General features: G+C 38.6%; 2 protein-coding genes across 2 annotated transcripts; both read left to right on the top strand.

The window, feature by feature from the left end:
* The first annotated feature begins 34,026 nt into the window (after positions 1 to 34,026).
* Positions 34,027 to 34,494, top strand: LOC128746178 (uncharacterized). Its single transcript, XM_053843221.1, has one exon. It carries the CDS (start codon positions 34,027 to 34,029, stop codon positions 34,492 to 34,494), a length of 468 nt encoding a protein of 155 aa, XP_053699196.1.
* Positions 34,495 to 35,610: 1,116 nt separating this feature from the next.
* LOC128746180 (uncharacterized) lies at positions 35,611 to 55,776 on the top strand. Its single transcript, XM_053843222.1, has 3 exons — positions 35,611 to 35,663; positions 35,708 to 39,591; positions 55,703 to 55,776. Exons 1-3 carry the CDS (start codon positions 35,611 to 35,613, stop codon positions 55,774 to 55,776), a joined length of 4,011 nt encoding a protein of 1,336 aa, XP_053699197.1.
* Positions 55,777 to 72,089: the final 16,313 nt, after the last annotated feature.

The following is a 72,089-nucleotide window of genomic DNA, read 5'->3' on the forward strand; positions in this document are numbered from 1 at the left end:
TCCATGGACGAATCCGCAAGACCTGCCTCCTTATAAAGACCGGTGTGCATTGATTGGCATCGAAACATTGGAAGATCGACGAAATGCCAACCAAGCTGTTTTTGGTGCAAAAATTTTACAAGGTGAAATTGATAGTCCCGCCCTGCTTGGTCAAATTCACATCTACGCACCACAGCGCATTCTAAGGCCCAGACAGTGGCTACGACAACCTCCTAGAAATACTGTATATGGCAATAATGACCCAATGTTGAGTGTGAGCGGACGATTCCAAGAGGCTTATCATTTATTCGATTTTAACGTGTCTACAAAGACCTTCCGTCAGCGAATTTACGAAAGCATGTGATATATTACGTTACTTTAGATCATTAAGACCATATGCTGTCAGATGATTTTTTTTATAGAATAAACAAGAATAAACAAGAATAAATACTAATATTGAAATACTAATATTAATGTAATTATTAATCAAGCGCACAGTTATATTATCGCTAGTATTTTTCTCTTACTACGCCCCTGGACTAACCGACCAAAGCTTCAGTTCAAACCTAATAGGATTGTTTACTCAAGTACACCGTATTAAATGTCATTTATACTCCATTCCATTCCAAGCCAACCTTCCCAAATCCATCGGCCATCGGCTCGATAATATTTCACGGATCTGATTCGATTATGAGTGGCTTCCATTTTTTTGTTGTTGCTGTTGTTCGCCTGCCCAATGTCAGTCAGTCCCGGCTTAGCACGCCGCCGTCGCCGCCGTACACACTTTCATTTGGAACCTGGATGCAGAACCTGTTTTGAGTGATTGCGCATATTATCATTTTTCATTGCGAGTAGCGAACCGGAACGATTGGGACGTATTTGCCTAATCGCATTCCATCGATCAGAAGAGCAGTCCAAAGTGAATGGCAATCAAATCATCATTTTGATGGAAATCCTCGATGGGACTCGACTCATCGAAGGGGAAATCAATTACTATTCAAGCAGCATTGGTCTGCTTGCGTCTGCCTGAGCCTGCCTGCCTGCCATCGACAAATAGGAAATTCGCGACCTGAATTGAATTCATCGCTTCCCCCGACCGATCCGGGCGAGAACGTTCTTGATTAAGTTATTTCTATTTTTCTTCCCCCGTAGTTTGGTAAACAACTCGATTGGCGGATTTTGGTGGATTCGATTTCATTATAATGGTGGCCAAATTGCGATCACGGCGAGTCCTCCTCAAGTTGTTCTTCAACTTGAGAGGTCGAATTTGTGAATTCTTAGTATATTCTTCTCGGTTGAAATATGTTGTTGTCCAACTTTTCCGGAGTCCAAAATTTTTCAGTTTTGTGTATTAAAGCAGGAAAAAAAACTTCAACGCTAGCGTTCTGCGGACTGTCCTAGATTCTTGTAATAGATGACAGTCATTTGCATTCGTTTTTTCTCGGCTCGAATGGTAAACTGAACCGCGAAAGGCCTTGCACATTGAATTTCAAAAAAAAAAGCGCAATGTTCATGTGCTTACTGCGGTCGAACGGAAAATGGACCGCTTGGCTAGTTTTCAAAACGCATTAACACTCTCTGTGCGTCGGTTTCGGCTTACACTGTCAGGGCCAGCCAGCAGAGTGCTGGCAAATGCTCCGAAGCTGCGAGCTGTCATTACAATTTCCTAAGCTCGCAGTGACGTTAAGCAGAGCTGCTGCTGCTGCCCAAAGCCCAAAGCCCACCGATAGATAGGCAGTAGGCTGGAAACATTTCATGCGAGATCAAATTTGCATGCAAAAGTCTCTCGACCGGAAATCGGGGAAATCAATGGATGGCATTGGGTGTGTGCAAAATGATACTCCGCACTGCTGCTGCTGCCTGTGGAGTGGAAATTCGGTGTGAGGCAGAATTTAACACTAATCACATTTTCCCGCTGTCGGTGTCATCGGCGTTCACGCCACTGCTGTCTGTGCTGCCGCCGCCGATTCCGATCGAACCGGGCTTGTAAAATTTTACGACCAATTAGAAGCAGCTGTGCCGTTGGGTGGCTGGCTGGTGTTCGTTCCACCCAAGTATGCGATTGTCGTAACTATTATCGTTAGCCGAGAAGCAAACTTTTACTGACAGTGGAAAATTATTTGCTCATTTGCTACACGGTAAATTACCACAGTAAAGCAGCATTTTCAGCGCATCAGCAAAGAGCGAGGGAAAAAGTTTTCCTTTCGAAAGAGATCATTATTTTTCTGTATGTGGAAGTTCGTTTTCCATCACCATCGCCATCATCATCAGCATCGAACAATGGATGATACTAAAGAAAAGATACCTTGCAATTATTCGGAAGTGTGCGGTGGAAAAGTGCGGGAAAGCATGAAAAATAAATCGAATCACGGGGCCGAAGGCTTTTGTGCGTGCAAAGTGGCAGTGAAGCGCAAGCTACCGGATTCCAGCGGGAGCGGCGGAAAAATGCCATTGTTGCTGTTTTCTTCTCTACTGTGGAATTAAATTTCCTTCCCATCATGCACGGGCGGACGGCGTACGAGTGGCTCGTCTCCTGCTTCCGATGGGCTGAGCTGCAAGTCCTCAGGTGCGAGGAAGAAAAGTAAGACGCAGAAAAAATGAAAACATTGCGGCCTTTGAAGATTGCACAAAGTCGGTGGGAGAAAATAAACAACAGCAGGGTTGGTGGGGGTGGTGACTGGGTGGTGGGATTCGATTTCAGAAAGAAGTCCCATCCATGCGCCGCGAGTTTGTAACTGGACTGAAATGGCGGAATCGAATAAGCAGAAAATTTTTCCGGTAGACGGATGAATAGCTTCAGGTGGAACATTCGGAACAAGATTTTGTTAATAAACAACGAGGCTATATTTGCATACAACCATGTGGTTCGATTTTTTTCCCGCTTCCTTCAGTAACGATCCGATCTTGTCGGTCGGAGCTTGTCTGGGTGTATATTTTGTGCTCTGATCGTAATCAAGCTGTCGTATTCCGTTTTCATTCCGTTCATTTACAGCCTTCAGGCATAATGCTATTGGATTTCCTTTGAAGCTGCGAATTATATTGCAATACGATGCTTGCAGTTACAAAACGTCCAATTAATTTATAGCTGGAACTCATTTACTCTGAATTGATGCATTTGATTCGCTTTTGTTTGATTCGCCAGTCATTTGTTTTACATGATTAAGTAGAGTAATTTGTGGAATCGAACGCTAAAATAAGCTCCAGTTACTGTATTGTTGTGCAATAGTATTATATTCTAGTACTGAAATGATCAAAAATCACTTACCTATAATGAGGCGGCCTAATATCAATTACGAGTGCAATTCGTGATCGAAAAAACTGAACAACAGTACTGTACTTTGGAAATGAAACCCCTCATTAAGCTCGTTAATATAGATTTTATTAAACAAACTACCTTATGCTTCGGTAGCTTAGAGCCTACTGGTCGCTAATTCCTCGAGAGTTTGGAAACTCGATAATCCCGCTTCAATTTTGTAGAGGTATCCTAGACGCTGAATTTTTGTATTCCTAGTGTCGGGAAGGTCCTTCAACAGATTGCGTTGCACTGCGTTGCGGTCGAAATTCTTGCGACGTGGCCGGCCCACCATAGCCCTTCCAACTTTCACCAGCTTCGAGGTAAGTTCAGCTGGTCTAACAAGTCAATCGTCGTATGGTCAAATCTCGGCTGTGCGGTGCTGCTAGATAGAATCACTAGGATCATTGCGCTTGCCCCGTAATTGTCCTGTACTCTAATAGCCGACCACAAAGTCTATCGATAAAGAAGGGTCAACTCGTAGAAAGACTGTTAAGTCCAAGCCTTTGCATTGCAATGGGGATTCGCCAGTGTCGGCGCTTCCCTTAAGCAAAACAAGCAGCTGCTTGGAGCGCCACTTCGAGGAAGCGCCTTTTCGCCTACATTAAAAAAACTGTAGCATTTAATAAATAACTCGTTTATATAGAAATTCCTTCCTTCTCCTTTAGCAGCATAAAGCCGGGATGGCAAGTGGTGTATCTAGAGGTACTCTTCGCTGTATTGGTTCCTGGGCTATTTGCCACCAATTCGTTGAACATCTCGATACAAGCAAATCGGCTTCAAGCTGGTCGAGCCATCTGGTAAGTTTGGTCGTCCTATTTCTAAAGGCCATCATACACGTACAAACATGTTGGCCGAAAATGTTGGTGAATTCATGTTCGGTCAACATTCTCGCCTGTGTATGAGCGCCACGAACCAAGTTAAAAAGACAAAATCTCAAAACTCATTAAAAATCAAATTCAACTGTGAATCATGTCAACTTGATCCTATGCAGAAAAAAACTCACGCGTGAGTTTTTCTGTTTTCATAGCAAGAAGCACAAAACTCACATATATTTCTTCCCGCTTGATCACATTCTGCTTTGCTTCAACTGCTACCCGGAGCTATACACATCTATACCTATAAAAAAGGATTTTTGTCTGTCTGTTCCTATGTTCCTTATAGAATCGAAAACTGCTGAACCGATCGGCGTAAAAATTTGCATGTAGGGATTTTTGGTGCCAGGGAAGGTTCTTATGATAGTTAGAGATCCGTCTCCCCACTAAGAGGGGGTGGGGGCACCCATACAAATCTATTAAAAAGTGATTTCTGTCTGTCTGCCCGAATGTTCCTTATAGAATCGAAAACTGCTGAACCGATCGGCGTGAAAATTTGCATATAGGGGTTTTTGGGGACAGGGAAGGTTCTTATGATGGTTAGAGACCCCTCCCCCCACTAAGAGGGGCGGCTCCCATATGAATGAAACACAAATTTCTGCATAACGCGAGAACTAATCAAGCAAATGGAACAAAATTGTACAGGTGGGTGTTTTTGGAGACAAGAATTTTTTCTATGGTGAATTAAGACCCCTCCCCACTTTAGGAGGGGGGGGGGGGGGCTCCCATACAAATTAAAAACAAATTTCCTCATAACTCGAAAACTAATCAAGCAAATGGAACCAAATTTGACATGTGGGTGTTTTTGGAGACAAGATTTTTTTCTATGGTGAATTGAAACCTCTCCCCACTTCAGGAGGGGGGGCTCCTACACAAATGAAATACAAATTTCCTCATAACTCGAGAACTAATTAATCAAATGGAACCATATTTGGCATGTGGGTGTTTTTGGAGGCATGAATTTTTTCTACGATGATTTAGGACCCCTTACCTTTTTAGGAGGGGGGGATCCCATACAAATGAAATACAAATTTCCTCATAACTCGAGAGCTAATCAAGCAAATGGAACAAAATTTGACATGTGGGGGGTTTTGGAGGCAGGAATTTTTTAATGATGGGTTGAGACCCCTCACCAAGGTTGGTTCGAATCGGATCAAAACTCACTCACTCACCATTCATTTGCCGATTCAATACATGCAGATCACGGCACGCTTGTATCTTCTTGCGAAAAGAGAACCAAAGACGCAACAGAATGAGGCGAAAACACAACACGTGAACCTCTATCGCCGATAAAGCTTTGTGTGTGTATCGCTGCTTGCGTGTGTCATATTTGATTCTCTCCGAGTGAACGGATCGGCGATAATTATCGTTTCCCGATACGAGTGAGTGATGAGTCTTGAACTTCCGATCGAATCACTTGGCGATAATGCAGTACAGCGATCGGAATAAAATTTTATCGCAAGCAGCAAACACAGGAAACAATCCACGAGCGGCGGGTACCTACGCTACGCATAATTTTGAATTAAAATTGGCAAATAGAAGCCGTATACCACTAGCACAGCTGTGTAAACACTAAGATGACCGTTATTACATAAAAATGAGCTTGATAATTTTGACGTAGGACTACGTCTTTTAACATAATAGACTTCATTTTAAAATATTTTACTAGATTTGAAATTGCTATCTTAACGTGTGATTTGCCTTTGCAGGTGGATTTGTATCGAACCGCGTTGGCGGATGCAAAAGAAGAAGAGATGACAATTGAATTTTGAATATTTCTAGTGTGATTTGAGATCACGGATGATGTGATTCGGTTCAGGTCGTAAAGTAGTCATTCATTCCCTCGACGGCAACTTAACCCGGCTCAAAATTTCTCGCCAATGGGCATACAGTGGGATTTCGAATTTGGCATGGTTCGATTTTGGCATGCCTCGATTTTGGCAACAAAAGTATCCATTTTTGGCAACATAAAATATTTTACTTCCAAAAATATGCTTTAATATCAATCAATTTCCGCATACATACTTTAAATGACGAAAAATTATTGCCCTAAGTGTGTCCATGAAAAAAAGTTTGCGATTTCGAACAATATTATTTTTATTGCCGTAGGACTACGTTTAACCGCTGGTCGCCAAAAACTGACATGCACCACACGGATAGCTCTTGGCGGATTTTATAAACATAAAAAGGTTGCAATCGTTGATTAATAACCTTTAGTCAATTTCTAACGCACTTCCATTAATTTTTTTCATCTTAAAAAATGGTCTCGATTTTGGCACGGTTTCGATTTTGGCAACATAGGCGACACGCATTTGTTGCCAAATTCGAAATCCAACTGTATTTTGCAAAACAATTACAATACAGGCTGCGATTTATGTTCAATGCGGAAGTGTAATTGATGATTTTTATTTACTTTATATGAGTAATCTGCCCTTTAAAACTGTAAAAGGACGTAACTAAATACAACTTACCTATACTTACTCAGCAGTTTATTGTAAAAAGGATCTATCAAAATTCAAAAGTGCTTTATGTTCAAATTTAGTAAACTTTTTCGTTTTTAAAACAATTTTAGATTTGTATTTTTTTCGTTTGGCGTTTAGGTTGGCTTTTTCTAAGGCCCTCTCCCAAAAATCATTGTTTTGCCAAACTTATTTTCAAATAACTTTTGGACAACCAAATCGATTTTAATGATTTTACTACCAAATAAATGGTTTTGTCATTCTTTATATTTAAATGTCTGTCCAAGTTATATGGAATAAATTGTAAAGCGTCAACTAACAGTTGAATTATGTTCCCAAGATGTTTCGAGTTCTGTATCAAATAACATGTAAGATGGTATAGCAAAGGTTCCTTTCACCAGCAGGTGGATTAAATCAGGTTTTTTAAACGAATTTCGGAATTTGCGCGGTTTACGTGCTCAAAACGTCTTTTTTATACGTAAGGGTAAACGGGGTAACAACGCCCGCCGGGGTAAAACCGCCCACCATGGTTTTACAGGGCCTCGCTCAAATTAGTGTTAAATGTTGATGACAGTCATATTACTGAATGCGAACGCAATATTTTACAATACCTTGTACAGCAATATCGTATAAACTTTCGGAGAAATAAATAAAAACAGATTTTTCGTCATAATCGTTTGGTTTTTTATAACTTTGTTCCCGCAGAACTTAGGGTTTATTTTATTCAAAACGTTAAAACTTTTAGTAAATCCAACCCATATCGCATCTCTGATCCTGTCTTCATCCGACAGTACTGAAATTAGGTAACTGTTCATGCAGTTTTGTTGAAATAAATAGTGCTATGTGTAAATCGGTCATATGGGGGTAAAACCGCCCACAACGAACGGCGTAGGACCGTCGTGCATAATGCTAGTGCGATAAGGAGATTTTTAAAATAATTGCATAGTTTGGACCAAAGAATCTCAGATTTACATAAAACAATGTAAATGCGTTTAACTTGTAGCTGGTAGACTGTTTGAAAAAATCTAAATCGCCAATTTTCCCTGCGGGCGCTATGAACATTTTCTTGTTTTCTCGGATATAGCTTTTTTCAATAGTTCCTCCCTCTTGGAACAAATATCATGGAATACACATTTTTTTCTAAAAATATAGCAAATTTTCTTAGCAATGCAAAAATAATATCTATCTGGTTTATCAATCAGAACAAATTGAAATGTAAAAAAAATGACGCACCGGATCAATTGCAGGTACTTTAATACCCAGTTTGTTATATTTTATCTTAGATCCTCTCTAGTCCTTAAAGATTGACTCCAGGATGCCTAACCCGATTCATCTTGTTGTCTAAGGAAACCACACGGTATCAATATCAGGACTGTTGGTTGGATATTCTTCCAATACGAGTGGTTGCCGGACACTCTTTGGAAATTGCGACTCTCGGGGAACCATGTATTGTTTGATGGCAAACTGATTCAATTTGTTTAAATTAGATAAATTCACGAATCCAATGCCACCAGTTTCGTTAGTGGGCGTGTTTCACCCCGCATGGAAAAAATACTCTATTTTTTGGACGTGTTTCCAAATCGCAATAAAAAATAGAAAATCATTACAGATATTTATATTTTTATTTTTTACATGTAGGTAATAGATCAATTGTTCATTTAAAGCAGATAAATTAGAAATTGAGCTACAACTTTTTTTTACACAGGTGGTTTTGCTTAAGGGGGCGTTCTTGCCCCGCCTACCCTTACCTAGGTTTGAAAATTACAAGGTTTACGTGGTTTTTACGCGAATTCACGCGTTTTTCTAATCGAATTTGGCAACAAATGCAGGTCCCCTATGTTGCCAAAATCGAAACCATGCCAAATCGAGACCCTTTTTGGATATGAAAATATTTACTGTAGATGCGTTAGAAATTGACTAAATATTATTAATCAACGATTGCAAGTCCGCCAAGAGTTATCCGTCCGGTGCAAGTAAGTTTTTAGCAACCTGCGGTAAGACGTAGTCCTACGGCAATAAAAATAATACTGTTCGTAACATTCATTTTTTCGTCATTTAAGGCTTGTATGCGGAAACTGACTGTTATTTAAGCATATTTTTTGAAGTGAAATATTTTATGTTGCCAAAAACGGAATATTTTGTTACTAAAATGCCAAATGTGAAAGCCCACTGTATAATGGCCCTAAATTCACAGAGGTGATATGGATAACCAGAATAACAGTGTATCAACACAACTGAGTACGCAAAACGGTTTTATAAACGTGCAGTGCCATTCAAATCTGTGCTTTCCACGCGCTGCCTCGTTCTTAAATTGCAAAACTTGCTGCAACATTTCTTTACTTCAGCCATAATATTTTTTTGTAAACATTTTATTAAACAGCAAGTTGCTGCCTTGTATTTATAATAAAACATCACCACATCCTCCATTCGCCAACACAATTGCAACAAAAATATCCATAACCGAAAAATCTTACATTTTTTACCAATCGAAAAAAGAACGATAATCATCCAATGATCGCAATCCTTTCTCATCTGCGAAAATTATCGCCTGGCGATCCTTTTCCGTGATATTTACACACAGAGCGAATCACGAGAGAGTGAATCGCATTCCCCATGGCGCGTACCACGTTCAGGATACAATACAGAGAGAACTAACTCACAGGATTGCCGATTGTGCTCACACACGGAGCAGCATCGTACGATGAATATAGCAATACACTGATAGACGATGTCGTTTCATATACCGAGAAAAAGTTGAATGCCACTCGCAGTTTTCTCGCGGATCACCAACCTTGCCCCTCACCCCTGTGGTAGGGGGATAAGGACTCTCATACAAATAAAATAGAAATTTTTGCGTAACTCAAAAACTAATCAAACTCGAGAAATTTTATACTCATAAAACATTAATCAATAACAAGACCACCAAAAACTATCAATAGTAACATTAGATAATTCAGCGCGAGTCGGCCATAGGCCGCGAGTGTTGTCGGCGACCTGCTGTCGGAAGCGCCGGCCGCTACGGGGGGCAGCCCCCCGTAGAGGTCACCTCTATCTAGGTTTATTTATTTTCCTAGATCTACTGACCTCTGTTACTTTCCTTCAGTTGGGTCACCCCTGCGAAATGGTACTTTCTACGAAAAGATTTTCCGTGAAATGGTACATCCCGCGTAAGGTTTTTCGCGAAATGGTATTCTGCGAAACTCTATATACCGCGTTATGGTCAACCGAGAATTGGTGTTCCGCTAACTGGTATTCAGCGAAATGGTTTGTAATGATGGCGAATATTTAAATGCTATCCGCTTTATTTTATCAGGCTAAGCAATGGGGGGATTTGTTTTCTACTTTACTGTGAAGAAAATTTGTATATTAAAACACCTATGAACTTTCCAGAAGCTTGCAAAACTCAAGATTGTGACAAAGGTCATCCGAGATTCACGATTTATGTACAACACATTTTAATTTGTGGCAATACGAAGTTTGTCGGGTCAGCTAGTTTTTAATAAAAACCATTTTTCCAAAACCGGATATCATACCTTAATACAGTAGTATTTCGATTATATCTACACCTGGTTTAATCTGCTCCCGATTTTAGGTACCCCCGTTGTTGTTTACCATTTTGCGCCGTTTTCATCTACCTTATTTTTAAATAATTGTCAGTTCCACCATGCGGCATGAAAATTTGAAAGTTTTTATGAATGTATGCATAACAGAGAATATTTCTTTGTGTTTTATATGGCATCTGTGGTATGTAATTATACACAGAATAGGTATGAAAATGATAGAATCAAATTCTCAAAGTAACATCTATTTATTTTGTAATGCTTCTTTTTTTTCTTTGTGAGATTTTGTAAAATTTGGTGATAGCTGGGTTTGAGTTTCTGTTCAAATTTTGTTCCTGAAAGGCTTATTAAAATACTTTCCATTTGGTATTAACATCATTAAAATCGTTTCAGTGGTTCCAAATGTATGGTTACGAATTTTTAAAGAATGACAGGTGGGAAAAAATGGTCATTTTTGGGACCACATCAATTCAGAAAAAAATCTCAAGTGACAAATAAAAATACGGGTCTAAAATTTACTAACTACTAAATAACTAAAACTAAAATTACTAAAACTAAATAACTAAATAAGTCCACAATCATTTCAGTTTAGATAAGTAAGTATTCGATAAGATTATTACATCTAATTGTATCAATGTGCAATTATATAACTCTGGCGAGGCCGCATGAGGTTATCATCCTTGGTTGGTGCATTCTCAACAGCTCCTCTTACCAGTATATTAACTCTATAAGGAACATCATTGGGATAATATAAAATTCAGCACGAAGGATCGGCAATGAGTGACGTGAGAATAATCCCGTCTTCAAGTAAAATAGTTTTGTTTCTTCAAAGATTCGCTCATCAAGTAAATTCTGCAACTTTGCGGTTACGAAGCCTCTTCTGTTACATTCGGCCTTGTTATTCAGGCTAGTGGGTTTTGGCTAATGTCGTGGAACTATTGCAGAGGGTACTTCTTACTTAACAAAAAAATAAAATTTGGATATTAGAACATTAAACACAAAAAAATCGAAAATGGAAAATAGTTAAAGTTATTATTTCACCACTGACGTGTTTTCCGTGTTTTAAACGACACTGTGTTTTGCAAAGAAATCATTCTGTTCTTTTTTATAAACAAACGGTTGGCATATTACATTGAGCCAATCGGTAATTGGATCAATTTTGGATTAACGGAACGGAGGATTAACCGCATGTCACATCGTATGCTATATGTGTTGCTTTTGCTCTGCACATCTTTAGGCCATCGTATCTGTTCTGCCTAGCATGCATTCGGCCTTGCGTCTATTCGGCCTTGCATCTATTCGGCCTTGCGTCTATTCGGCCTCGCGTCTATTCGGCCTCGTGTCTATTCGGCCTCGCGTCTATATGCCTTGTATCCGTATGCCTTATATCCATTATGCCTAGCGTACTATGCCTCGCGTCTGTATGCCTAACGTCCGTATGCCTAACGGGGTGTCATCTAAAATGAGTCCTATGCGTCACACTGAAGTAATACATAATTGAAGAAAATGATCGTTATTAACAATATTTTTAGTTTTTTGACGTAGGACTACGTCTTTGTTTACTATACTGGGACTGGGCAGCACTTTGTGAAAACGAAAATAGAAGTGTAACGTTTGAATGAAAGATTTAAAATGATTATAACGACTAAACTACTGAACGGAACTGAACAATTTATATGTCGTTGGATAGATAAAATGACCAGCAATTTTATAAAGGGTGTAAAAGAGCAATTTTAAGGAGGGCGTTAGACGGGGAGCTCCTATACAAATGAAACACAAATTTCTTCAAAACTCGAGAACTAATCAAGCAAATGGAACCAAATTTGGCATGTGGGGGTTTTAGAAGGCAGGATTTTTGCCTATGGTGTACTAAGACTCATTCCCCTGCTATGAGGGGGGGGGGGGCTCCCATACAAATGAAATACAAATTCCCTCCCAACTCTAGAACTAATCAAGCAAATGGAATTAAATTTGCCATCTTTAAAGGGGGGGGGGGCTTCCATACAAATGAAATACAAATTTCCTCATAACTCGAAAACTAACCAAGTAAATGGATCCAAATTTAGCATGTGGGAGTTTTTGGAGGCATGATTTCATTTTATGATGGTTTGAGACCCCTCACCGCTGTGGTAGGAGGATAAGGGCTCTCATACAAATAAAACAGAGGACATTCGAATGGTACGTCATATTTGCGATGAACGTACTTTGGCTTTATTGTTATTTGTAACCAATGGCCCTTTTAAAGGCCACAAGCGAGTTCATGTAAGATTATTGAAACATGTCAAGCTACGCATAATCATATTTAATACAATAATCTGTGGGCTGTTAATTCATTACTATTTCAACTTTTATGATGCACAAAAGTGATTTTTGAAAGAAATCTCTATGTCTCAATGGTTGCAGCTGCAGGCGTTGTATTTATGAACCCCCGTCCACGTATTTTCATCAGTGCTGGAAAAAATCACTTTATCGAAACTCAAAATGATTGATTTTGAGTCAATGCAATATCAAAACTCTTTTTTCCAGAAGGAATATGAATATCATTGGAATAAAAATTCATTGATAAACCAAGTCGCTGAGTTTCGATGTTGGTGCATATTCGTTTCGAAAAATTCATAATGCGTTACAAAAAAGTCAGAGCTGAATATCATTTTCAGTTCCATGGCAGTGAATATGAATATCAGTTTTAGCGCCTTGCACTGAATATTTATATTCTAGTGGATTGGGACGCAACAGATTGCAGTAGGCTTTGTGATGACAATTTACTTTAAAGTTGAAATAACTGTTTGTGCGGTTTGCGTTGAAATCAAACGTTTATGGTGAAAACAACGCTTAGTGAAAATATCAACATCTCGAGATGTAACTGACATTTTTGATACTGAGTATCATTTTTCTTTTCGAATTCGTTGATACCGATATTTGATATTCAGTTCTAGAGATGGAATAATGATTATCTGTTCCAATAATATCGTGACTGGATATTGAAATTGATTTTCTTGCTGATAAATATTAGCTACATAGGGAGCGAGCTTATATTCAATTTTATGAGTATCAACTGATAATTTTTAGCACTGATTTTCATAGCCATCATTGCATTCAATGAAGAATTGGATCTGAATATTTCGCTCTTTTCTTTTAAACATTCACTTAAACAATGGCACTCACAGATTTCTATGAACATGCATATGCCAGAAATGCAGTTTACATTAGTCTTTGATCTAATGATCTGATGTAGTCCTACGTCACCTCTCATACAACTCTTAGGGCTGCATACCTTGTATTTTTGTATTAAAATATACCTTGCATTAAAGTATTTTAGAGCAATTTATTTTTTTCCAAATTTGCCTACTTTCCAAATATATCTATTAGAACGAAAGATTCTGCGGATTATTTTTGAGCACAAACGCTAAGCGAAGAGAGGCGTAGGTGTGTGAACCACGGGTTGCAGGCACTACTTGGAGAGATTGCCATCGTACACCTGGCGAAAGTTGGGAGATTACAGTGGGCTGGCTACACTGATAATAAAACTTGGTTTATAGTACTAAAACGAACGTTTGATTTACAAATTCCTTCGTTGTTTTCTACCACGAAGCAGATTCGTAAAATCAGTACTGAATGTTTCGTATATATGAACAAAGCTACATTCGTGCGAATTATTGCATTTTACAGAAGGATTCGTAGATTTTACGAATGTACGAAAAAGCTCACGAAAAAAATAATACTAGATTTCACTATTTTCCAATAGGTGTCAGTATTCTACATTACCGACACCTATCGAAAAATAGCGAAATCTCTTTTATCTCCGAAAAAAGCCGATTTTATCGGGAATCGAACTGAGCTCGTTTGTCATACTTCTTTACGAGCAGCCGACGACGCCGCAAACCACAGAACCACAGCTACTGCATACCAAGCAGGCCATAATTGCACAAGTCTATTTTCGCTTCATACAATCTTCGCAACCCATTTTCGTCGATAACGCTGCCAGACAACAACCGTGCATCAAATGGGGTTTGATGCAAGACGGCTACGAATGTGCTCTTCGTAGAAAATAAAAATTATTTAGTAAAAATTAAAAAAAAATAAAAATTATTTAGTAATAAATTACTAAAAAAATACTGATTTGCGTGTGTCGAGACACTCAACGAATTGGCGACGAGTAGCTCAGGAACGAGTGCAATGGAGAGAAATTCTTGATACAGCCAGAGTTAGAATACCGAAATCAGGTGGGAAGGATGATATCAGAGCGGAAATGTGACCGAAAAAGCTGGTCATTTTTCTGTACTGAACTTTTCTAATTTTGAATAATCTTTTGACATCAATATGGTTATGATGCTTCACTCTGAACTGTCATATTAACCGTCAAATTTCGATTTGTTTTCGCTTTTTGCTGACTTATGTGCCTTCGGTTATAGCGACTGGCATGATTAATTCCTACTGGTAATGATCTGCGTACGTTTGGTTAAATAAACTGACTAATTTTACTTCAGTCTCAAGCTGACACCGAACAGTTCTCACCTAATAACGTACCCCATCGTAGGACAATTCGCGACCGACCGCGAGGGTCTAATTTATTGCCAAGCAGTCGCATGGAAGCGAGCGGTCATCTGATCCGGTTTATACAACCGGTCCAGACACTGGAGACCTTTTTCGGGTAATTGTGCGAATGGGACATGTGTGGCTAGTCTTTCTTCTGTTGTTCCACTGTTAAGCTGCTATCTGGCGTCACCTTCGCGGGTGGACGATCGTTTTTTGGCTACCTCTATCAAATTCGCCGGTCCAAAATGACCATCGTCATGACTCACGTCGGTAAATATGCTTCACTGTGACTTCTGTCGATTAGCTGTGGTGATGATAGGCAGTTCGCTGTTGGCGTGTATGGTTGCTAATTACGGGTTTTCCCACTGGCGAGCCCAGACTCAACCAAGAACTTTCAGAAGAATGTTTTGGGCAGGAAAAATGAAGTAATCGTAGGAAGGCGAATCTGTTGGGCTGAAAACTCCGGACCTTCAGGTGCAGTTAGATTTTAAATTGAAATTAAACTTAGGAAAGGACATGAAATTTGGCTTGAAATCGAACTTAGAGTAGGAATTAAAATTGGATATGTGTTGGATTTAAATTGCATTCTAAATTGTTTTTGGAATTGGACTTGAAGCTAGACTTGAAATTAGACTTGAAATTGGTGTTGCAATTAGGCATGAAATTAGAATTGAATTTGAATTTGAAATTGAGCTGAAATTAGTCTTGGAACTAAACTTGAAATTTCATTTATAACTGGACTTGAAAGTAGAATTATTTTTAAGCAATTAACATACTTATAGCAAAAATAGTTGCCGATAAAATTGAAAACCCAAATTATTTTGTTTATATTAAATTTTACAAAATATTTGAGGGCGTTCCCCAGCCTGAGCATGTCAGTGATCTTCCAAGTTGATTTAAAACAGACTGACAAGATGTGTAAGATTCAAGAATATATAGCTTTTTACCCATCATATGAAAATCATTTATTAGATATAGATACGTTGAATGCAACCAAAATCAATCGCCTGCGGCGATAAACATCAATACCATCGGGGGCGTAAGCGACACAATTTTCTAGTCTGTTTACCTCTTGCCAACATTTTCCTAACAACCTCGTATCACTTTCTTGGCATTTTCCCACATTTCCCCATCAGCAGCCTGGTAAATTGATTTTTGATCCCCGTCCCATTCTGATGAATTGCAAACGGTTACCTTCGTATACTCAAGCAGCTTGCTTCTTTGCAGCTGTGCTGTGCGAAGAAGCCGAACCATTAGATATATCCTTTCCGATAGTACGAACGAATCAAACTTTGCTTCAATGCAGCGAGAAATTGCATTGTGAAAACATAACAGGAAACATAAAAGTGCGCTTTTGTTTTCCTATACCTATAATGAATATGGATGCCGTGTTTCAGGAGGCGGAGCGGCACCGGTACTCGATTCAATCGAGTTAGCTATGAATTTTCCAAACCGTTTGGAACCGGTAACAATCCTTCTCCAGCTCTATCGGCTTTCCTTCTACCGGCACGATGGGTTTGCTTTGATCAAAACTTTGCACGAGAAGAATTTTACGTCCCATTTGTGAGAAAAGCACTTTTGAAAAAAAAGTTCAATATTGATTCTCCTTTTCCTTTGGCGAAGTGTGACGAAAGTGCGGCCGGCGGTGGCATGGAGGAAACTGTCACCAGGTTTTCACTCGACAAAACATACAACGTGACAACGGAAAGAATTTCTGAACCCATTGCTTAGAACCAGTCGGTACCTACACATTAGCACGACTTCTCGATACTTTTTGGTTGTTTGAAAAACTTTTGTCATTCGCACGTTTTCCTCCCTTGAACTGTTTAGGATAGGCCTCATCCATAGGCATCCGTCCCAGCGGAGAATTTAAGTATTGCTCGATGTGTGTAATGGTTCAGTCATTGTTCCGAATAAGACGCTATGACTTTTACATTTACATAAAATGTGCTCCCTGTCTAGCCGAAAGAATACGTTTCTGTGATGAATCCTATGAAAAATGACAAAGTTGTGAGACTTGAGATTAAATTCTGAATTCTCACTGCATTGGCTATATTCTCAAGCATCAATTTGAGTTTTATTACACACTTCTGACATCGTTATGAAAGATTACCGCTTCCGCTTTCAGATTTTCCGCTTTCAAGTAGGTATGCATTTTGAAATTTTCACCGTGTTAATGTTCATAGGAAAAAATTCTCACAAATAGGCAAACCTTTTGTTTTGTTCCCTCAACCACATTCAATGGCGCAATGAACCGTTTTTCCTGTCACCGTGCCAAACTGAACTCAACTGTCACCTGTATCGAGCTCGGCGTTTGCTTACAATTGGAAAATTAACCGCAATCAGGCCAATCGATTGAGTATGTGATGTTCAAACTGACACACTTCAATAATTAATGGGCTGTGCTCTGACACATCTGATCGTACAATGGTCCAATTTTGGATCAGCCACAAAGACACAAAGACACGTGCACAGGTTCGCATTCGGACCATTCGGAGTTGGAGTCGCCAATTGCGGTCGTAAATGGAACAGGAAATAGGCAAATATTTAGCTTCCCGATCAGGGGAAGGCAGAGAGTAAATGCTTGCTTGGAACGTGTGTATGTGTGTTTGTGTGTGTATGTATGTCCTTAGCCAACTATGAAAATCGTTGGCATCATGATGGCATCGGTTCCAATCATACTCGTCCCTGTTTATATGCGACAAAGACAAGTAACCACGATTGATTCAATTTCCTGCCAATTGTGTCGGTGCACTGCTTCCGATAGGATAGAACCAGTCGTCCTCCAATGCTGGCATTTCCATGAAAAGATTGAATGTGATCCTTGGTAATTTTCCTTCCTTTATTTTACATCTGCACCAATTGCCTACAATAATAATCCATAAATTATCGCTTAACGATGGAAATCTGTTTCATTATTAATTACAGCCGACTCAGCGAGTCCAGGAATCATTTACTCATCAGAGTTTGCAGAACCTACCGTTTCCCGGAAGCCCTTTGTTAAAGCCCTTATTGGTATTCAACGACCTTTCATTTGAGGATGAGAAAGCAGGCAGTGGGCACTCGCACATGCCGCAAAGAAAATTATCACAAACCAACGGAAAAGCAGGAAATAACTGCAATCACTGCACTATTATGGAGCTGATCTTTATCTACCCTAACGGAGAAAGTGTTCATTTACAGTTACTGTCCCCATTAACACCACACTATTGTCGGTCGTCTGCTCCAGCAAGCAGTATTATGTGGCGACCTTGCGGCTGCATCTTTCCAGCAACGTCAGACCGGTCTCCGTATCCAGTTTGTCATCGCCACCATGGAATCTAGATCGAAATTATACGTGACTTTAGTTGTTCCAACTCTCGTACGTTCAGGATCTTCCTCAATAAAAAATAAAAACCTTATCCTATGCTAGAACAAAAGTAGATCAAACATCAAAATTGATAAACAACCACAGTCCACTGTGGCACTGGCAACGAGTGGCTGCGGGACCCCATCAAGTGACACATTCCATAACTTTTGAACCACACAAGAGATAGAAAAAGACAGAAATCCAGTCCGGAGGACATGCCGCTGTCGCACCGAGGTGCCTACAGCAGCACAACTAAACGCACATTTACGAAATGGCAAGCAATAAAAATAACCATAAATCTGCGCTCGGTTCGGTTCGGAACCGTGCGACGTTGTCCAGCGGGAAAGGACACCGTCGCCGCCGTAACCGCGGATGGTGCGTTGCCCCATTGCATTGCTTGGTTTGGTTGCTGCTGCTGCTGGTGGCGGCTCTCCCAGCACGGAGTGGCGCAGTCTGAGACTACGGGACACCGCGCTACGGTCGGTACCGGAGAAACGGAAGCTTAAAATAATGATAGTCACGTAGATGGTATTTCCGCTCTTTATCCACCCAGTTTTTTCCGCAATTGTTTGGTAAACTGAAAACAAGCAACGCTCGTAACGGACCCGTTCCGGTTGCGGCAAGAGCCCAAGCGCCCAACCCCTAGCCGGCAGCAAAACGGCGGCGGCGGCGGCGACAAAATTACGCTCATTATCACTTTGTCTATTGCCATTTTGCCTAGAAACAAAAAAATGTTTTGGTGTACGGTTGTTTTTAAAAAATAAAATTTTTGCGGCCGAGCAGTCCTTTCAACTTTAGTGTTGGTCTGACGAAAAAAAAGCAAGGTGACCCAAATAAATTGTTTTTTAACTTGATATAGCAACGAAAACAAGCAATTGAAATAGATATTAAAAAGAAAATACAAAATACAAAATACAAAATACAAAATACAAAATACAAAATACAAAATACAAAATACAAAATACAAAATACAAAATACAAAATACAAAATACAAAATACAAAATACAAAATACAAAATACAAAATACAAAATACAAAATACAAAATACAAAATACAAAATACAAAATACAAAATACAAAATACAAAATACAAAATACAAAATACAAAATACAAAATACAAAATACAAAATACAAAATACAAAATACAAAATACAAAATACAAAATACAAAATACAAAATACAAAATACAAAATACAAAATACAAAATACAAAATACAAAATACAAAATACAAAATACAAAATACAAAATACAAAATACAAAATACAAAATACAAAATACAAAATACAAAATACAAAATACAAAATACAAAATACAAAATACAAAATACAAAATACAAAATACAAAATACAAAATACATAATACAAAATACAAACAGACATACACACAAAACAGAAAACAGAAAACAGAAAACAGAAAACAGAAAACAGAAAACAGAAAACAGAAAACAGAAAACAGAAAACAGAAAACAGAAAACAGAAAACAGAAAACAGAAAACAGAAAACAGAAAACAGAAAACAGAAAACAGAAAACAGAAAACAGAAAACAGAAAACAGAAAACAGAAAACAGAAAACAGAAAACAGAAAACAGAAAACAGAAAACAGAAAACAGAAAACAGAAAACAGAAAACAGAAAACAGAAAACAGAAAACAGAAAACAGAAAACAGAAAACAGAAAACAGAAAACAGAAAACAGAAAACAGAAAACAGAAAACAGAAAACAGAAAACAGAAAACAGAAAACAGAAAATAGAAAACAGAAAACAGAAAACAGAAAACAGAAAACAGAAAACAGAAAACAGAAAACAGAAAACAGAAAACAGAAAACAGAAAACAGAAAACAGAAAACAGAAAACAGAAAAGCCAAAGAGCAAAAAAGCAAAGCAAAGCCTAGGTGCTACATTCCATTATCGAAACTTGACCTTCTGTTTTTTATACGACAGACTTCGCAGCCAGCTGTTAGAATACAGGACAATTGCAGGGCCAGTTGCTACGATCTTATTGATTCCAACAGCCTCTCCCAGCCGAGATTCTAACATACGACGACTGGCCCTTATTAGCCAAAGCCAAAGAGCAAAAGCCTTCAAATAGAAGAAAAGGGAAGCAAAAAGACAAACAGAGAAGCAAATTTGCGAAAAAGTCGAAAAGCAGAAATGCAAACAAGCCATAAAAGAAAAATGGAAATACAGAGGCATAAAATTTGAAAAAAATAGTAGAAAAGCAAAAAACAGCGGAAATCAGTAAGAAAGAGAGCAGAAAAAGTAGAAAAGCAGAAAAGCAACAAAGCACAGAAAAAGCAAAGCAAAGCAAAGTTGAAAAGCAGAAAGGACAGACCAGCAGAAAAACAGAAAAGTAGGAAAGCAGAAAAGCAGAAAAACACAAAAGCACAAAAGCTGGAATGTGGAAAAGCAGAAACGCAAAAAAGCAAAGAAAAATGAAGAGGCACAAAAGTAGAATTGCAGAAAAACTGAAAAGTTAAAATGCAGAAAAACTGAAGAGTAAAAATGTAGAAAAGCAAAATAGCAGTAAAGCAGGAAACCTAAAAAGAGGAAGTTTTGAAAAGTAGAATCACAAAACACCAGAAAACTAGAATAGCAAATAAGCAAAAAGCTATAGCAAAAAAGCTGTAACGCAAAAAAGTTTTAAAACAAGAAATTCAGGAAAACAGAAAAATGAAAGAGTAAAATAGTAGAATAGCAGAAAAACTGAATAACAAAAAAATGGAAAAGCAGTAACGCAAAAAAGTATTAAAAGCAGAAGAGTAGGAAAACGTAAAAGTGAAAAGGTAAAATAGTGAAAACGCCGAACAGCAGGAAAGCAGTAAAACAGAAAAACAGAAAACAAAAAAAAAAACAGAATACAAAAAAACAGAAAAGCAAGAGCGCAAGAAAGCAGAAAAACAGAAAGGTAGAAAAGCAACAAAGCAGAAAGCCAGTAAAGCACAAAAGCTGATAAGCAGAAAAATAGACAAGCAGAAAAGCAAGAAAAGCAGCCAAGCGGAAAAGCAGAAAAAGAGAAAAGTAGAAAAGCAGAATAGCAGAAAATCAGAAAAGCAAAATAGTAAAAAAGCAGAAAATCAGAATAGCATAGAAGCAAATAAGTTAAGATGTAAAAAAGCAGAAAAGCAAAAAAAAACAGAAAGCTAGAAATACAGAGAGCAGAAAAACAAAAAAGCAGAAAAGCAGAAAAAAAACATAGCAGAAAAGCAAAAAGCGAAGAAGCAAAGAAAGCAGAAAAGCAGATAAGTAGAAAATTATAAAAGCAGAAAAACAGAATAGTTCGAAAGTAGAATAGCAGAAAAGCATGACAGCAAAAAGCAAAGCCATGGGTATAAATGTCCTGTTAAGAACTTGACTCTTCTTTATCGACTGACTTTGCAGCCGGCTATTAGAGTACAGGACAATTACGGGGCTAGTGCAACGATCCTACTGATTCTAGAGCAGCACCTCCCACCCGAGATTCGAATATACGACGACTGGCTTGTTAGGCCAGCATCGTACCCCGAAGCTAACTGGGCAGGGCATGAAAGCAGAAAAGCAAAAAACAGAAAGGCTGAAAAGCAGAAAGCCGGCAAAGCAGAACAGCACGATATCAGCAATGCACAGTAGCAGAAAAACAGAATAGTAAAAGAGCAGAGAAAAAAAAGCAGGATATCAGAAAGTCAGGAAAGCGAAAAAGCAAAATAGCAGAGCTTCAGCAGAATACCAAAAAAACGGAAAAGCTGAAAAGCAAAAAAGCAGAAATGCACCAAAACAAAAATCAGAAAAGCAGAAAAACAACAGCAGAAAAGCAGAAAAACACGAGTGCGAAAAAGCATAATAGCAGAGCTCCTGAAGAGCATAATACCAAAAATCGAAAAAGTTGCTTTACAGCAGAAAAGTAGAAAGGCAAAGCACCGAAAAACAGTAAAATTGGAAAAACAGAAAAGCAAAAAAGCAGGAAAATACAAAAACAAAAAGTAGAAAAGCACAAAAACAGAAAAGCACAAAAGCAGAATAGATGAAAAGCTGAAAAGCCGAAAATCAGAATAGCAGAATACCAGGAAAGTAGAAAAACAGAACAGTAGAAAAGCATAATAGCAAAAAACAAAAGAGGAGAAAAGCAGAAAAGTAACAAAGTACAAAGGCAGAAAAGCACAAAATCGTTAAAGTAGAAAAGCAGAATAGAAGAAAAGCAGAAAAACAGAACAGCAGAGAAGCGGAACAGCAAAAGACAGATAAGTAAAAAAGTAGAAAAGCAAGAAACAGATGAGTAGAAAAGCAGAAAACCTGAAAAGCAACAAAGTACAAAGGCACAAAACCTGAAAATCATTAAAGTAGAAAAGCAGAAAAGCATAAAAACCGAAATGTAGAAAAGCAGAATAGCTGAAAAGCAACAAAGTAGAAAGGCAACAAAGCAGAAAACCAGAAAAGCAGAAAATCAGTAGAGTAGAAAAGCAGAAAAGCAGTAAAGCAGAAAAGCAGAAAAATAGAAAAGCAGAAAAACAGAAATTGCAGAAAAGCTGAAAAGCAACAAAATAGAAAAGCAAAAAGCACAAAAGCAGCACAGCAGAAAATCAGTGAGGCCTTTGCAAATTATTTTTAAAGTTTTTGTCCCCCCACCCTTCAAAATTGGCTCTAAAAATCGGGGGGCAAAAAAAAATTGTTAAACTTGAGTAAAAAATGTTTGTTTAAAATCAACTAACTGTGGGTACTAAGCCTAAAAAAGAAGTATACGGAGTGTTAACGCTTCTAGCACGAAACAAAAATTGAAGTACAAATAATGTAGGTTCCGAAAACCGGCAAAAATTTAGATAGTAGAAAATGACAATGTATATATCAAAAGCAAAGTAAAGCAAAGCCTAGGTGCTACATTCCGTTATCGAAACTTGACCTTCTGTTTTTTTATACGACAGACTTCGCAGCCTGCTGTTAGAGTACAGGACAATTGCTACGATCCTATTGACTCTAGTAGCCTCTCCCAGTCGGGATTTGAACATACGACGACTGGCGTATGATGCTGACCTATCATACCTCGAGGTCAACTGGGAGGCGTATGCATGTATCAAAAGCAAGAAAAAATTCGGGTTTCATGATTAAACTTCAAGCAAAAATTCCTAAAAATCTTAAATTTTTTTTGCGTGATTAAAAAAATCTCTTTGTTTTTTGTTCGCCCCCTTCTTTAGTTGTCAAGCATCGGAAGGACAAAAACTGTAAAAAATATTTGTAATGGCCTAAAGTAGAACAGCAAAAATACAAAAAAGCACCAAAAATTCGGAAAAGCTGTAAAGCACAAATGCAGAATAACAGAACGACAGGATAAAAGAACAGCAGAAAAGCAGAAAAGTAGAAAAGTAGAAAAGCAGAAAAACAGAAAAGCAGAAAAATAGAAAAGAAGAAAAGCAACAAAGTAGAAAGGCAACAAATCAGAAAACCAGAAAAGCAGAAAATCAGTAAAGTAGAAAAGCAGAAAAGGAGAAAAGAAAAAAGCAGAACAGCAGAAGAGAAGAAATGCTGAAAAGCACAAAAGCAGAAAAATAGAAAAGCAGATAATCAATAAAGTTAAAAAGCAGAAAAGCAGAAAACCAGAAATGCAGAAAAGCTGAAAAGCAACAAAGTAGAAAGGCAGAAAGCACAAAAGCAGCACAGCAGAAAATCAGTAAAGTTGAAAAGCAGAAATGCAAAAAGCACCAAAAAATCGGAAAAGCTGTACGGCAACAAAGCAGAATAGCAGAACAACAGGATAAAAGAATAGCAGAAAGCAAAAAAGCAATGAAAAATAAATGAAAAAGCAGGAAAGTAGAAAAGTAGAAAAAGCGGAAAAGCAAAAAAAGAAAACAAAAGTCACAATTTGGCCAGAGTAATGAAAAAGTAGAAAGGCATTTTAGCGGAAAATTCAAAAACCAACAATGTAGAAAAGTAGGAAATCAGTAAAGCAGGATAACAAAAAAGCAGAAAATTAGAAAAGCAAAACAGCAAAAAAGCCGAGATACATAAAAGGAGAAGAGCAGAAAAGCAGAAAAGTACGAAATCAAAAAAGTGTGAGAGCAACAAAGTAGACTGACATAAAAGAAGACGAGCAGAAAACAGAAAACAATGAAACAGTTGTTTTAACAAACCGTAGAATTGTAAAGCGGTAAGAGTGTAAAGCTGAAAAATTATAATATAGTGAAAACTTTGAGAAAATAAGAAAAAGTACACTTTTCTATCCAAAAATAAATAATTGGTAATCTAATGTACCGTCTCCAGGGCTGTTTAACTTGTAGTTTTTCTGTCACTTTTCAACCTTGCTAGTCTCGTTCCGCCACCAACGTCATCTGGTTTTGACTTTCTCAGTATGACGAGGGTTATTCCATAGCAACAAAAACCAAACGAATTGTAGCTAATTTCGTCAAGTGGAGGTAATTTCGTTTGCCATTAGATTGCTGCCGGGAAAAAATTGAAGCCATACAGCTGCCTTAAGTAGGAAAAGGAAAACGTTGCTTCCAGATACTATAGTAAATTCTGCGTACACCGTGGAACGCTTTGCGCGGTAAAACCTGCCACGTGTAATTCAGTTTAACTCACCGAGCGTCGTCATCGTCATCTTCCAGTACGGTACGCGACGACGACGACGACGACGACGACTACAAGCGTACCTCCGAGAAAACCTTAACGAAATTCAATTTGTTCATAATTTATTGAGGGTGTAAGTGGCAGTAGCCGGTATGGGTTGCCATAAAAGGGGTGGTAAATTCAATGCATATGTGCGCGTACTCTAGCGGTCTTATTAAAAAAAAAAAACAATTTCGTCGTTCCGTTAAAGCGAAGCTATGAATTGAATCTTAAGAAGGACGGCCTCATGAGAATCTGTGGAGAGATCAGAATCGGTCAGGAGAACTGAAAACGACCGTCAAAGCTTAAGTGGATAAAAATTAGTCAATTTTTGCAGATATTATCAAAATTTATGAGGCCAATTCTACCTACTCTGTAGAACTTCTTATACAAAGTTGATTTAAAACTGCTCATTTCGAGTTATCATTGAATTATTCCACTCAATTTTTTCAACTATAACAGCAAGGAACAGTTGGGCTTCTTCGCTCTTGTTTTAAATTCAGTTCTTGCCGCACAGTCTAAGGTAAAATTTGATATGAATAATACCGAGAAGCTTCTTCCCAAAACGAAGTACGGAACGAAGAGCGGAAAAGTCTTTGCAAGTCTAAATTGAAATGGGTGCTAAGTGGAAACTGAAGCGCGGAATATGCTACTGCACAGCGAGAAGAAATCTCAATCTGTGGTTTTCCCCTGCTAGTTTCGAATTGTTAGCGAGGCAAAAAAAAGATAAGAAAGTAGGAAAACGAAACTGCTAGTCATCGAGGAGGGTGCGCGGACGGTGCGTGCGGAAGTACTGGAAATAAAAAACGCTTTTCTGAATTGAATTGCGAAATCCGTGTAGTACAAGTTCAGAAAATATGCCCGATTGGACTGGGACCGGGCCTGGGCGGAGGGCGGCGGTAAGGATCTTAAAAGAATGTGCCTTATACATTTTCATGCTCAAGTGTACGCTCTTCGGGTGTACCGAAGTATATCAGGAGAAAAGTGGAATATAAATGCCGAACCTTAGTCGAAATGGAATTTCTGCTTAGGCTTGTTAGTTCCAATGAAAAGCATCTTTCGTTTTTCTTTTCGCTATTGGATTTTTTGGGGGCCTCGAATGTGCGGGCCGGAAAAAAAGTATCTGTCTCTGTCCGCTGCTGTAGAAAAACTGCAGATAAGTGAAATGATATGGTAACAAAGCGTAAGTCCGATATCGCCACTCAAGCCTTCCTCGCAGGCTGTGCGCAATTTACATGATTTTATTTTTCTATTGTTGTGGCTTCACTATTTTTACTCTCCCATCATTGTAACATTTGCTGAGAGCATTGGCTTTTTGCTAAACAAAACAACGAACGTTTATTGTCGGTTTGTTCATGTTTATATCCCGTTAGGATATACCGAGTATCATCGGCAGCTTAATGAAATTTTTTGCCTGATTTCATTTCAGAAAGCACTCTTTAGCGATTTCCACAGCAGAATTGGTAGCAACTATAGAACGTCCCAAGAAATGGTAAAAATTAACAGAATACCGGTCCACTCTCAAAAATAAAAGCTGCAAAGTATGAGAAGACGCAATTTCGTAATCATAAAGATTAGAAACAAATCCAAAAATAAAATAACCAAATGCGACCTTCCGAATGATTAAATATGAAAGATGAAAATCCAGAGAACAAAAACCAAATATCAAATCAAAATCTAAAAATTAAGAACAAGTTGAATCGAGGAAAATGGAAAATAAAGAATGAAGAATGAAGAATGAAGAATGAAGAATGAAGAATGAAAAATGAAGAATGAAGAATGAAGAATGAAGAATGAAGAACGAGGTACGACGGACGTAAAACGAAAAAGTAAATTTGTCGTAGAATAATGGTAGAATCGTTGTATAACACCGACTTTAAATTGCCTGTAAAATTGTCGTTGAGTTATCGTTAAATAGTCGTAACGCGATCGTAAAATCATTAAAATTTATCATCGGTAGAATCGTTCCAAAATCTACGTAAAATCGTGAAAAAGTTGTTAGTGAAATGTGGTCAACTCGTCGTAGAATCATCGTATAATTGTCTTAATATCGTCGTAACACTGACAGTGCTAATATTGTCGTATAATTGTCGTAAAGTCGTCGTAAAGATGCAAAATTGTTTTGTATTCCTTGTGTCACCAATAGTCGTATAAAATTGTAAAATCGTAAAATCATAAAATATAAATATTTGTCTTAAAATCATAAAAATTCTATTTAAATTCCCGTAAAATCGTCACCAAGTTATTAATAAATCGTTGTAAAGTTGTAGAACCATCGCAAAACAGTCGTAAAGTCGTAAAAGCATTGTAAAATCTTCATTGTCGTCGTAAAATCGTATCTATCATTAACTTTTGTTTTCTTTTATATCTTTTCAAGTATTCTGTAAGAACGCTCCTATAATTCATTATTGTTTGCTTCTTGTGATCGGCGGTTTTCGCCGAAAACCGTCGTTCACAAGAAGCAAACAATTTGAATTGCGGCGATCAACTCAATGTAACAATAATTCATTATTACTTAATTGGTTACTTTGATCATAAAATTGCACAGAAGTCGTGGATAAGTTGTAAGAACCAGGGATGGTCCGACTCAATTTTGATTCATTTGACAGTACCGCTTCAGCCGAGAAAAATTTGACGAAGTTGTATATGGCACATTTGTCGTAATATAATGTCCTAATGTCGTAAAAGCATTGTAAAATGTTAAATCAATACGAATTCTTCCGAAAATCATCGCAAAATCGTTGTAATGTCGTCAGGAAACGTTAAATCGTGGAAAAATCGTAGAATCGCAGTATACGTAATATGATAAAATATATTTAGGTAGTTGTCATAAAATCGTCGTAAAGTTGTCTTCAAATCGTCAAAACATTGTCGTAGAATCGTCTTAAAATTGTTGTAAAATCGTCATCAAATCATCGTAAAATCAGTGTAAAATTGTCTTCAATAGTCGTAAAATTGTCGTTAAGCTGTTAAAAATCACTGTAAAATTGTTGCTAAGCCGTTGAAAAATCGTTTTTAAATCGTCGTATAAATGTCGTAAAAGCATCGTAAATTTGTTATAGAACCATCGAAAAACTGTTTTAGAATCGGCATAAACTCATCGCAAAAGTGTTGTAAAATCATTATAAAAATGTCAAATTGTCGCAAAGCAAAGCAAAACCGTTATAAAACTTTGTCGAAAAATCATCGTAAAACTGTAATATCGTCATAAAGCTGTTGTAAGTTTTTTGAATAATCGTATACACTCAAATCTCGTTTCACGTCATCCCCAGGACGTAATAAAAGACGATTTTGATTTAAATTTTGGTGAAAGAAGAGGACTTCAATTTGAATTTTCAACATAAAAAGAAAGGACGTTGTTTCGCATTTTTTTGAGATAACATCATGTTATTTGATGAGAAAGTTAATTCAAATATTGGACGTAAAAAGAAGTCACGTAAAATGAGTAGACGTAAAAAGTGATTCTAGTGAATAACATGTTAACATAAACTTGTAAAATTGAAAAATCGTAAAGTTGTAAAATCATAATAAATATATACATAAAATTGTCGTAAGAGCATCATCAAACTGTAAAATCGTTAAAGGGGTTCACGAGGTGCATTCATTCACGATATGTATTCCGTGTATACAGCACGGATATACACGGTAAAGTGGTCGTAAAATTGATGTAAAATCATTGTAAAATCGCCGTGAAATCGTCGTATAATTGTCGTAAGTTAATGGCAAAATAGTCCTAGTTTTGACAGAGAGTTGTCTTAAAATTGTCGTAAAACCGCAATAAAACCGTCATAAAATTATCGAAAGTTCGTCACACAAGCGTAGTAAAATTGTTGTAAAATGGTCATAAAATTATCGTAAAAAGGTTGTAAAATCGTTTTTAAATCGTCGTAAAATCATTGTTCGCTTGTGATAGCGTCGCGAAGTTACTGTAGAATCGTCGCAAATTGTCTGAAATTTGTCACAGAAGTCGTAAAATCATTGTAGAAGTATCGTAAAATCATCTTTAAAATGCTGTGTAATTATCGTAAAAACGTCGTAAAATTATCTTTAAATCGTCGAAAAACTGTCGTGAAGTTGTCAAAAAATAGTTGTAAAATCAAAATTTATCGTAAAATCTGTGTAAAATCGTTGTAATATTATCTTCAATCATTGTAAAACCATCCTAAAGCTGTCAAATCAACGTAACATTGCCGCAAAGTAATTTTCAAATCGTCGTATAAATATCGCAAATCAAAAATCATCGTAAAATGGTGTTAAATTGTCGTAAAAACATCGTCAAACTGTAAAATAGTGGTAAATTATTAGAGGCATTCACGACCCACTAAACAATTTGGTTTGTATATCTTGGTTGTAATTGAGTGATACGACGTCATATCCACACGAAAAAGTTTCACGTCACATAAGAACATGTGAAGTACCAACGTGGAGGCAATATTCGCGTCAAAATTTTGACAAGTATTAGTATTTCTATACTGCATGTTATATTACAGTTTTTGTAACACGCAACTTAATACTCCTCAATATACGATTAAGCATACATACGATTTAATGTGGGGTTTCTATTACGATCATGTGTTATCAAGGAAGATGTTTGCTATGCTGCGTATTCGATTCATTCAGTGCATATAACACGGATATACACGGTAAAATGGTCATAAAATAGTTATAATATCGCCGTAAAATCGTCGTATAATTGTCGTAGGTTTATCGCAAAATAGTCGTTAAGCAGTCGTAGCTTTTCGTAAAGCTGCTTTGAAACTGTCGTAAACCCGCCATAAAATCGTCTTAAAATCATTAAAAGCTCGTCATACGAGCATCATACAATCGTTGTAAAATTGTCATAAAATCATCGTAAAGCCGTTGCAAAATGTTTTTTAAATCACCGTACACCTGTAAAAGCGGCGCGAAGTTATCGCAGAATCGTCGCAAATCGTCTGATACTCGTCACAGAAGTGTAGTACAATCATAAAATCATCGTAAATTTGTCCTATAACCGTTGTTAAATCGACGTAAAATCGTTATAAACTGTCATAAAAATAGCTTTAAGTCATTGTGTAATAGTCGTAAAAACACCGAAAAATTCTCCTGTAATTGTCGTAATTTTTTTCCAATTTACAACAATTACAAACAATAATACAAATTACAATACATTTAAAAACGTCGAAAATTGTTTTGAAAATCATCGTCAAATTGTCATAGAATCGTCTCAAAATTGCCGTAAAATCGTCAAAAAATTGTTAAAAACAAAGTCGTTAAATCGTCTGGAAATCATTAGAAAATCGTCGTAAAGCCGTAGAAAAATCGTCAAACACTCATCGTAAAATCATTCTAAAGTTGTTGTAAAATCGTCGTAAAGCTGTAAAACTAATAAAAAAAAAAAAATTTAAAAATTTGTGAAACTTTGTCGAAAAATCATTGCAAAGTTAGAGTATCGTTATAAAACTATCGTAAATTCGTAAAATCGCAACACCGTTAATACCATAATAATTTAAAATAGTAAAATCGTAATTTTATCTTTATCTATTTATATAAGAGGCTTATGTCTGTACCGAAAACCAGGTCTCTGACAAGACGTCATTTTTTTTTGTATGCCAGAAGGGCATTGGGTTAAAAGGCCACTGCGGACGGGACGTCATAAGACGTCTTATCGGTAACTAAAAACAGGTCCCTTACAGGATGTCATACTTTCGTAGCAATGGGATGTATTCTCAGGCACCTCACTGGTCAACTGCTGGACTGCTCGATTGCTCAACCGGTTGACGAGACTACTCGACTGGACTGGTCGATTAGACTGCTCGATTTGATTGCTCGACTGGACTGCTAAACTCGATTCGTCTGCTCGACTCAACTGCTTGATTGGACAGATCGACTTGACTGCTTTACTGAACAGCGCAATTTAACTGCTCAAGTGGACTGCTCGAGTGGACAGCATGATTCATCTGCTCGACTAGACTGTTCGACTCAACTGTTCGATTCGACGCTCGACTCAACTGCTTGATTTCACTGCTTGACTGGACTACTCGACTCAACTGTTCGACTCGACTGCTCGAATGAACTGCTTGACTCAACTACTCTATTGGACTATTCGAATCGGCTGCTCGGCTCAACTGCTTAACCGGATTGCTCGATTCAACTGCTCGATTAGACCACTCGACGGACCTACTCGACTCACCTGTTCGACTTAACTGCACGACTGAACCGCTTGACCCGACTGCTCGACTGAACCGCTTGACCCGACTGCTCGACTAGACTACTCGATTCAACTGCTCGACTGGACTACTCGATTTAACTGCTTTAGTAAGCTGCTCGACTGGACTGCTCGATTAAACTGCTTGACTCGAATGTTCAACTCAACTGCTTGACTGAACAGCTTGATTTAACTTCCCGACTGGACTGCTTGATTTGACTGCTCGACTCAACTGCTTGACTTCTGTTTAATTCGACAGCTCGACTTCACTGCTCGATTCAACTGCTCGACTGGACTACTCGACTTGACTGCTCGATTCAGCTGCTCAACTGGACTACTCGACTCAACTGCCCGAATGAACTGCTCGACTTAATCGCTTGACCCGACTGCTTGACTAAACCATTCAAATCGACTGCTCGTCTCGCCTGCTCAACTCGATTGCTTGTCGCGATATCATATGGTCGGTGTTAAATCAGACCGGACCAAGTCGCAAAATATTAAAAAACGAGTTAATGATAGCAAACTATCAAGAATTTTACATTTTACTCTTGTTGGCACTGTTTCCTTAGCAAAACGCAACGATTCGATGGGTTCAGCTTTAGCTGTAAGTTATTTATTAATTTTAGTAACATTATTTCATATAGTTATCTAAACTTACAAATTTTCAGTACAATTTTACACCAAAGAAATTCTTCCCTGTAGTTTAAGCACTGGTTAAGGTTAACGTTTTCCAATTTTAACTGTAAATAGTAATTCAGCTAAGTAGGTTTTAATTAGCAAATTAGTTTTATCTCACAGACTAAGAAATTCACTTTTAAATATGAAATTCAATATAAATTCACTTTTATACTTGTAGGAACGTGAGCGTGACCTTTAGATTTTAACTAGCCAATGTTTGTTTTCGTCTTTGATTTGATCCGTCACTGTGACACACGTCAAATAAGCCCGGTGAAAAATGAATGATCAGCGCGTAGTCTACACTGCCAAACATCTGGGGGCTATTCGCCGTCACAACTCTAATCAGACTACATACATGTTGCAAACAGCCAGAAATTTTTATTCAATTAAATAAAATCCAATACGACCATAAAAACTATTTGTTTCAGTTTCCGGCTGATTCTTTTATGTACAACATCTTAGAGCTATATTATGCAATGTAAGAACTCAAAGAACTAATACAATGATGAAACATCTTAGCAAACACTGGTTAATGGAATGTATACGCAGTTTTCTGAATTCTAGACAGACATTTATATTTTCCGGATCGTAAGATTCGGGCTTAACAAGTACCTATACAAATGAAATTGTTGTAAAACGTGTCGTAAAGCTGCAATATCGTCATAAAAGCATCCTAATGTCGTTGTAAGATCATCGTAAAATCGCTGTAAAATCGTAGCAAAATCGTATAATTGTCGTAAATTCGTCATAAAATAATCGTAAAATCGTCATAATAACGTTTTGGAATATCGTAAAACTGTCATGCAATTGTGTGAAACTCGTCACAGATGCGTCGTAAAAGCGTAAAGCCTTAATTAATTTGTCATAAAATGATCGTAAAATTGTCGTTAAATTATATTTAAATTGTCGTATGATTATCGTAAAGGCGTAGTTAAATTGTCCATTGTCGTAAAATCGTCAAAACTTCATCGAAAAATCGTCGAAATTTTTTTTAATTATCGCCCTCAAGTTGCAAAAAAATCCGCGTAAAATTGTATTTCTGTCGTCGTAAGAGCGTCGGTTTTTTTTAAATAGTCGTAAAGTTGTCGTATATAAGCGTGAAATAGTCGTAGATTGCCGTAAAGTCGTTGTAAAACAGTTATAAATTTATTTCAAATGAAATGACAAATGAAATATACAAACTAAAAAAAATCGGTTGCTGGGATGTTGTGTATTCGATTCATTCCGTCTATATAATACTCGTAATATTACTTCATAATATTCGTCATCTTTCTAGAATTTTATATATTTCAAAGAAACCGAATGGAATTCCCGCTAAAATACTGTACAACGTGTTGACTCCTAGTAAAAATGTGACACCAAACACACCCTCCTACCTAGATTCAGCGGAACTGCAAGCGACCATATCGAAGTCCCGGCAGAAATAGGAATACAATTACGTTTGATATATGTACTTCAGCTTTTCGCACCTCTTCCGTGCGGGACTTTTCTCGGTACACAGCAGCAAGAAATATCTCCCCCAGGCCCCTTTGAGAAACGAAACTTTCGCTAAATGGTTTTTCATATCTTTCCTCCTCGTGGGCAATTTCATGCGCAGTTTGCGCAAAAATATGGCCGCATTATCACCGGCTCACCGCTCAGCAGGTGAGATACGGTATATTAAAAAAGAAAAAAACTTGCACGACACTGCATGGCAGTAAAATGAATGTGCAGCAGGCGGTAGAACTTTTCTTTCAGGCAACTTTCGTATATACGTAGAATGTTATGGTAAGCACATTATTGCAGCAGCTCAAGTTTTTATTCCGATTCGTTTTCTTTCTTACGACACACAGCTTTTTGCTTTGCTACCATGTTGCTCGCTGTATTTATGGAGCCGAAATCACTGACAATTTGTTAGGTTTAGTTGCATAACAACAATGCATTCCATGCTTGAAATTTTCGATATTTCAACTTAACATTAGTCGTACAAATGCACAACCATACAACGTATGGCGAAGTCCACCCTCTCGTCCCATAAATCTAATTCGCATATTGTTCTGGCAGCACGGCATCTCCTACTTTATCATGTTGACAAGACCGACCACCAAGCAGCTGTCAGATATAGAGAAACCGGCCATTGCAATTTATAAACGTGTTCCTGCTTAGTCCACGAGGCGATTCAGCTTGATTAATTTAATTATCTATATTATATACAAAATTATAATTTACTTTCCTTATCTTATTATATAAATTCTTATTCTATATTGCTAAATTACCAACTAAAATTAAAAGTGAGTATAAAAATAAATAGTTCCTAGTGAATAACTAACCTAAAACTAGATTTGCGAACAGACTATAGGCCAGTTAATAGCCACAGTGTGCAGTTGTTAACTATTTCCTCCGGTAAAAGACAAATGTAAGCGAAATCCCTTTTATATAAACCATATGAATAAAATGAACGTTAATTTTCCAGCTTTAAGCTGTCGCCATAGTGAACCGCGCTGCTCTAAAGATTGCTTTCCGAACTCCTAACCCAACAAACTTAAAGATTTTTGGTTCGATATGGAGGAGGAATTCAACTGCGAGGCCTGTGAGCAGCCCGACAGTGCTGACGTCGGAATGGTATCGTGTGATTCTTGTAGCAAGTGGTACCATTACGTTTGCGCGGACGAATCCCCTGGTGTGAAGAACAGACAGTGGAAATGTGCCAAGTGTGTATCTGCAACTTTGCCTAATACAGGCACTAAAAAGAAAACCAAGAAGGCTTCATTGAAAGTTGACGGCGATGTGACAAACCGAAAGACTCCTAGCGGCTCTCGGTTGTTGGATTCGAGCGAGAAGGCGGGAAGTACCCATCTGTTAGATATACCAAATCCCAGCGACCCGATCCCAGCTAAAGGGAAAGATGCTACGAAAACAACAAGTGCCGAGAAGAGATCGATTAAATCTCATGCTTCCAGTGCGCGTGTCCGAGCGCAGCAGGCGCTGCAGCGACTTGAGGACGAACGTCGGCTCGAAGAACAAAGCTAGCGGAGGAACAACTACGGTTGGACGAAGAGAAGGTGCTACAGCAGAAGACGCGAGCTCTTAGAGCGAAGCAGATAGCTGCGCAGGAGAAATACATCCAAGAGAAGCGTGCTCTGGAGGAAAATCTCAACCAAGCTCGCGACGACAGTGAGTGTCTCGTAAGTGAGATGGGTACAGCGAATCACGTTCAAAGCTGGTTGAACGGCTGTCAGGACGCGGACAAAAACAATATTGATGCTACATCGAATAAATGCATTGCTCCAGCGAACCATGGGCCGAGTCCGCGGTCTCGAATTAATAATACTTGCAATGTTGGACCAAATGCGCAGCAGATAGCAGCTAGGCAAATATGGCCAAAAAAGCTACCGGTATTTGCCGGCGAACCAACCGAATGGCCCATATTTCTAAACAGCTACGAAGAGGGGAATGAGGTATGTGGTTTCACAAATGCTGAGAACCTAATTCGATTACGGGAATGCCTTCGAGGGCCAGCTAGAGAATCCGTGGCTTCTAAGCTGATGTTCCCGCACAGTGTACCGTCTATCATCGATACTTTGCGACGTTTGTATGGCCGGCCCGAAGCAGCCGTGAAAATTTTGCTCGCAAAAGTACGCGAAACAAAGGCCGTTGACCCACAGCGTCTTGATACACTAATCAGGTTTGGACTGAAGGTGCAACAATTGTGTGACCATTTAGTTGCTGCGAAATTGCACGCACATCTTTCGAATCCGTCGTTATTAGAAGAACTAATAGATAAATTACCAGCGTCGAGAAAACTTGATTGGGTGCGATATAAGCGAGATTTCAGATTGCCTTCGCTTAAGCATTTCGGAGAGTTTATGGAAACGTTAATAATTGATGCCAGTGAAGTAACCAGCTTGGATATGCAAAAGATCGAATATCCCAAACTAGACAGAACGAAATTAAAAGAAAAGGGACATGTGCATACTCATAGCGGCAAGGAAGAGATACCAGATAATAGTGCGGTAAAATACCCCTGCCCGATATGCGGGCAAGACCATCGAACAAGAAACTGCGAACGTTTTAGACGGATGAATCTTGCGGAACGCTTAAAAGCAGTCGAATACCACAAATTGTGTGAGGTATGTTTGTATAACCATGGCACTTGGCGGTGTAGGTCGAGATACCGGTGCAACGTCAGTGGCTGCCAGGTACGCCATCATCCACTTCTTCACCGTTTAGAACCTCGCTATAGGGATAATGCAGGTAACACCTTGAATGAGTGTCACGCTCATGGTCAGGCCGAGAAATCTGTTATGTTCCGAATCATACCTCTAACTCTTTACAATGGAGACCGCAAACTAGACACTTTTGGTTTTCTAGATGAGGGATCGTCTCTGTCGATGGTAGAAACAAATGTGCTCCAACACCTCGGTATAGATGGAACCCCTGAGCCCTTGCGTTTGGTCTGGACATCTAATATCATTCGGAATGAAAAATCCTCCCGAAGAGCAGATATAGAAGTTAGTGGAAGGGGTCAGCATACACGCTATAATCTTATGTCGGTCCGCACAGTAAACCACCTAAATTTACCGAAACAAAGTTTGGCAATAAATGAGTTGTCTGCGCGATTTGACCATCTTAAGGGCCTGCCGATAACCTCTTACACGGATGCAATTCCTAGAGTGTTAATTGGCCTTGATAATTTGAATCTATTCTCACCGTTAGAGACCCGCGTTGGCAATCCGGGTGAACCTGTGGCAGTAAGGTCCTTGCTGGGTTGGACAGTCTATGGACCAAAAGGTGAAATCTCCCCGAAACATGCTTTCCTCCATTATCACACCGTGCCTGGCGAAACTGATGAAAAATTGAATGAGATGATTCGGCGGCGGTTCGTCTTAGAGGACACAGGTGTGTCGATGGCACCTCTGCCAGAGCCAGCCGAGGAGAAAAGAGCGCGCGAGATATTAGCGAAAACGACAGCTCGTGTAGGAGACAGATTCGAAACTGGCCTTTTGTGGAAGGCAGACGATGTTCACTTTCCAGATAGCAAGCCAATGGCTATGCGAAGATTAAAGAGTTTGGAGATAAAATTAGAAAAAGATCCACAGTTGCGTGAGAACGTACACAAACAGATTCGTGAGTACGTCCGCAAGCAATACGCGCACAAAGCGACCGATATTGAGTTAGCGAGCGCTGAGCCGAACCGCGTATGGTACTTGCCGCTAAATGTAGTTACACACCCCAAAAAGCCTGATAAGAAGCGATTAGTCTGGGACGCTGCTGCTCAAGTTGATGGCGTCTCTTTAAACTCACGTCTGTTGAAAGGACCCGACTTATTAACGTCGCTCCCTTCTGTAATATGCAAGTTTAGAGAAAAGCGTATCGGGTTCGGCGGGGACATATGCGAAATGTTCCATCAGATACGGATCAAACCTGAAGATCGACATTCCCAGAGATTTATTTTTCGGTTCGACCCCAAGGACACTCCTGACGTATATCTGATGGACGTAGCGACTTTTGGCGCTAGTTGCTCTCCATGTTCAGCTCAACACGTGATGCACCGAAATGCTGATGAATGGGCCCACGAGTTCCCAGAAGCAGCCGCTGCTATCAAATCCAAAATGTACATGGATGATTATTATGATAGCGCCGATACGCCAGCGGAAGCCGCAGAACGAGCCATACAAGTTAGGGCGGTGCACGCTAGAGCCGGATTTGACATGCAAAAATGGGTAAGCAATAGCCGTGACGTCTTATTAAGACTTGGTGAGAAATCGTACGGATACCAACCACCCTCGGCGATCGGGCAGCAGGGGGAAGTAGAACGAGTTCTAGGAATCCTTTGGGATCCTAAAGAGGACGTGTTAATGTTTTCTGCCAATTTTCGGAGCCAATTTTCTGCATATATTGACGGTGGTAGCCGACCATCGAAACGAATGGCTCTGAGGTGCATTATGAGCCTCTTCGACCCGCTTGGACTGCTATCGCCGTTCCTCATTCACGGAAGAATAATCATCCAGGATCTCTGGAGGAGCGGCACGCAGTGGGATGATGAGATGCGTGACACAGAATACGAAAAATGGCTTCGCTGGACGGAGCTATTACCGAAAATAGAAAAACTTCGTATACCTCGTTATTACTTTGACGGCTGGGGCATAGACGATTCGAATTCACTGGAGCTGCACATTTTTACAGATGCTAGCGAGTCTGCTTATGGTTGCGCAGCATACGTCAGGGTTATAAATACACACGGGATAAAATGTGCGTTGGTAATGGCAAAGAGCAAAGTGGCACCTCTAAAGCACCAGTCTATCCCTCGCTTAGAGCTACAAGCCGCCGTATTAGGCGCAAGATTGAAAAGGTATGTGACGGAAAACCACACTCTACAGTTTCAAGACAGCTACCTGTGGACGGACTCGGGCGTAGTACTTTCCTGGATTCGCTCAGACCATCGCAGGTACAAGCAGTACGTCGCACACCGCGTGGGCGAAATTCTTTCACTAACGCAGCCTGAAGGATGGCGCTGGGTTCCTTCGAAGGAGAATGTGGCAGACGGGCTAACGAAGTGGGGGAAAGATACCGAGCCTGACTCAAACGGTAGATGGCTCAAGGGACCAGCATTTTTGTACCTCGATAAGCATTATTGGCCACAACAGAAGGCAGCGAGCGCGGACACAAGCGAAGAGCTTCGGACAGCGTTTCTTTTCCACCACTTGGTACTTCCAGTCAGCGTGATAGACGTGAGTCGAATCTCGAAATGGACCATCGTAGTGCGTACAATGGCATTTGTACAGAGGTTTGCGGATAATTGTCGACGTCGGAAGGCCGGGGAGCCAATTCTGACAGTGGAAGCTACACAATTACAGCGGAAATACATGCTTCGCCCCGCACCAGCGATAAAAACAGCCTTGCAGCAGATCGAGTACCAGAAAGCAGAGCGAATGCTATGGCGAATCGTACAAGGAGAATGCTATCCGGATGAAGTAAAAATTTTTATGAAAAACAGAACAGAGCCCGTCAAAAAAAGGCTCAATATAGAAAAATCTAGCGTTTTGTATAAATTGTCCCCTTTTATGGATGAACACAGTGTCCTTAGGATGGATGGTAGAAACGCGAATGCGAGTTATGCAGCCTTCGACGCGCGCTTTCCAATCATTCTGAAAAGGGACCACCCGATCACAGTTAGACTCTTGGAACATTACCACCAGAAATTCGGTCACTTGAATAAGGAAACGGTCGTTAATGAAGTGAAGCAACGATTCGAAATTGCACACCTACGTGTAGCGGTCGATCAAGTGTTTAACAGCTGTCTATGGTGCAAGATTATCAAATGTAAACCAAAACCGCCACGAATGGCTCCCCTACCGGAGCAGCGATTAACACCCTACCTCAAACCATTCAGCTACACTGGTATTGATTACATGGGGCCGCTGGAAGTAACTGTAGGAAGACGCAAGGAAAAAAGATATATTGCAGTATTCACGTGTTTAGTAGTCAGGGCTGTGCATTTGGAGGTTGCGTTTAACCTCTCTACAGAATCGTGTATTTCGGCGATAAGACGATTTGTGTGCCGCAGAGGTTCACCAATAGAAATCGTCACGGACAATGGCACTAATTTTGTTGGTGCGAGTCGTGAGCTACAAAAGCAGATTAATGCGGACTGCGCCGCGACGTTCACAGACGCTAAAACGAGATGGACTTTTAACCCCCCTTCGGCCCCACACATGGGGGGTGTATGGGAGCGTATGGTGAGAAGTGTTAAAGAGGCCATGCGGGCGCTCGATAATGGCAAGAAATTAACCGATGAAACTCTAGCAACCGTCATTTGTGAAGTAGAAGAATTTATAAACACCCGGCCCCTTACGTATATGGCACAAGGTATAGGAGAAGGCGAAGCACTTACGCCGAACCACTTCGTCAAGGGAAGCTCTTCAGGAATCAGCGATGCTCTGAAGCTGCCCGTCAGCTTAGCCGAAGCCTTGAGGAACAGCTATCAGAGATCCCAATATCTTGCTAATGAAGCATGGGGTCGATGGCTAAAGGAGTATCTCCCTTCAGTGAATAGGCGCACAAAATGGTTCGACGATGTGAGGTCCGTGAAAGTCGGAGATTTAGTTTATGTCGCAGAGGGAAAGCGTAGGTCGTGGATACGTGGAAAGGTGGAAGCAGTAGTTGAAGGCACCGATGGTAGAGTCAGGCAGGCAGTAGTAGCAACCGCATTTGGAAAAATGAGGCGACCCGTCGTGAAGCTTGCGAGGATGGAGATAGGTGATTCCGAGGTTTATCCACCGGATTCACGGGGTGGGGGATGTTCTGGCAGCACGGCATCTCCTACTTTATCATGTTGACAAGACCGACCACCAAGCAGCTGTCAGATATAGAGAAACCGGCCATTGCAATTTATAAACGTGTTCCTGCTTAGTCCACGAGGCGATTCAGCTTGATTAATTTAATTATCTATATTATATACAAAATTATAATTTACTTTCCTTATCTTATTATATAAATTCTTATTCTATATTGCTAAATTACCAACTAAAATTAAAAGTGAGTATAAAAATAAATAGTTCCTAGTGAATAACTAACCTAAAACTAGATTTGCGAACAGACTATAGGCCAGTTAATAGCCACAGTGTGCAGTTGTTAACTATTTCCTCCGGTAAAAGACAAATGTAAGCGAAATCCCTTTTATATAAACCATATGAATAAAATGAACGTTAATTTTCCAGCTTTAAGCTGTCGCCATAGTGAACCGCGCTGCTCTAAAGATTGCTTTCCGAACTCCTAACCCAACACATATAATCTCCATCTCCCTCAGCACTTAACAAAATGTTATAAAAAAGCTTTCAGCACTTCTTATGCCCCCTCCCGTGCCCTTATCACGATGCAAATACAACTTTTTTGCGATTTGGTCAGCAACTGGTTGTGTCATAAACTCGACCTTCCGTAGGTTTTTTTTTCTCGCTGTCTTCGTGTTATCAAACAACTGTGCAGGATCATTTCCAGTTTTTTTGCCGCCCGTAATCGGATCGCGTGAGATTAGCATCGGAAAATCTTTCGCACTTCATGCAGTCCGATTTCGGTGCTCTGTGGTGACAAGCAGAGAGAAAAAAAGGATCTAAATCGCAAAAGTATTATTCTTTTTTTTCATGGCTCAATAGCTGGTACGAAGCACTAGACGACAAATTTTGGAGTTTTTGTTTTATTTTTAATTTTGTTTTGTTTGGTTCTGGTAAAATTTCCCTCCTTCATAGCAAACGATGGAGGCGCCTTGCTTCTCGCTATTATTTCTTTCACTGTGTTGGACGTTAAAACAATTGTGTAGAAAAGCTAACTAAAATTAAAACTTCGTATAAACGCCAAAATAATTTGAAAATCATAATCCCTAATTTCTCGTCAAAGTTGCTTCCTTGTTGGCCAGTCTAATTAAAAGTCTTCCTCCGTTTGCTCCACTTTGCAGCCACCGGAAAGTCCTTTTTAGACAATCAACTTGAACTTATCCGTCTGGTAGTTCAGTACCATCTCGCGAAGACGGTTTTCCACAACTTTCGATTGAAAAAACTTTTATTTTTGGTGTAATGTTCACTCAATAGAACGACAAGATCGCTGAATAGCGCGCCAACGTGACACAAGACGCGAAATAGCAAAGTTTAATTCGTTAAATAATAAAGCCAACCAGGAAGCCAACGCGGTACGACATAGTTTAAATTTATTCAATCCACCTTTGACCGTCAGTGCTGTGCAGTGGCAGATGACCGGCAAATTCCGGGAAAGTCCCTTTGTCTATCTCATTCTCCTTGTTGTATCCAGCCAATACGCCCACGGCGTACTTCGGAGGATCAAGATAACCAAAAGGGGCGAAAAGTTCAAAACCAAGATTTACTCTCACCATCGTGAGTGCGATGCATAATGCATCAGCAAAACAGACGATGGACTGGTGCGGATTTTAAGGAGAACCAAAAGACGAAGAGCGGTTGCAACTAATACCCTCATTTATGCAGTTTACGCAAACAACTTGGTCTACAGCCAAGTCCGGTGAGCTTGGTAGCTACAGCTAATTCCCAAAGGAGACTACAAAGTAGGGGAGTACCTTCGATTCCACCGAAGAATAAAAACTATTTGAAAGAAACTTTGTCTGCCAAAAGCTCTACGCTAAAATCAATCTAAAAAAGTGAAACTATTTACGGAGTAAACCAGCTAAAAGGAAACACAAACGCACCGGTTAAGCTGATAAACGTTACAACGTTTCAGTGTTCCAGTTCCAACAAGCCTCTATCGTAATGAAGCATTTAATTTGAACAAAACAATCCCCGCCGAAGAATCGCTTTCACTAGGAGGGTCCTAATCGAGTTATCATCCTTGGGTGTCCTCTGAGAAATGGGAAAGAATTTTAAAAGCCAGGTCTCGAACGCTCCGAGCGTTCCTCAGGCACTCAAGCCAAGCAAACAAGCGGATCGCAACAGCACGGATCCAATTAGCAAATCGGATGAAGCCCAATTTCGCCACCTTCGAAAATTATTACCCATGTGAGATCGTAAGCCGGTTATGAGCAGTCGAACTTTCAACCGAACAATATTTACTTGCGGAATAATGTATGCAAATTTAATCAACCGTCCCTACGCTGCTGGTGGAGAGCCGAAAAAGAGTGAGGTTTCATGTAAACATTTTAACATTTTCAGCAAGGAAAACAAAAAAAAAACGCAGCTGAATATTCACCCCAAGCCGGCATTTTCTTTCATGGGAAAACATTAAACCTACATTTTATTTTGCACATGAGAGCTTACACATTCAATTCTTGTTCATTACGAGCAATTCTTAATTGGAAAGATACGAACACACAGGACTATTAGCATACCGAAGAACGAACAAACAATTTTTTGTTCGATTCTAGGTCAGCTTCCAACGGGAAAACACAATCCTGATATCCTATTCAACACCCGCGCTGATGGAAGTCCATCAATCGTGGTGAGTTGAATGCTACCTATCCATTATGAAGGGATATGAATCCTCCCTGCTGATGCTGGTTGGTCAAGTGTGTACCAGGGGAATGTAATAAAAACAAAGCGAAAAAAAAAACACATTCCCCCCAAATACCTGGAAACTAACGAATGCTGCTGCCAAACAAAAGAATTCCTGTGTAAGGTCAGGTAGAAAATTGATTTTTGCTGCCATTATTCGTTTTGCTCCCTCCTAGTTTTGATATCCCATTTGTTTTTCCCGGAAGGTGATAGCTTTTTTATTCAGTCGGAGCAAGTAACCAGCATCGGTGCGTGCACTTTGTTGCTATGGTAATAATTTTTATCAACTGTTTTGAGCTAGGAAAAGGAAAGAAACACAATTATCGGTCTATTATTATTATAACCATCAATCCATAAAACATACATGCGGAAAATTGTTTCCATGTTGCAAAGATTTATTTAAATTTTTTTTGGATTTCACGCTTACCTATATCATTTACGATGACTTTTTATCTCGATTTTACAACGACTTTACGATGATTGTACCACTATTACACCAGTTTATGATTTGACGACGGTTTTACGATGATGTTACGATAACTGTACAATGAGCTTGCAACAATATTACGACTATTAAAGACGATTTTTCAATCAAGTTTATGTTCATATACGATTTAACGACTATGTTAAAAACAATTTTACAATGATCTTACGATAGTTTTATGACGTTTTATGCCACGATTTACCGACGATTAAACATCACCTTAACAATGGTTTTACGACATTTTTATGACAATTTACGATGATTTTTCGACAATTTACAATGATTGTACGATGCTTTTACAGATGATTTTATGACGGTATTTTTTTATTTATTCATTTTAATTTCAACCGACTCGTGGTCTGAATGAAAAAGGCTGCGAAAAGGTAGATTTTACAATGACTTTACAAACGATTTCACGTAGATTTTAAGATGATTTTATGATGATTTATTAAGATTTTATAGGCGACTTGAGGTCAATTTTACGACCGTTCTCGGACAAGTTTGAAGCGATTTTACAACGATTTAATCATGATTTTACGATGATCTTAGATTTTAAAACTTTACGATTTCACGGTTTACGATAATTTCACGATGATTTATGGTAATTTCACCGCCATTTTATAGCATCTATTTTTCAATTTCACGATTTTACAACGGACGTACAACGATTGAATGATGATTTAACGATGAATTTACAACAATCTTGCGACAATTTAGTAGAAGTTTTAAGAACGATTACAGTTTATGTTGATTTTACGATTATTATGTGACGTAACATATGTTATATTTTGCGTTACGATTTTATGACTATTTTATAGACGAGACGGAGAGAGATTTTATAGACGATTTCACGACGATATTGTGACATTTTTACAACGATTTTAAGACAGTTTCGTGACCGTTTTACGTCAATTTAGGCCATTGCAAATCATATTTAAAGTTTTTGTCACCCCCCCCCCCCTTGGAAATTGGCTTGAAAAATCGGGGGGCAAAAAAATAATTTGTAGGATATGAGTCAAATTTCTTTTTATAAAATCAACTAGCTGACCCGACAAACTTCGTATTGCCACAAATTAACCTGTGTTGTACATAAATCATGAATCTCGGATGATCTTTGTCACAATTTCGAGTTTTGCAAGCCCCCCCAGTGGGCAGCACTTCCGACGGCGGGTCACCGGCAACACTCGCGACCATCTCGTCCTGAATGATCTAGTGTTACTATAGATAGTTTTTGTGGTCTTGTATTGACTAATGTTTTATGGAAGAGTCTCGAATTTCTCGAGTTTGATTAGTTTTTGAGTTTCGCAAAAATTTCTGTTTTATTTGTATGAGAGTCCATATCCCCCTACCACAGGGGTGAGAGGTCTCTAACTATCGTAAAATAAATTCAAGACTCCAAAATCTCCCACATGCCAAATTTGGTTCCATTTGCTTGATTAGTTCTCAAGTTATAAGGAAATTTGAATTTCCCTTGTATGGGAGCTCCCCTCTTAAAAGGGGAAGGAGTCGTAATTCACCATAGAAAAAATTTCTGCCATCTAAAACTCCCACATGCCAAATTTGGTTCCATTTGATTGATTAGTTCTCGAGGTAAGAGGAAATTTGCATTTCATTTGTATGGAAGCCCACCCTCTTAAAAGGGAGATGGGCCATAACTCGCTTTCTAAAGAAGAGAGGGGTCTCAATTCACCATAGAAAAAAAATCTTGCGTCCAAAACCACTTACATGTCAAATTTGGTTCCATTTGCTTGATTAGTTCTCGAGTTATGAGGAAATTTGTTTTTCATTTGTATAGGAGCCCCCCCCCCCTCTCTTAAAGTGGGGAAATCCATAGAAAATATACCATAGAAAATATTCTTGCCTACAAAAACACCCACATGATAAATTTGGTTCCATTTGCTTGATTAGTTCTAGAGTTATGAGGAAATTTGTATTTCGTTTGTATAGGAGCCCCCCCTCTTAAAAGGGTAAGGGGTCCTAATTCATCATAGAAAAAATGGTTGCCTCCAAAAACACCCACATGCCAAATATGATTCCATTTGCTTGATTAGTTCTCGAATTATGAGGAAATTTGTATTTCATTTGTGTAGAAGCACCCCCTCTAAAAGTTGGGAGGGGTCCTAATTCAGCATAGAAAATATTTTTGCCCTCGAAAACTTTCACATGCCAAATTTGGTTTCATTTGCTTGATTAGCTCTCGAGTTATGAGGAAATTTGTATTTCATTTGTATAGGAGCCCCCCCTCCTAAAGCGAGGAGGGGTCCCAGTTCATCATAGAAAAAATTTTTGTCTCCAAAAACACCCACGTGTCAAATTTGGTTCCATTTGCTTGATTAGTTCTCGAGTTATGAGGAAATTTGTATTTCGTTTGTATAGGAGCCCCCCTCTTAAAGTGGGGAGAGGTTCTAATTCACCATAGAAAATATTCATGCCCTAGAAAACTTTTACATGCCAAATTTGGTTCCATTTGCTTGATTAATTCTCGAGTTATGAGGAAATTTGCATTTCATTTGTATAGGAGCCCCCCTTCCTAAAGTGGGGAGGGATCCCAATTCGTCATAGAAAAAAATTTTGTCTCCAAAAACACCCACGTGCCAAATTTTGTTCCATTTGCTTGATTAGTTCTCGAGTTATGAGGAAATTTGTATTTCGTTTGTATAGGAGCCCCCCTCTTAAAGTGGGGAGGGGTCCTAATTCACCATAGAAAATATTCTTGCCCTCGAAAACTTTCATATGCCAAATTTTGTTCCATTTGCTTGATTAGTTCTTCAGTTATGAGGAAATTTGTATTTCATGTGTATAGGATCCCCCCTCCTAAAACGGGGAGGGGTCCCAATTCATCATAAAAAAAATTTTTGTCTCCAAAAACACCCACATGCCAAATTTGGTTCCATTTGCTTAATTACTTCTCGAGTTATGAGGAAAATTGTGTTTCTTTGGTACAGGAGCCCCCCCTCTTAAAGTGGGGAGGGGTCCTAATTTACTATAGAAAATATTCTTGCCCTCGAAAACCTTCACATGCCAAATTTGGTTCCATTTGCTTGATTAGTTCTCGAGTTATGAGGAAATTTGTATGGAAGAGGAGAGGAGTTATAATTCCCCTTATAAAGAGGGGAGGGGTCTCAATTTACCATAGAATAAATTCTTGTCACCGAAAACACCCACATGCCAAATTTTGGTCTATTTGCTTGATTAGTTGTCGAGTTATGCAGAAATTTGTGTTTCATTTGTATGGGAGCCCCCCCTCTTAGTGGGGGGAGGGGTTTCTAATCATCACTAAAACCTTTCCTGGCCCCAAAAAACCTCTACATGCATATTTTCATGCCGATTGGTTCAGTAGTTTTCGATTCTATAAGGAACATGCGGACAGACAGACAGACAGAAATCCTTCTTTATAGGTATAGATTGTCTGTGGGCTCTACAGTCTGAAAAACTCGAAAAATGAGTCTCCGAGTTGAATTAACGCTTCTAGCACGAAACAGAAATGGAAATTCGAACAATGGAATTTCCGAAAATCGTCCAAAAAAATTTTCCTTCGTGTTTGTCTTTTTACCTTTGTTATACTATAACAAAGGTTTAAAAATTGGTCGAAAAACACGAAGTTCATCCGAGGCCGAGTCACATATACCAATCGACAAGGTTCGACGAATTGAGCAATGCCTGTGTGTTTGTGTGTGTGTGTGTGTGTGTGTGTGTGTGTGTGTGTGTGTGTGTGTGTGTGTGTGTGTGTGTGTGTGTGTGTGTGTGTGTGTGTGTGTGTGTGTGTGTGTGTGTGTGTGTGTGTGTGTGTGTGTGTGTGTGTGTGTGTGTGTGTGTGTGTGTGTGTGTGTGTGTGTGTGTGTGTGTGTGTGTGTGTGTGTGTGTGTGTGTGTGTGTGTGTGTGTGTGTGTGTGTGTGTGTGTGTGTGTGTGTGTGTGTGTGTGTGTGTGTGTGTGTGTGTGTGTGTGTGTGTGTGTGTGTGTGTGTGTGTGTGTGAGTGTGTGTGTGTGTGTGTGTGTGTGTGTGACGCTTGACTTTAGTCGTCTGTTTCTCGGAGATGGCTGAACCGATTCGTTTGCTATTACGCTTATTTGATCACTATTGAATGGATTTGCGGTCCGACATTTTGTTTAAAAGTTATAAACAAAAATGTAAAAATTACGTGACATGATTTTCTCCGGAACCGCCCAACCGATTTCAACAATTTTAGTATCAAATGAAGGCTCTTGCTACTGCAATTTTTTTGGGAGAGTTTTATCGCAAACAATCAAGCGGTTCAAAAGTTTTGCTTAAAAATGTGCTTTTTCAAGGTGTCAATTAGTCGAACGTTTCTCAGAGATGGCCAAACCGATTTATGCGCTATTAGTCTCATTTGGTAGGTAATATAGCCTCATAGATCGCTATTGATTTGCTTTTGGATTGGGTGTTTAATTTGAAAGTTATGAGCAGTCGTGTACAGCATAATAAAAGTTACAATTATTTTTTCTTTTCTTTTCAACGACGTATAGCAGTCGGCTTTTACTTTTCTGTTGGGGAAGAATAAATGCTTAATGCGAGAAATGAAGATTCAGGCAAACTGAAAATTCTTGATATTAGGCCAAAAATATAAACTTAGCGAAGGTGAGAGTCGAACTCACAGCTCCCAATCTCTAGTTGAGCGTGTTGTTTAACCAATTACACCACTAAGCCGTCTATACTCTGTGGTCTTATATCAAGGTTTTGTTATGACGCTTGCCTGATTCTATCATTCATTCATTCATTCATTCATTCATTCATTCATTCATTCGCGCTGGATAAATGTGCGAATGAATGATAGAATCAGGCAAGCGTCATAACAAAACCTTGATATAAGACCACAGAGTATAGACGGCTTAGTGGTGTAATTGGTTAAACAACACGTTCAACTAGAGATTGGGAGCTGTGAGTTCGACTCTCACCTTCGCTAAGTTTATATTTTTGGCCTAATATCAAGAATTTTCAGTTTGCCTGAATCTTCATTTCTCGCATTAAGCATTTATTCTTCCCCAACGTTATAATTATTTATAACGTATTTAACCAGATAATTAATCAGATTTCAATTATTTTAGTATCAAACAGGAGGCCTTAATGCTGTAAACATATCTGCTAAATATTATTAGAATTGGCCTTACCAGTCAAAAGTTAATTGATGAATTTGATGAATTGATGAAATTATTTAAGCAAACTTTACTGATATGAACCAAACAGAAAAAAACGCGATCATGTGCTCTAGCGTAAAAATACTTAATTTTCCAGGTGGTGTGTCTTTGGAAAAGTTTATTTAAAAAATTTGGTGCAACTTTTTACATTATTAGGGTGACCGTAAATCTACCTATTAGGGTGATACAAATTTTTGTTTTTTTAAATGCGTCCAAAAAAGTACAGTGTCTCCACAAAAGTTATAGAACACAGTAAAATAAGCAACTTTGCTGTACATAGTAACTATCTATCTCTTACTGGTTGCGAAGTGTAACGATTTTTTTTAAAAATGCAGCGAAAATTAAAAAGTTGAGACATCGAAAAGCGGTTACGTCACAATTTAGATAAGTAATTTTTACACGTCAAAAAAATTCACCCAGATTGATCCTCTAAGATACTGCGATACACGCACAGTCGCTGAAAACATATGATTTCGAGGAGAGCGCGTTTAAACAATTGTACAGCACTGCACTTCCCTTCAAGTAATCCAACAGTTTTACTGTAAATTCTCAACGAGACCACGTACCGAAAAATACTATGGGCTCAACATTTCTAAAGATAAAAAAGCCTTCTGAAAATGCAAAACAAACAAGTTTTTCGATTTACCAGTGAGGGTCCCCCTTCAGTTTCTGAATTCAGCTAAAGTACAATATATGACATCTTTAAGTACTCAAAATTGCAAAAGTAGCTCATTTGTTGACATATAAAGTGGCCAGGGTTACATTGGCCACAGCTGGACACATTCTAGGAACGCTCCGAATACATCCAGGAAAACGGACAGTTAAACCAAACCCCAGAATGTCACCCCGCTATTAACTCAAAATAACAAATTATACAAATAAAAGGAAGACATTTTTTGATTGCCTTGGAATATTATACAAATTTATCAGTATGTTACATAGACATGCATATGTATTGATGATAACTATCATAGTGTTATCAAAAAGTTGAGTTCCGAAGGCGTGTCGAATTCTAACTCAAATGACAAATGAGATGGTATAACAAAGGTTCCTTTCACCAATAGGTGGATTAAATCGGGTTTTTCGTATATTTTTGCATAGAAAATAATAACGTATATATTATAAGCAAGAATAGATTCGGTTTTCACGTTTAAACCTTAAATAAAAATTCTTAAAATCCATGTTTTTTTTTGCTCGATTAAAAAATTCACTTTGTTTTTTTTTTCGCCCCCCCCCCCCCCTTCAGTGGCCTAACACCGGAAGGACAAAAACTTATAAAATATTTGTAATGGCCTTATTACAATTTAGCAATTACACGATTTTACGATGGCCCTACGACGGTTTCATAAAGATTTCACGATGACTTTACAATTATTTTACAGAAGATTTTACGATACTTTTACGACGATTTCACTACAATTTACTACCCAAGTAACAATTCGAGTTTTTTTTACTCTCTTTTGATGAGTGTTATGACTAAAATTGGTCATGAAAACGCAGTAAAAGTGCAATTCAACTCATATTGTTACTTTGGTATTATTTTACGATGACTTTTCACACGATTACAGGACGATCTTACAATGATTTCATGGCGATTATTGAGCAATTTGCTAAGATTTTATGGGCGATTTTGTGACGACGATTTACGACAATTTTAAAATGATTCTACAACGATCTTGGTATGATTTTACGATGTTTTATAAACGATTTGACTACAAGCTTACGTCAATTTTATGACGCTATAACCGATGGTTCTAAAAGGATTGTACGACACTCTTAACACAATTTTATTATAATTTATTGTGATATTATGACGACTTTATTAACGATTTTAAGTCGATATCACAGTATTTCAACGATTTCTCGACAATTTACTGCGATTTTCGATAAAGCGATTGGTATTATTTTACGATGACTTTTCACACGATTTCAACGATCTTACTATGATTTAACGATGATCTTCGATTTTATTAATGTGTGATTTTACGATTTACGATGACTTTACAATGATTTGTGGTAATTTTACTGCGGTTTTACAACACCTATTTTATAAGTTTACGATTTAACAACGATTTTACGACGATTTTACGATGAATTTGCAACAATCTTAATGTCGAAACGGAGATTTAACGACGATTTTACTACAATTCATATCGGTTTTACGATTATTGTATGACTATTTTACGATTGACGACAATTTTACTGTAATTTTATGACGATTCTATGGCAATTTACAAAGATATTATTTACAATTTCTTAACAGTATTACGATATTTATGACAATTTTTTTGCCTCCCAGTTGGCCTCGAGGTATGACGCTGGCCTAATAAGCTAGTCGCCGTATGTTCGAATCTCGGCTGGGTGAGGCTGTTAGAGTCAATAGGATTGTAGCAACTGGCCCTGCAATTGTCCTGTACTCTACCAGCTGGCTGCGAAGTCTGTCGTATAAAAACAGAAGGTCAAGTTTCGATAGCGGAATGTAGCATCTAGGTTTTTGTTTTGCTTTTTGATATGACGATTTTAGGACAATTTAATGACTTTATTACGTCAACTTGCTAAAATTTAACGCGATTTTTTTACGACGGTATTACGAAGATTTCATGACGATTTCACAACGATTTTACGATATTTTTCCGACAATTTCATGAAAAGTTACGATGACTGTTAAAACGATGACATGGCGATCTTACGTTTATTTTACGATAGTTTTACGACGATTTTCCACAGATTACACACATCACATAGATCCACAACTTACTAAGATTTTATAGACGATTTTATTCACATCGATTTTTCGACGATTTTGGGATATTGCTTAAACGATCTTACCATGATTTACGACGATTTGGCGACAATTTTACATTAATTTCAGGACAATTTCGTGTCGGTTTTACAATTCAACGATAATTTTACAGTTGGTTTTACGGTGGTCTGACGACGGCTTTATGGCTTTATGTTTTTGAGACGATTTCACAATGATTTTACCCTGATTTTACGATTAAGCGACAATTTGATGACGATTTTTCGACGAACGATCTTACAACGTATTGTTAACGAATTTATGACAATTTATGTCGATTATTTGACAACAGACTATGTTTTACACGATCTTAGAGACAATTTTTCGGCGGTCTTACAGTAATTCAAAAAAAAATTCCACCACAGAGTGTTTATAGCGTTTTTTGACGATCTGACGGCACATTTCGGACAATTTTATGATAATTTACTGTGATTTCACAACGATCTTATGATGATCGACAATGATCGTTTTTTACCCAATTTGAAAATTATTTTATGTTGATTTTAGGACGTTTTAGCGATAATTTTCGACGAAGTAACGATGATTTTATAAATAATTTTTCTATTGTCTTACCACAATTTTGACGTTGATTCTATAGCAATTTTTTGTCGGTTTTGTGAAGCCTATACGACACTATTACAAAGATTTCTTATCGATTTCATAGACGATTTTGTTACGATGATTTTGTCACGATTTTGTAACAATTTTCGGTGATTTGACGTGGCTTTTACAGCGATTTCAAAACGATTTTAAAACAGTAGTTTTATGGCGCCATGTGATGATTTTACGACGACTTCAGGCGATTTTGCAATAATTTATAACGACTTGGCGTCGATTTGACAACCTTTTTAGGATACATTATGGCGATGTTACGATCTTAGAATGATTTCAAGGAAACTTATGATGTTTTAACTGCAATTTAACCCTCCAACTGGGAACATCGTAAAAACGGTGCGATCAAGCAAATGACTATTTTTTCATAAAAGTACACACAAAAGAAGCTCATGTTTTGATTTTCATGCAAAACTAATTATCTGGAGTAGCGCTAGATAAGAAATAGTCCAATTTCCCTTTTTCGTTTTTCATATCTTACGCTTTACCCAGATAATTTTCCAATCCAGATCTATTTCAGAAGTGAAATAAAACATGAAAATTACTGACAGAAAAAAATTGGGATCAATCATTTTGTTCTACATATCCTTTTTCTTCAAAAGTAAAAAAGGAATATTCGCGTAATAATTTTTTTCGGAATTTTCCTGAATTCTTGATTTTGAAAGATGATAGCTTTAGAACGCATGGTCAGAATGTTGTGATATTAATATCAAAATGTCAAGAAATCTATCCTGAACACATTTTTCATATTGTCAATTCAACACAAATTTCTTATGTGGCTCTGGAGCTTCAGAAGCGATGGCCGACGGTCTTTCCTGTCAGAGGGTTTAAACAATTTTGCACTATTTTGCTAATTAGGCCATTGTAAATCATTTTCAAAGTTTTTGTCACCCCCTCCCCCCTTGGAAATTGGCCTGAAAAATCGAGGGGCAAAAAAATAATTTGCAGGATAGGAGTTAAATTTGAAAAATTAGTGTACGAGTTGAGTTAACGCTCCTAGCATTAAATAGAAATGGAAATTCAAACAACGGAATTTCCGAAAATCGACGGAAAAAATTTTCTTTCATTTTTGTATTTTTTTCGTAGATTTTTGCATGGAAAATAACAACGTATATATTAAAAGCAGGAATAGATTTGGTTTCCACGTTTAAACCTCAAATAAAAATGCCTACAATCCATATTTTTTTGCCCGATTAAAAAATTCTCTTTGTTTTTCTTTTGCCCCTCAGTGGCCGCCCTCCAGTGGCCTAACACCGGAGGGACAAAAACAGTTTTCCTGTTTAACTGTTTCAGTGTTTTACAATTTTCTATTTTCTATCTTCTATTTTCTATTTTCAATTTTCAATTTTCAATTTTCAATTTTCAATTTTCAATTTTCAATTTTCAATTTTCAATTTTCAATTTTCAATTTTCAATTTTCAATTTTCAATTTTCAATTTTCTATTTTCTATTTTCTATTTTCTATTTTCTATTTTCTATTTTCTATTTTCTATTTTCTATTTTCTATTTTCTATTTTCTATTTTCTATTTTCTATTTTCTATTTTCTATTTTCTATTTTCTATTTTCTATTTTCTATTTTCTATTTTCTATTTTCTATTTTCTATTTTCTATTTTCTATTTTCTATTTTCTATTTTCTATTTTCTATTTTCTATTTTCTATTTTCTATTTTCTATTTTCTATTTTCAATTTTCAATTTTCAATTTTCAATTTTCAATTTTCAATTTTCAATTTTCAATTTTCAATTTTCAATTTTCAATTTTCAATTTTCAATTTTCAATTTTCAATTTTCTATTTTCTATTTTCTATTTTCTATTTTCTATTTTCTATTTTCTATTTTCTATTTTCTATTTTCTATTTTCTATTTTCTATTTTCTATTTTCTATTTTCTATTTTCTATTTTCTATTTTCTATTTTCTATTTTCTATTTTCTATTTTCTATTTTCTATTTTCTATTTTCTATTTTCTATTTTCTATTTTCTATTTTCTATTTTCTATTTTCTATTTTCTATTTTCTATTTTCTATTTTCTATTTTCTATTTTCTATTTTCTATTTTCTATTTTTTATTTTCTATTTTTTATTTTCTATTTTCTATTTTCTATTTTCTATTTTCTATTTTCTATTTTCTATTTTCTATTTTCTATTTTCTATTTTCTATTTTCTATTTTCTATTTTCTATTTTCTATTTTCTATTTTCTATTTTCTATTTTCTATTTTCTATTTTCTATTTTCTATTTTCTATTTTCTATTTTCTATTTTCTATTTTCTATTTTCTATTTTCTATTTTCTATTTTCTATTTTCTATTTTCTATTTTCTATTTTCTATTTTCTATTTTCTATTTTCTATTTTCTATTTTCTATTTTCTATTTTCTATTTTCTATTTTCTATTTTCTATTTTCTATTTTCTATTTTCTATTTTCTATTTTCTATATAAGAAAATGTTTTTCTGTTTTCTGTTTTCTGTTCTCTGTTTTCTGTTTTCTGTTTTCTGTTTTCTATTTTCTGTTTCCTGTTTTCTGTTTTCTGTTTTCTGTTTTCTGTTTTCTGTTTTCTGTTTTCTGTTTTCTGTTTCCTGTTTTCTGTTTTCTGTTTTCTGTTTTCTGTTTTCTGTTTTCTGTTTTCTGTTTTCTGTTTTCTGTTTTCTGTTTTCTGTTTTCTGTTTTCTGTTTTCTGTTTTCTGTTTTCTGTTTTCTGTTTTCTGTTTTCTGTTTTCTGTTTTCTGTTTTCTGTTTTCTGTTTTCTGTTTTCTGTTTTCTGTTTTCTGTTTTCTGTTTTCTGTTTTCTGTTTTCTGTTTTCTGTTTTCTGTTTTCTGTTTTCTGTTTTCTGTTTTCTGTTTTCTGTTTTCTGTTTTCTGTTTTCTGTTTTCTGTTTTCTGTTTTCTGTTTTCTGTTTTCTGTTTTCTTTTTTCTGTTTTCTGTTTTCTGTTTTCTGTTTTCTGTTTTCTGTTTTCTGTTTTCTGTTTTCTGTTTTCTGTTTTCTGTTTTCTGTTTTCTGTTTTCTGTTTTCTGTTTTCTGTTTTCTGTTTTCTGTTTTCTGTTTTCTGTTTTCTGTTTTCTGTTTTCTGTTTTCTGTTTTCTGTTTTCTGTTTTCTGTTTTCTGTTTTCTGTTTTCTGTTTTCTGTTTTCTGTTTTCTGTTTTCTGTTTTCTGTTTTCTGTTTTCTGTTTTCTGTTTTCTGTTTTCTGTTTTCTGTTTTCTGTTTTCTGTTTTATGTTTTCTGTTTTCTGTTTTCTGTTTTCTGTTTTCTGTTTTCTGTTTTCTGTTTTCTGTTTTCTGTTTTCTGTTTTCTGTTTTCTGTTTTCTGTTTTCTGTTTTCTGTTTTCTGTTTTCTGTTTTCTGTTTTCTGTTTTCTGTTTTCTGTTTTCTGTTTTCTGTTTTCTGTTTTCTGTTTTCTGTTTTCTGTTTTCTGTTTTCTGTTTTCTGTTTTCTGTTTTCTGTTTTCTGTTTTCTGTTTTCTGTTTTCTGTTTTCTGTTTTCTGTTTTCTGTTTTCTGTTTTCTGTTTTCTGTTTTCTGTTTTCTGTTTTCTGTTTTCTGTTTTCTGTTTTCTGTTTTCTGTTTTCTGTTTTCTGTTTTCTGTTTTCTGTTTTCTGTTTTCTGTTTTCTGTTTTCTGTTTTCTGTTTTCTGTTTTCTGTTTTCTGTTTTCTGTTTTCTGTTTTCTGTTTTCTGTTTTCTGTTTTCTGTTTTCTGTTTTCTGTTTTCTGTTTTCTGTTTTCTGTTTTCTGTTTTCTGATATCTATTGTCTGTTTTTTGGTTTTCTTTTTATTAATACTTTTGACTAATATAATTGACTATTTTGTATTAATTTGGTCCGACAGAGCTAGTACGTTCTTGTATCGGGCGATGCTGCAGCAGCAAGGATATTTTCGGTTCATCTTACCTACTATTTGCATTGCTCAAAGCCATCATACCAACAACCTAGTAATTGTACTATTTCTGTACTAAGCCTTTCGAGCGCATTTAATGGGAAAATGACAATGCTCTTACTCGAGAGCAATTGAAAAGAAATAGAGCCGTCCTTCTTCGGTACTGTAGCAATGCGTTCGTCAATAAATCATGAAAAGTAGGTTTCCAGCAGTCAGTGCAACAGAGCCCCGTTGGGCTTTTCTCGAAAGAGCTGCTGCACACATCGATGACATGTGTTTGTCAATATAATTCCCATTTATTTGCTCTGTCAGCCAACGGCAGCTGCATTAGCAGCAGCAGCAGCAGCAGCAACAGTAGCAGCAGTAGAGAAATCATTGCTGTATGACATCGGAGCAAATCCTTTTTGGCTTCCGCTGGGTCCCCCAGTCCGGGCTTCCTGCTTGCCCTAACGGAAAAGTCCGGAAGAAAATTGTATTGATTTACTTCCCCCATGGGGAGGAGCAAATAATTTTCTTTTATTATCAGTTTTCACTTACCTACTACAAACGTGCACAACATTTTGGGGTGGAATGAAATGGTCAAGCGAAACGGTAGGTAACGAATCGAATCGTATGGGATGCTGGGAGGGCAGCACGGGGTGATTGGATGGAGGTTCTGGCAAATTGTGCCGGTTTACAGTAACAATAGAGATTTATGTGTAGCTCTTTGAAGGAAAATTGCAGTGAAAGCTGCAGCAGAAATGCAATCACGCACGGTCGATGAAACCCGACCAAGGCGAAGCTCTTCGGGGGAAACCTTAAGCAAGTGTGTAATTTAAAGAAGCAAAAGCAACATTTATTTGTTTCATCCTAGACTTGCCAGGTATGAACGTGTATATACTAGTTGGTGGACTGAAAAGCCGAAACATATTTTGATAGTGGATCGAACCGTTGATGGAGGGTATTGTTTGTGTTAACAATACCTAATCTTTGCGATACTTGTTCGAAGGTCGTTCATCAATCATTTGCTTTTCGGAGTGTTCCGAGTGGAGAAGTGCTCCGGAAGCTTTCATAGGCTACCGCCACCATTAGAGAGGATGGGTTTTATTGGAAACTAATTTAATTTGCACGCCTGATTGCTTTGGCAGGTAATTAATTTTGTGGCCGGAACGATACGGTACGGTCTGCTCAATGGATGGGCGGAAAGGAGCGATTGAAATAATTTTTCTTTTTTACGAACCGATGCTCAAACATAGAGAGGTTCGGCTTTTACGAACGCTAATATCATTCAAATAAATGTAGTACTGTTGTGGTTCTATTTAATGCTAATTTTGTTTTTTAAATTTGAGATTAATGGGTGTTTCACACATTTATTTTGGGTTTGATCTTTGACCAATTTACGTATACCTAATTAATAGCATTGTATTTTATACTGATGTTCGTCAAGGGTTTTGTTTTAATTTGTGTTGCAATAACGAGAACTCCTTTGAAGTTCACTTATCATTGCTCTCATCTAAGTAAATCAACAGAGAAGATTGAAAAATTTTCCTCCGCACTATTTTTCCACATGCGCCGTTCGTTGGCTGGCTGGAAGGGGGGGGGGGGGGAAACAAGTTGCTCTCTTGTGAAAAACTTTTGCCCTCGATATTCTTTTAACACGTTATCGGCAAATACAGTCCCCTATCGCGATATGTGCTAATTTTGAGCAAACAGTGCCTCTCACAATCAGCATAAACAAACAGCAGTCAGTGCACACACACACACTGTCATCGAAACGCGCCCCACGGACGGCTGAGCTGAGTGAGGAACTGCACAGCAATTGCGCGCCCGTATCTTATTGTCGACAAGAAGGACGACGACGGTGAAGACGACGACGACGACGACATCTGGAATGTTCGTTCCGTTTCTTCAGCACGCTTGCTGGCTGGTAGTCATTCCAAATGATATGCTATTGCTCTGCCTTGGTAGGAAGAAAAGTTAGAAGAACTCGTCAGAAAAAGGTACAATTCCTTTCGTGCTAAGTTTTTTTCTTCGCTTATTTTTTGCATGGCGAAGCATCGCTGAAAAAGCAAGCACCCCAAACATCTTGTTTGAAAGGATGGACCACTAACCCCTCTCGTGTTTTCCCGCGCTCTCTTCTGCCAACCGACAGGCGACTGTCATGTTTCACATCTCCGTGGCGAAAAGAAGTCTTCCGAAAAGAACAATCTGCAATGTGAATATTTGCCGTGAAAGGTGTCTTTCAGCAGATTGCAACATAATAGGATGTTCACCTGGTTTTCCCCCTGCTCCGCAGTGCAAACACTCCGGCAAGGAATGAATTCAGCACAGCAGTCTGTGAGAAATGGGTTTATCTTGTTTCAACGATAAATGAGCAGGCTGCTTATTTTGGTGTACACAAGCAAAACGGAGCACTAGATTCAATCTGCTTGACAGAGGGATTTTCACTTCTTGTCATAAAATGTGTGATTCTATACTGGCTGCTCGGTACCGAACGGACCGTTATTTGAATACAATTTGTTTTCCAACCAAAGCCCGAACGAACCGGGAACGAGATCCAGAAACTTGCTCCAAGGCAAAATTCAATCAACGAAGAGTCAGAGCCCCGGTCCTGGCTTCGATTGCGGTGCACCCCACCAGGAGTTTCACTTTTGCAGCTCAATCAGCACGACCAATGAGGCGTGCTAAATCTTCCATTGAATTAATCTGGCCCCTGGAAGAAAGACTTCCGCAGCAGGGCCGAATAGCTGCTCCACCGACCGGCCTCCTTGTGGGTATAGACCTTCGTTTGCGAAACGGAAGAAAAGTCAATCTAATTTGAAAGTGAATACGACGACTGCTGCCGTACAATGGCTTGCACAATCGAAGAAGGTGCGGACCTCCTTTCTGCAAACTTGTTTAGACACGTAGCAACCGAAGCAGAGGCCCCGGACGCTACGGCAGCCTTCCCCTTGCTTCGTTCTGGGGATTGGTGTAGAAAGCTTTTGGAAGGGATTTTGAGCTTTACCGGTGACTATTGTGACCGTACTTCGGTATCCCACCAAATTGGGAAAAAATATTGAACCCTCTTTTCGGACCGACGACAGCCATCGAGTCACCACTTTAGAGAAATTTAAATTGATGAAAGTTCAAGCACCCTGTTAAAATGAGGATTTGCCACTTGAAGCTTTTGACGTACCTTGGCTTGTCACAACTGAAACCGTTTTAGGTTATGTGTATTAAAAGAACCAATCCATAGATTTATATTCTAAAACAAAATTGTTAATGTTTTTCTCACTAGACCTCTTTCACTATTTTTCAATGCTTCAATCCGGCAGTGTAACTTTCCTACCCTTTGGAAAGATTCAGTTAGGGACCCTGAACACGCGTTCGGTCTCTACGAATCTCATTGATTTCGTCTTATTCTGTTTGCGAAAAATGAATGAAATGCATGAATTGATGCAGTATATATACGGAATTGAAAGCAGCGTTTGATCGGGTGGATCACGGTATTCTCCTTACTATGCTTGAGAAGTAGGGAGTTTCGGCACCGGTCTGTAAGTGGATACTGTGCAAAGCTTGATTTGCCTGCTACACAGAGTTGCCCAAGACACGTTTATTCAACTAGCTGCAAACGACTGACTGAGGTTAGCGACCCGCATTATCAGCGCACGGCCGAAATCGAGACGACACCGATCATTGCCGACACGATACCACTCCGAACCGTTCTTGCCCTATGAAGCGTTGGTAGCGCAGAGTGTGAGTTGCGCGATGCATGTTCTCAAGCTGGGATAAAGCAATGTAACAGTCTTTTCCATGAGTAGTCAATCCCCACATCTCTCCTCTTCTTACAAGATAAAACAACTTGATCTATATCAAAAAAAGTTTTTCAATTCCAAAAGTAGCGATCACGTTCCCAATAAAATTACCGACATAGTCATACGTCCACGTCTTGCACGCCCTGTTTGAGATGCACGAACTCTTCATGCTGTGCTGTTGTATCAATCAAAAAATACATACGTAGATATATGTTGAATTTTGTGTTAAAGTTGAGTAGCCCAGTCAAACATCGATACCGGGCCGGAGCTTTGCGACAGAAATTAATCCTTTTTTACTAATCGCAAATGTAATACTTCCGGTAATGCAAACAAAAACTATCCTTTTTTATAGATCGGATGATCGACTGTCAAGCAAATTTTAGTCTACATGCTTTCCTACGCCTTTCCAACCCATGGAATCATCTGTCTGAGCATTTTGCTAAGACGATACTATGAAATTTTCCCAGTGAGATTTATCGAACTCTTTTTTTGCTCTTACTTGACATTATAGTTTCTTCCTTTAAGTCTCTTTGTTCCATATCCCAGTTATCCTCGACTTTAATGATAACCCGTATAGATATACTTTTTAGCATATTAAACATTTTAATGTCAATGGGGACAAAATAGCTGTATACTATTAATTATAAATAGAACCTAAGTACATGGCAAATTTCAGAGTGCAATATAATTTAAAATGGATCAAAAACAGCTTAAACCAGTATGACTCATTATGTACATAACTCGGAACCATTTTACTAAATGACGGTCATACTGAAGCATCCTTTCGACAATGATCATACAGAACTACTCCACTCTATTTTCCAATGGTAGTACCGAACCATATACTTCATGCAACAATAATCGTACCGAATCACTATCTATGGTCGTACCGAACCATATTCTTTGTGCAACAGCGAACGTACCGATTCATTTTTCTTGTCAATGGTCGTACCGAACCATTCTCTTCATCTATGGTCGTACCGAACCATTCTCTTCATCTATGGTCGTACCGAACTATTCTCTTCATCTATGGTCGTACCGAACCATTCTCTTCATCTACGGTCGTTTCGAATCATATTCTCTTCATCTACGGTCATACCGAACCATATACTTCTTACAACAATGGTCTTATCGAATTATTTATGTTATGAACGTTTATAACTTAAGTAACTGGTCGACACGACTCATATAATTCGTCTAACTTACCGAATCACATGATTTATCAAATTTATATAATATAATTATACAATTTTATTAAACTGTGATCATACCGTACCACTTCATCAATGGTTGGTCGTATCGAATCTTCTTATTCAAATGTGGTATTTTTCTCTATCAACTATAAATTGGCCATATGAATCGAGTCTTTCATTAATAGAAACAAAAAAAACGCAAAGTAACAATCAAGCTGCATTGTAAAACAGACTTATAACATAATAAAATAAAATTACACTCCGCGAGTTTACTCACTCATGTTCAAGGTCTTATCCGTTCTATCATAATAAAATATGGCATAATTCGACAAAAATACTCTAAAAATTACGCCACTATTTAAAAAGATTCAACACATTAATGCAGTTACTTAAGTTATAAACGTTCCCTTGATTTTTTTTAAGTCCAGATTCTTATATCGTCGATTGAAATGCTTACGTCACGTTTTATATTATTGCGTCCACTAGTTGCTAATCACTAACACGAAACGAAAATCATGCATTTTCTATGTGCACACACAAGCACCGTCTTAAAATAATCTACAGAGATTATATTACAGTTTGCAAAAAAATCTCAAATCGTGGTTATCTCCTGAGCGCGTAGTCACCTCCGTTACAGGAGCATTTTTTCAAGCGTCGCAACGCAGTAGAGCTCTTGCCACAAGCACGCAAGATATTTGCTAGGCATACATAATTTTTTCATTCGTTAACGCCATAAGTTATTTTTCTTGGAAGTGATCAATCTCTGAACAAGAATAGTTGTCCACTAATACTGGGAAGTCACAATTTTTATTTTATTTTATCTGCCGCATCACTAACGCGAACAATGAAATGAATTTGAAACACACCATCGCACCATATTTTTGAGAGCAACGTTTGATTTCTGTTTTAAATGACATGATTTAATTATTACACATAATCTTGCCCCTGCCAGACCTTATATTTTATATACAGCTGTCACAATTCCTCCCAAACGGCTCCTCAAAACATACGCAATCTGCAAACGCCTTACACCATTAAAAAAATGCAACATTCGTTCCTTACTTTTGCTTTTAGATAGAACACAGTGGTATTTAGATCTTGGCACGGACCAACTTTGATAACAAAAGCACGCGGTTTTGGCAACACAAAAGATTTCACTTCCAAAAATATGCCTAAACAGCAATGCCTTTAAAAAAAGTCCGCAATCGTAGAAATTTCAAAAGGTTATACTTTTACTAACGCTGGACCACGTTTCACGTCAGGGCAGGGCCTTTAATTATCACCGAATTTCAAACAAAACAGAAAATCTTTTTTCTCAGCATACATTGTTTTTTATGCCTCTGAGTTTCGTATGTACAACTGCACAGTGATTTTTATCATAGTATACAAGTTCAATCTATCGTGAAAATAGAACAGGAGAAAGTGATTTTCAAATCCAGGAGGTGATATTCACTTTAGTTAAAAAACAATTTTAAATGCAGTTAATGAAAAGAAAAATCTTATGTCCAACAGCTGAACGCAATAGATGCTAAATCACAACATAAATTTTTTTTATTGATTTTCACTGCTCAAACGTGAATATCAGTTTATTACAATATCACAGGGCGCTGATATTCTATATTTTCGGGCATGAAGTTCATGCTTGCTGCATTTAGTTATTATGTACGTTTGATCAAAGCAAGCAGATTTTCAATGCAAGGTAGACTGATAATCCAGAAGTTTGAACGTTATGCTGATGAATATTAACAGCACTGCGTCAGGGTCGTTCCAAATCAAACCAATAAAGGATCTCGATCTTGGCACGGTTTCGACTTTGGCAACACAGGCGACACGCATTTGTTGCCAAATTCGAGATCCAACTGTACAAGGAAACATAAAACGCACCTTACCTTTCACAACGTCTCAAGATGCTTGACTAGATGCACTTTGATATGACACAAAATTAGAAAATCGACAACACATATTGTGCGAAATTTTTTGATGAAGATCAGCGGGAGATCAGCACTTTTTTCTTCTGCTATCTTTCTGCGACGGCGAAAAACAATAAGCAGCTATTGTTGGCGATAAACAAAATACTTTTGCACTCCTGTTGCCGTTTACTCACAGCGCAGTGCAGAGAATGACAAAGGTTAGCAAGCGCTTTTCTTTGCGATCACTCTGGCCGTCACACATCACTCTTCACTTATTACAAGATGGCGTAAAAGTACGTGCTTATTAGGAATGAAAAACTACCAATATCGAAAAAAAAACCTGAAGAATCATCTTCAAAGCAATACATTTTCGCGCACTCACTTTTTCACTTCACCGAACAATGCAATCATATATATTCTAGCATTCTGTAAAAGCAGAAACGGTCCTGTCACGGTCGCCATTGTGCAAAGCTTGATTTGCCTGCTACACAGAGTTGCCCAAGACACGTTTATTCAACTAGCTGCAAACGACTGACTGAGGTTAGCGACCCGCTGATAGCGCACGGCCGCAATCGAGACGACACCGATCATTACCGACACGATACCACTCCGAACCGTTCTTGCCCTATGAAGCGTTGGTAGCGCAGAGTATAGGCCCAGACACAATGCATACGGATTTTACTACGTTGCGGCAATTTGACAGTTTTTCCATGGGTTTTCTGTCAAATATCCGCAACGTAGTAAAATCCGTATGCATTGTGTCTGGGCCTTATGAGTTGCGCGATGCATATTCTCAAGCTGGGATAAAGCAATGTAACAGTCTGTTCCATGAGTAGTCAATCCCCACAGATACACTCTCATGTAACAAACACACCGTAGGCTGAGTGTGAAGATCGGGTCTAAATTTTCCGAATCATTATGCAACATCTCTGGCGTACTACAGAGCATCAATCTTGGACCACTGCTCATTTCGTTGTTGTTTCGTTCGTAAATGAACTGTCGGTCTTTTTATGCCAACGATATTGAAATCTTCAAGGTAAATAAAATGGACTCCAACTGCCTTGAACTGCAATAAGCAATACTTAGTGGACAAATTTCAAGATTAGTGCTCGAGTAACATGCATACCAACAGCAGCTCAAACTGTTTCGACATCTCTTTTTACTGTAAAAATAAGCCTGTTGTTTTTAGCCACCATGAAAAACGAAAATGGAAATACGGAACGGATCAATCGGTATAGGACACGACAAATAACAAACGACTAATGAATAGCGATTGAAAACTTGGTACCTGGAATGTCCGAACTCTCCAAAGTTACAGAAAGAGTTGGCTTGCTTGCTTGAGAGCTAAGTCGTTGGTGACCAAATTCCAGAGAAAGCGAGTCCCGTGCGTTAGACCCTATTGCCGGTACTTCTTTCAAGTACCACATCTACTACAATGGCGGTAGAAAGCTAGAATATCGACCCGGTTATGAAGTGTTGGGAAAACAAAAGCAACGAATTATCCGGGGGAGGCCCGTTGATGATCGTATATGTGTGTTGAGAATTACCACAAAGACAAATTGGCAAATGATTATTCTGATAATGCTAAGGACGAGTTGTACGACAGACTCGAGAAGACCTGTGCCCAGAACATGACGTGAAAATCTTCATGCAGGAGATGCAAATGTGCAGGTCGGGAGGGAGGAATTCTTCCGTCCTGTCATTCGAATACTTAGCCTTCATCTGTTGACTAACGATAACGGTCTGACGCTCATAAATTACGCCGCGACTAGCGAAATGGCCAACTGTAGCACCTACTTTCCACGTCTAAATACTTGGAAACATACATGGAGACATCCACATGGAGATTCTAGCTCTCAAATCGATCATGTCTTGATTGATGGTCAACACTTTGGGTATATCATCGATGTACGGTCTTTTTGGGGAACAAATATCGACTCTGACTACTATTTCGTTGTGTGTAAGACTCGTGCAAGGTTGTCAAATGCGGCGAAAGTTCGTACTGGGAGGATGGTATGTTTCAACATTCAGCGGTTGAAACCTTGATCAACGAATCATAGAACAACAGGAAGAAAGAGAAGAACCTCCTTGGTACCAATGAAAAAACTGCGAGAGAGGTGACAGGTACGACGTGTAGAAGACAGTGCAACAGCAGGTTTGACGCCGAATGACAGAGAGTGACAGATGAGAAGAACTAGTCCAAGAAAGGATCAGAACAAAGAAAGGTATAGAAAAACTAGAGCTGCGGAAAAAAGAACCCACCGTCTGGGCGAGTACAAGTAAGCGGCGCAGAAGAGAGATTCGCTAGCAACGACACACGGAGTTTCTACAAAACGGTGAGGAGCAAGTATTTTGCCATACCTGTGACGTGCAATGCTAGTGCTAGCAACCTATTTACTGGCAAAACGGCGGTAGAAGGACCACTTGCAGACGTTGTTGAATGGGATAAACACGGAGATCATCAGGAACAGGATAAAAATTGTGAGTGATGTTTGCCCATCACTCACAATTTTCACAATTTCGTTGGTGGAGTCACCAACGTAGGAGGAGATTAAGAAGACAATCAGGGGGCTTAAAAAACGGTCAGACCAGAAAAAGACGGTATGCCGGTTGAAGTTCTAAAAGCGAGGAGCGAGCGGCTGTACAAAATATTTCGCCGGATCATTGTAGGATCTGGTAGGAAGAACAAATGCCGGAGCGTGGTTGGGTGGCCTCATTTACCCTATGTTCAAAAAAGGACATCGATTCGAGTGTAGAAACTATCGAGACATAGCATATAAGGTGCTTTCTCGAATCGTTATTTGTAGAGAGAGATCGTTAGCGGAGTCTTTCTTCAGCGGTTTTCGTGTGGGTAGCTCCACGACGGACCAGATGTTTACCCTGCGTCAGTTATTAGACAAGTTCCGGGACAACTTACAGACTTATCATCTGTTTGTAGACTTCAAAGCGGTGTACGATCCAGTCACAGGAAATAAACTGTAGCAGACAATGCTAGAACATGGACTTCTAACGAAACTTCCGCTTTCGTGCTGTTGGATGGACTGAAACAAGAGGATGCACTCTCTAACCTGCTCTTGAACATTGCCTTGAAAAGTGCAATACGAATAGCAAACGTGAAAAGTGTGTGTTTTGCACACACTTAATTAATTGCCAATTCTAGCATATTGGTTATTTCTAATGTTGTCTTACTTAGATAATCGCCAAGTGAACTCTGTCACTTTCTTCTGGTCCTGCGGGCTGATAATCGCATCACTATACCACGAAATCCCGATACTTTCTACGATCAATCTACCCGAACTATTTAGTTTCATGAATCAAGGCATGCTGTGAGTATGCAACGATTTCGTGATGCGAATTGATTATAGGGTAATAGTTTTAATAATGATACGACATTGCATGTGCCTCACAGAAAGAAACGGAACTATAATTACGAAATCTCACATGCTTCTTGGTTTTTCGGAGGACGTCGATGTCTCCGGAATTAACCGTAGAGTAGTGGAAGAGACCTTTAGGCATTGAGATTGGAACTTACCATTAACACCGCCAAAACGAAGTACATGGTTACTGGCAGGGAACGTGGGAGTCCAAATGGAGTTGGTGCTGAGGTGAAGCTGGATAGGGAACGACCATCTCAGCACCAAGTAGTGGAAGGAATTCTTATACCTTTGTGCGCTCGTGATATGTAACTTGTAACTTGTGACAAAACGAAGAATTGCAGCCGCGAATTGGGCTTTCTGCGGATTACGTTGCCAGGTGAAGTCCCTTTAGTTACTTACTTTAGCAGCCGAGAGCCGAGTAGCTCTTGCCGTATCAAGAATTCCTCTCCATTGTACTCGGTTCTGGGCTACTCGTCGCCAATTCATTGCGCGACTCGACACATGCAAATCGGTTTCAACCTGGTCGAGCCATCGAGCATGTTGGGCCCCTCAATTCCTGGTGGCGGGGGGATTCTTGAAGAGAACGGATTTCACTGTATGGTCGTCCGGCATTCTTGAGACGTGGCCGGCCCACCGTAGTCTCCCAACTTTCGCCAGGTGTACGATGGGAATCTCTCCAAGCAGTGCCTGCAGCTCGTGATTCTTACGTCTCCGCCACTCTCCGCTTTCCGTTTGTACTCCGCCAAAAACAGTCCGCAACACCTTTCGTTCAAATACGGTTAGTGCACGTATGTCCTCCGTAAGCAAAGTAATCAAGTCCGTAGAGGACTATCGGTCTGATTAGTATTTTGTACATCGTCAGCTTTGTGCGGCGGCGTATGCACCCAGATCGAAGCATCTTGCGGAGGGAAAAGTAGGCTCGATTTCCAACTTGATTGCGTCGTTGGATCTCCTTATTAGTATTATTCTCGGCGGTGATCAGAGATCCCAAATATACGAACTCATCAACCACTGCCAGTTAATCGCCATCAATAGTCACTGTCCGTGGGAGGCAAACGTTACTTTCTCTGGAGCCTCTTCCTACCATATATTTGGTTTTCGGCGCATTGATTTGTAACCCAATTCTCCTAGCCTCCGTTTTTAGTCGCGTGTAGATTGCTTGCGTCGTCCCAAGGTTTCTAGTAATGATGTCGAGGTCGTCTCCGAAGGCTATGAGTACTCTTGCTACTGGGTACTCTTGCTGAAGAGCGTTTTGATGCCCGCTTGCCAACTGACACCTTCAACGATATTGAATAACGTACAGGACAGTCCATCCCCTTGCTGCAATCTTTTGCAGGATTCGAAAAGACTTGAGTGAGTCTCCGAAACGCGCACGTAGCATATCACTTGCTCACAGGGCAGCTTTGGTCAGCCGCATCAGTTTGTCCAGAAATCCGTCCTCGTGCATTATCTATCATAGCTGTTCGCGTTCAACTGTATCATATGCTGCCCTAGAATCCACGAATATATGAAGCGTGGGCACGCTGTACTTCCGGCATTTTTGGAGGATTTATCGGAGTGTCAAAATTTGTTTGTTTGTTTGTTTGTTTATTTGCATAGTAGCGTAAAGGAAACCCTTTATAATTTGCTACCAGCGATTTTGTCATGGATATGTACAACAATTTGCTTATTAACTACATATACAAAATTCTGAATTAGTTACGATTCCAATATTCAAGACAGCCCCTCTTGAAAACCACTTCCGACGTTGAGCGTTTGATTGTATCAGGCAGTATATTCCAGTTGACTACACCTCTGACGAACAGCGAGCTGGAATAACTAGCCGTGTTGTTAGGTGGTATTATTAGATTTTGTAAACGACGCCCCTGGAACGGCAGCAGTTTCTGGAAGAGTAGTTTCGGAGAACGCGTTGCTATCAGTTTTCGCAGGAACACACATGAGCGATGTGAATAGAAACTTGCCAATGGGCAACCGAGCAAATTGATTTGTAGGTGAGTAACGCGATCGTAACGACTCAGTCCGTATACAAAGCGCACACAACAATTTAAGGCTACACGAAGCCTATTCATATCACCTGAACGAGCATTAAGCAGCAGTGTGTCACCGAACATAAAGTGTGGCAGGATTAGAGCTTTAAAAAGCTTTAAACGTGTGTCTACAGGAACGAAAGTGGCACAACAGTATAGTGAGCGTAGAGTACCGTAAATTTTACCGCATTGTTGGCTAACCAAATCTTCCCATTGCAGATCGGCTCGAAAGGCAAATCCCAGATTTTTTGCACTCTCCGTCCATTCTATGGTCTGTCCGTCCAAGATAATTGTGGGTAGTAGATTTGATGGCACCACCCTACGCCTTCCCGTCACGAACAGTGCCTTGCTTTTGGACTGATTGACGAACAGCTGATTGCGTTGAGACCAGGTCGCAATTCTGTCTAAATCCTCATTAACTAGCCGCCCTAGCTCATGGGGAGGCATTCCACGAGAATGCAGGTACAGCTGAACATCATCCGCGTACAGTTGAATCGAACAATACTTTAGAACGGATGGCAGATCGTTGATGTGGCAACAGAACAGTAAAGGACCAAGTACGGAGCCTTGTGGTACACCAGAGGTAGTAATCAAAATTTGGTCCGTAGTAGCACGGGCCTCCATAAAGCCCGCCTTTGACTTCCCTACGGATTCTCTTGCTAATGGAGATAGATCGTTGATCAGCATAATGCCCCCGGTAATTACAGAATCGAGTCGATCGCCCCTTTTGTAGATGGGACAAACCGCACCTTTCATCCATCCTTTAGGTAGCTTCTCTTACCCACAAATCCTTGAAATTATCCATTGCTAGTGGTTCTTTATCATTTTTGTAGAGTTCTACCAGGAGTCGATCTATTCCGGCATGCCGCGGCTGCTCCATTATTCTTCAGCTTACCGATTTCTAGAGAAGGGCGAAACAGCAGCTTATGTGAGCGGCTCTGAACCGTTTATTTGATTTTGGGAACCTATGTAAATGGGCGACCTGAGCGACAATGAGTTAATAGTTCGGTAAAATACGTTTGACGAACCAAGCTTCGTGTCACTTTCGGGTACGTTTGAAGAACCGTGGTTCGTTTTACAAAAGCCGTTCGTAGGAACGCTCTTTCTTGTGAACTGGTTCATTTGAACGACTTGTGAGAGGTTCGCCTATCTCTACCGATTTCTCGCCGGATATCTTTGAAATCTGGAGCCGGCACAATGCTGTCGTTTGAAGGTACTCCTAGGTTTACATTTATATTTACATTTATTGGGGTATTTCCCCAAGCAGCACCATTTGTTGCATAAAGGGTTACGCAACTATAATTGAAACATTCGAGTATGGTAAAAGTTCGCATCAGTTACCTTTATCGAACTGTTATGTGATTGAAAAAGCGCAAGAGGTGGAGCCTATATGCAACCAATTGTTACACAGATGTTTTATGAAACACCAATGCGCGTTATCTACCCATTCGCGACTACGATACTAAAAAAGATTTTAAGCCTGTTGGCACTCACACGAAATCCTATGTCGCGTTGTCAAAACTTGCGTGAAAACAAAAACAAAAATACTTTCTTCTCTTTTTTCCTCGCACAAAAACGAAACAATTATGAGTAACTTTGTAATCGCGAATTATGTTTAGCGGGAACCGCGAAACAAATTTCCTCTCTGGTCTCCAAGAAGAAAATTATTTATATTAATATCCTTAATGCGAAACAAAACTTTAGTTTTTTGGGCCTATTATGAGCTAATCTTCATGCCATTCAAAATTCATCGTGCAAAATATAATTTTGCTTTGTATTATTTGATGCGCCTCGTGAAAGTTATTAATCAGTTAATTTTCAAGTTTAAAGAATTAAACCAGCCAGATTGAGAATTCGTTTACGATGGAAAAATGCGGTGTAAAATCGAGTAAATGCCTTGAATTCCTGATGAATGTTCGTGTAATTATTGTCAAAATAAAAACATTTTTTCGTTGAAAAATATTTTTTCATAAAAATATGGCGGAATATAATGTTAGATTGATTGTATTTGTTTGGTTACATTTTATTTAAAAATATGCCGTAATCAACATGATGCAACATCATGTGACATTATTGTTTAGCAATGTCATTATAATAACACGATGTTGCGATGAAGTTTCATGTTACTAGATATAGACTAATATATTTGTGACAGCCAGTATAAGTATTGGATAACCTGAATCCAACGTATTAATAACATGAAGTTGCTTATTTGTTGCGTGTTTCAATACTGTAACCGGTGAAGTTTTTTGTAATTTAAACAAGACTTAATAGCAACAAGGAAGATGTTGCAAGTGCTGCTTGGGTCATCTGACTTAAAAATTGTCTTAATGAATAAAACTTATAACAAATTACACCTTTTCAATTTCTGTGCAAACAAGTGCGATGGTTCGCCGAACTCAAATAGTTCCTCCACCTTTGTAAAAGTCCGAATGCATTCCGTGATTGGTTCGTTATATCCAAATGCCGTTCGATGAAATGGAGTTTGTAGTAGGCCCGTCGATCGTAATGGTCGTTGTGATACTCGGAAATTCAGCAAGGACAACAGTTTTGGAGAATCAATTTCACCATTGATTAGTTTAGCCACAAATATCGCCTGATGCATTTTGCGTCTGTGGTCAAGCGTGTCTAGGTCGATTAAACGGCACCGGTTTGCATACGGCATAGGTTAATTTCCGTTATGACTCCTTCTGTTATATCGCCATTGAGATGCCCAGCGAAGAACTGCTTCAGCCTGTCGACCACCTCGCGCTCGTTTGTGACCAGGTTTTCTTCCTCGTCCATACATACATCAGGCCTCAGTATGTATCCTTTACAAGATAGATTTACCTTCCCATAGAGCTTGCGCGTCTTAGCCCGGAATAGTTTTTTTAGCTCTAGATCACGATATCTGTCCACAGTTTGACACTTTTTCCTCCCCAGGATCGTGGTCAACTTATTCCGCGCTCGTCGATACTTGGCAAAATACATTCTCGTGGTAATGTTTATATAGTTTTTCCGAGCTCTGTTTTCGTCTACATCGCTTGTTGGAATTCCTTGTCAAACCAATCATTTTGTGCACTCGAGGTTTTTTGCCTAGCGCCACGGTTGCGGTCTCATTAACGGTCGAGTGAGTCTTGCTCCATCCGTCTACGAGGGCCGAACCAATTAGCTGCACAGAGGAGGGTACAACCACGCACTTGATTGAGGAATCGTCAAAACACTAGGAGCCGTCCTTGACATGGGACGCTCAACACTGACAAGGCTATTTCTCGTTGCTAAGGTTGTTCGTATCGGCTGGTACCACGAGGAAATAGGGATAGGAGTTGCTGGATAAAGAACCCTGTTGGCTTTGAAACTTCTGCGATCTGCTTCAGCTTCTTGAATCGCCGTGTCAAAGCAGTCACTGGTCCAATAAATAAAGTCCTGGCATCATCTGCAAATAATTTCAGGTTGTCGTGTCTCAAGCAGATTTTCTGATCTTTGATGTTTAAACTAAAAAGTAAGGGTCCTGAAATACTTCCCTGGGAAACTCCCAAATCATTCCTACGTGAATTGGAAACAGTATTTCTGAATGTAATCCTTTGAAATCTATTACAAACATTTAACTGTCAAACCAACTCCATACAGTTCCCTGAATCCCTATATTATGTAAAAGATCTAGCAAAACATACATAATTCATAGCTGTTTGCGAGGAATGACTTTTTCTAAATCCTAACTGCTATAAGGAGTGAGAAATCCAGTTTCGAAGTGCACTTGAAGAAGTTTTTAGCACTTGCTCTTTAAAACATCGTAAAACTTGTAATTTTATAAAACTCCAACAAAACCACTCTAAAACTCTAATAAAACTAGAGAGGCACACACTTATACAAGAAGGTTCTCAAGAATATTTTCGAAGGTCTTCTAAAAACTTGATATTTTTGCCGATATCTACTTTTAGTGACGTTGCTTAAAACTAAAATAAAACCACCACAAGTGTTGATGGTTTTATGATTCTTTTAAGAGGTTGAGAACACTTAACTTGACAACATAAGTTTTTCACAGACTATAATTCCAAAACCGATTTATTTTGAATTGACTAATTGAAAGTCAGCGGCGAATGCCAAAAAGTCTCAATAAAAAAACTCAGAGAGGTTATGTACAAGACATGACCGCATGTTCAACGTAGGACTACGCAAAGCTAATATAAAGGTGCGTTTAGAATGGGTAACTTTGGCTACATTTGGAATGCGATATGTTGCTAGTTTTTGTTCAATGTTGGTTTTGTCGCCACCTGCTAATTTATGATACACCGCCATACTTACTTGGAAACATTAGCAACAGTTAAGAACAACTTGCATACCACCGTCAGCGCTGGACTCTTAGCCGTTACAATTAATAATGCCTTCTCACGGACTCGTTTGCGGTATTTTCGCAATTGAGACATTATGAAATCA

The sequence above is a fragment of the Sabethes cyaneus genome, chromosome 1 (assembly GCF_943734655.1).
Source record: "Sabethes cyaneus chromosome 1, idSabCyanKW18_F2, whole genome shotgun sequence".
Lineage (NCBI taxonomy): Eukaryota > Metazoa > Arthropoda > Insecta > Diptera > Culicidae > Sabethes > Sabethes cyaneus.

What these genes read in the sequence shown, in the direction of transcription:
- LOC128746178 (XM_053843221.1), top strand. Translation starts at nt 34,027, where the DNA reads ATGGAGGAGGAATTCAACTGCGAGGCCTGTGAGCAGCCCGACAGTGCT.
- LOC128746180 (XM_053843222.1), top strand. Translation starts at nt 35,611, where the DNA reads ATGGCACTTGGCGGTGTAGGTCGAGATACCGGTGCAACGTCAGTGGCT. An exon ending in GCAACGTCAGTGGCTGCCAG is followed by an intron (nt 35,664 to 35,707) that starts GTACGCCATCAT and finishes ACCTCGCTATAG; the next exon opens with GGATAATGCAGGTAACACCT. An exon ending in TTATGTCGCAGAGGGAAAGC is followed by an intron (nt 39,592 to 55,702) that starts GTAGGTCGTGGA and finishes TTGCTCTGTCAG; the next exon opens with CCAACGGCAGCTGCATTAGC.